The 72,089-nt window shown below is 37.0% G+C and overlaps 5 protein-coding genes across 5 annotated transcripts; 4 read left to right on the top strand and 1 right to left on the bottom strand.

Moving 5' to 3' along the window:
- Positions 1-32,129: 32,129 nt before the first annotated feature.
- Positions 32,130-32,851, top strand: LOC123320982. Its single transcript, XM_044908483.1, has 2 exons — positions 32,130-32,141; positions 32,342-32,851. The coding sequence occupies exons 1-2, from the start codon at positions 32,130-32,132 to the stop codon at positions 32,849-32,851; spliced, it is 522 nt and encodes a 173-aa protein (XP_044764418.1).
- A 3,322-nt stretch (positions 32,852-36,173) lies between these two features.
- LOC123320981 (tigger transposable element-derived protein 6-like) lies at positions 36,174-36,944 on the top strand. The gene has a single exon (XM_044908481.1). The coding sequence runs from the start codon at positions 36,174-36,176 to the stop codon at positions 36,942-36,944; it is 771 nt and encodes a 256-aa protein (XP_044764416.1).
- Positions 36,945-44,821: 7,877 nt separating this feature from the next.
- On the top strand, positions 44,822-45,397 carry LOC123320613. Its single transcript, XM_044907974.1, has 2 exons — positions 44,822-44,957; positions 45,018-45,397. Exons 1-2 carry the CDS (start codon positions 44,882-44,884, stop codon positions 45,257-45,259), a joined length of 318 nt encoding a protein of 105 aa, XP_044763909.1. The 5' UTR covers positions 44,822-44,881; the 3' UTR covers positions 45,260-45,397.
- A 19,593-nt stretch (positions 45,398-64,990) lies between these two features.
- Positions 64,991-65,840, top strand: LOC123320980. Its single transcript, XM_044908480.1, has 3 exons — positions 64,991-65,179; positions 65,238-65,774; positions 65,830-65,840. Exons 1-3 carry the CDS (start codon positions 65,071-65,073, stop codon positions 65,838-65,840), a joined length of 657 nt encoding a protein of 218 aa, XP_044764415.1. The 5' UTR covers positions 64,991-65,070.
- Positions 65,841-67,061: 1,221 nt separating this feature from the next.
- LOC123320978 lies at positions 67,062-69,485 on the bottom strand. Its single transcript, XM_044908479.1, has 6 exons — positions 69,281-69,485; positions 68,379-69,129; positions 68,153-68,309; positions 67,722-68,030; positions 67,436-67,546; positions 67,062-67,096 (listed from the first exon to the last, which is right to left on the bottom strand). Exons 3-6 carry the CDS (start codon positions 68,301-68,303, stop codon positions 67,062-67,064), a joined length of 606 nt encoding a protein of 201 aa, XP_044764414.1. The 5' UTR covers positions 68,304-68,309; positions 68,379-69,129; positions 69,281-69,485.
- Positions 69,486-72,089: the final 2,604 nt, after the last annotated feature.

The raw sequence follows: 72,089 nt of genomic DNA, 5'->3' as shown, positions 1-72,089 counted from the left end.
TGAAAAACTTTATTTTGTCTTCGGATATTTCCATTTCCGATATTGTTTTAATGACGTTTGCTCCGAAATACATATTGTCAATGCCCAAAATATTCCTAAGATTTTTGAAGTCAACATTTTCTATGGGTGTTTTTTGAAGATATTCTTGTTTCAAGAAACAATCAGAAATAGTTTTCAAAATATTTCTCACATTTCTGTGCAGTACATGAAGTTTCGGATTCTCTGACTGCATTTCTCTATTTAGATTATTAAAAAATGGTAAAGCAAATTCTAAAAATTGTAAGAACAATTTTGTTGTTGGGTCGCGCAGTTGTGAAATACAATTGGAGGGCACCAATTTCTCAAGAATCCTAGAAACCACCATGAGCACTGACAACCAACGGCTTTGCGATGGGTGCAAGATTTTGTGTATTTTAACATTGCAAAAAGTTTGATATTCAGAAAATTCTGAAATTCTTTTTGGATTAGAATTAAAATAATTGTATACATCTCTAGTCAAGTCCTCAACAAATCTCGGTAACTTTTGACAAGCATACGAGGCACACAAATGGAACGAATGACATATACATTTCATAATATATAATGAAGGAATATCTTTTTTTAATAGGGTCATTAGTGAATTATGTTCCCCCATCAGATGCAAATCCTATCATGTTATCTTTATAAGGAATTTTTTTGTCTTCAAAAAATTTAACAATAAGTGTGTGGAGAGTTTGAGCATCTGCACCAACTAATGGAATCAATGTCAAAAAATTATCGCTCACTACATGATCTTCATTTAAAATAGTTCTTACCACAAGACACAAATGTTTGGTGGAAGTCCTATCAGTTGATTCGTCAACAATCAGAGAAAATTTATTTGTTCTCATATTTTGACACAAGGACTCCAAACTATTTTGTTCCAAAACGTTCTTGATAATCGCTGTGGATTTTCTTCTGCTGCAAGTTATACCTCGGGCGACTTTCGAATCAGAACAGATTTCGCCGATCAGATTCACCAAATGATCAGTGACGGCCAATGGCAGATTATGCTCGGCAGTAAAAGCAGCTATACGTATTTCAGCTTGAAAAGAATAAAAATTGAAATAATTTGTTTTGCTGGAAAAAAAAAATTAATAAATAAAAAAAATTTCAAGCACCCACCTATTCTTATATCCTCCTCCAATTTTGCCTTCGAAGAACCTGCCTCAATGAAAGCAGCAAGACTTGGCTGCTTTAAAACACTTTTCACCTTCGCTTGGTGAGTTTTTGAATTCGCATGCTTTATCAATGCATCTTTTCCACTATTGATAATGATGTCCCTATTACGGGGTTTACACATTCCGAAATTTTGTCCTCTTCTGGATTTCATTAACCAACCTTTGAATTCGGGTAAAGTTTCCCAAACCTCCTTGTAGAATTGCTCATATTTCCTTTTTTTAGCTATGTGCCCACTCTGAATCTGAATCACTCATTTTTTAATGAAATTAAAATTAAACTTCAACTTTCACGAAATATTTTGGTAATTTTTCAAAAATTGTTCCGCTAACACTTGTGCATCTTAAGGTTATTACCAAAATAATATTTATTAATTTTTTTTTTTTTTTTTGGTGTAGCAGGGGGAAAATCTGCAAAACAGACGAACACACCCTCTGCTGAGGGGGAACAGTGTGGGGATTCTTACTCTCTGAGCTCGAGACCCACTAAAAACCCTTAACTGCTTCTTCATAGGTTCCGGGCATTTTGCCTATTAACCAGTTGACTCTTATGGTTTCTGGACTCTCACACGATCATAGTCGTGTTGATAGTTGTATGCTGCCTATAGTTTTTGTAGGTTAAGCTCTTCTTTGGTTACATTTAAATCCTTAACTGATCTCTCGGTCTTCGGTGGTAGGTTCTTGACCTTCTAGCTTCTTCCGTTGGATCGTAGTCGACTAATCTTCGTAGTTCCTCATTTGGATGTTGTTTGGCTTTGTCGAATATCTTTTCCGCCTTTCTCTTCTTAAATTCTGTAACTGGTTCCCATTCCAAGTCCTTGTAGATTTGTTTGTTCCTAACAAACCAGGGTACGTCCATCGCCATTCTAAGGAGTTTATTCTCAGTGGCCTGTATTCTCTTGATGTGGGTCTTGGCTGCGAAGCCCCATGCCGCCGATCCATATGTGAGTTGTGGTCGCGAAATAGTTTTAATCATCGTCAACTTGATGTTCTTATTCATATGACTTCTTCTGCCTATGAGTGGATAAAGTTTACTCATTGCGGCTTTTGTTTTATCAACAGCACATTTGATGTGGTTTTTCCATGTAAGTCCTCTGTCAAGCGTCACTCCTCTAGCTTCATTTTTTCATTCAATCTCTTCTCCATCAACTTCAAGGTTTTCTTCCATCCTCAATCTTCTCTTTTGCAGTAATATTGCTTGAGTCTTTCTTCCATTGATTTGGATTTTCCATTTGATGCACCATTTGAGTAATTCATCTATGGCTTCCTGCAGTCTCCGGTGTATGATCTCTGGGCGTCGATGTCTGAACGCTATTCCTGTGTCATCTGCGTACAAGGTGAGCATATTTCTAGCATTCTTCGGGATATCATAAACGTATATTACGTTCATTCATTCATTGCTGTATCCCGTTACCGGGAATAAATCTACAAAAAGAAGAAGAAAAAAAAAAAAATCGAACAGACTTGTAACTTCTTAGTGCTAGTTGCGAGTGTGTGCCCTCCTGTGACTAAAGAGACCCAACCGTGACCTGCAGATCCTTCCACACTCAGGGCATGGATAGTCTCCAACCAGATCTGGCCGCCGCTGTATCCTTCTCGATTCTCCACTATAACTGTGGACCAAAGACCTCCACTGTGACCTGTCTAACGCTAGTTGTTCCCAGTTATGATTAGCATTAACTGATTTTAGGGATTGATGTAGTGTATCCTTAAACCGCTTATACTGGCCTCCTGGTTTCCGGGCTCCCTCAGTGAGTTCGCCGTATAGAGCTATTTTGGGGAGTCTTGTGTCTTGCATTCTCAGAATGTGGCCGCTCCATCTGAGTCGGGCCCTCGTTACTTGAGTCTCAATTGTTGTACAACTCGCGCGCTGCAAGACTTCTGCATTCGAAACTTTGTGGAACCATCTGATGTGCATTATCTGTCTTAGATGACGTTGCTGCGTCTGTTCAAGCTGTTTAATATGTCGCCTGTAGGGAGTCCAGCTTTCGCTTCCGTAAAGAAGCGTTGGGAGGACCACTGCTCTGTAAACAGCTGTCTTGGTCTTCAGATTGAGGTCGTGATTTTGGAACACTCTGTCCTTCAGCTTCCAGAATGCCCGTGATGCCGAATTGATACGGTTGTGTATTTCCGTGTCAAGGTTAGCCCTAGTATTTATGAAGCTTCCCAAGTATTTGAACTGCTCAACCTGTTCTAGAGTTTCATTGTCCAGGCTGATATCTGTTTGAAGGCATTCTGGCGGACTTACCAGGATTTTGGTCTTGTCAATATTGAGTCTAAGGCCTAAAGCTTCGTATATATGTTTATAGGTGTCCATCATTATCTGTAGATCCTCTGAGCTGCTAGCGATGAGTGAACAGTCGTCTGCATATTGAAGTTCCGTGATAAACTTGGTACGGGTTTTTGCTCTGAGGCGCTTCAGGTTAAACAGGCCTCCATCAAATCTGAATCTTATCCCAACACCTCTTACGGGCATGCTCATGTCAGCAATTATCGATACAGCTATGGCGAAAATATTGAACAGTAAAGGCGCTAATACGCAGCCTTGTTTTATTCCAGAGTTGGTTGAGAAATGGTCGGTTGTAGAGCCATTATGCTGTATTCTGGCGGTGTTGTTGGTATGAAGGCTTTTACACACTGCTAGGAATTTTTCGGGTACTCCTAGACGTGCCATGATTTTCCAGAGCGCTCTCCGATTCACCGAGTCGAATGCCTTGCTTAAATCGATGAAGGCTGTATATATCCTTGATTGTTGTTCACGGGCCTTTTCTTGTAGCTGTCGAAGTGTAAAAATTAGGTCCACCGTACCTCGATTTGGTCGAAAGCCGCACTGGGATTCAGGTAAAAGCCTCTCTAAGAGTGGAACCAGACGATTAGCCATAATCTTCGAGAGAACTTTACCGGCCACATTAAGCAACGATATGCCCCTGTAATTGTTGCAATTCGACGTATCGCCTTTGTTCTTATAGAGGTTGATAACTAAAGCGTCTCTGAAGTCTTGTGGCACATCTCCCTGTTCCCAGATCTGGCGGAATAGTATTAGGAGACTATTGACAATGTCCTCATCCAAGGCTTTGAATATCTCCGCCGGAATGCCGTCTAGACCAGGGGACTTATCATTTTTCATATTTTTAATCGCGCTTATGATTTCCGACATTGAAATTTCGTCATCAAGCGATGTCATCGGACTATACGCGGGAAGCAGTTCTAAAATGGATAAATCCGAGTCGTTATTTTGATTCAAGACCTGTGAGTAATGCTCCTTCCATCTTTCGAGAATTTTTCTATCATCAGTTAGAATAGCTCCATGAGCATCTCTTATAGGAAAGCTAGCTTTTCTGCTTGGACCGTAAACAGTTTTAATAGCTTCGAAAAAACGCCTGTAGTCATGGTTATCGGCGTAAGCTTGTATTTCTCTAGCTTTTTCTTTCCACCAGCTGTCCTTGATTTTTCTTATTTCTTGACGGACCTCGCGTTTTATGTTTATGAAACCTATTTGGGCTGCAACATCGCCAGGCTTGTTAATTGCGGTTTTCATCGCTTTGTGTTTTGCGTCCAAAAGGGGTGCGATATGAGTTTCGCTGTCTGCAAACCAGTCTGGGGATTTTCGGGAGCGTTCCGTGCCCAGTATTTCCTTCGCTGTATTTGTAAGGGATGACTTGAAACGGAGCCAATGAGTCTCAATGTCGTCGTTATAATCCGGTGGTGTTAGGCTATCTTTGACGGCAGCTGTGAATCTGTCCTTTGTAGAAGGGTTTGGTAGTTTGGATATTTGAAGGCGCTCTCTTAGATACTTCGGCTTGCGTTGATATTTTGGGCGCATTGAGATTTTCATTTTCGAGATTACCAGCCTATGATCAGTCCAGCACTCCAGATCTGCTCTGGGTTTAGTGACCAACACCTCTTTCAGATCTTTCCTTCTCACGATCACATAGTCGAGGGTATGCCAATGCCCTGAGCGCGGGTGGCGTCAGGTCCCCCTTGAATTGGGTCTCGTAATAAAATAGGTGTTCGTTATATACAGATTGTGTTCTGCACAAAGAGCCAGCAGACGTTCTCCATTCGAATTGATGCTGTCTGTGCCGTGTTTCCCTATTATTCCCGGCCATAGTTCTGAGTCTTGACCTCTGCCCACTCTAGCGTTGAAGTCTCCAAGGAGAATTATTCGTTCCCGTTTTGGGATTTTACTTAATGTAGCAACGAGTGTTTCGTAAAAAGTGTCCTTTAAGTTGTCAGAGGAGTTCAAAGTGGGTGCGTATACTGCAATGATGTTCACAAACGTGTTATTCGCTGCAGGAAAACGTAGGGTCATTAAACGTTCTGAGATACCAACTGGATTTTCGGTAAGTTTGGCGGCCAGGTCGTTTCTAATGGCAAAGCCAACGCCATGTTGTCTGATTTCGCCTTCCGGCAAGCCTTTCCAGAAAAATGTATACGCTTGTTCTACCAAGCTACCTTCGTCCGAAAAGCGTGTTTCGCTTAAAGCAACTATTGCAATGGATGTTCGTTGCAGTTCCTTATCGATTAGGGCAGTACGCCTCTCTGGTCGGTCGGCCTTGGGGTTGTCTAGCAAGGTTCTGACGTTCCATGCTGCAAAAGCTATGTGCTTTTCATTGGTGTTTGTTCGATGATTCACTCGCTCAGGCACCCTCCCCCGGAGATCCGAATGGGAGGGTATTTTACCTCCGAATACGAATTTTGTCCTGTTCGACTGATCCATCTTTTTGTAGGAGCTGCGTTAGAAGGTGTTCAAAAGCTGCACTGGTAACGCTGTCACGCTACGACTAGATTATCTTGTGGCACAGGTAACCTGAGACGACAAGGTCTGAGACGTAACTTGAGCAACGCAGAGAGCCATTTCCTGCTCAAGCCAATGTTTAGGCTACGTAATTGTGGGAAACAGAGTTATACCGCCCATGTTCGGTCGCCAGAGCCTCGTTCGTAAGAACAGGGTGCACCGCGAGTAGGTGAGGTTGGCATTTGAGAGGAGAGGCTATAAAACGCATCCTTCCCCCTTACACCCTATATTACGTAAAGCAGAGGTCCAAGTACCGATCCTTGAGGCACTCCCGCTTCCAATTGTCTGGTTTGAGAGGTTGCTCCATCTATCTTCACATAAAAGTTTATATTCCTCAGATAGTTCCTTATAATCTTGCATAGCTTGGTCGAATATCCTGCTTTTTTCATCTTGTAGATTAGGCCTTCGTGCCATACTCTATCAAAAGCTCTCTCGATATCCATCAGAACTAATCCTGTGGCCTGTTTGGTCTGCATTCCTTCGGTGACGTATTCTATGAGGCGTAGTAATTGGAGTTCAGTCGAGTGTTCTCGTCGAAATCCAAATTGTTCGGGTGGAATTCAATCAAATCAAATCATTGATTTGATTGAATTCCACATTTCTATTTCCTCAATATTTCTTAAACATCAACCTTCAAATATATAGGCAAATAAGGTAAAAGAATGAATTGGGGTAGGGCGCTGGAATTTCCAAAATTTGCTAAAAGACATTCAAGAGAGACCTATACATTTACGTCGGCGTTTTTTGTGCAAAGGATTTTCCTAGAATTGAGCCTATTGATCTCAAATGCTTCTGAGAATATGATGCTTTTACTTTCAAATTCATGTCTGATATTATGTCTAGACAAGGGATCCGCATATTCTGAATGCATCTTCTCGTAATTTTGGAAATTCCAGCATCCTACCCCAATTCAGTCTTTTACCTACTTTGTACCATCCCATATCTGCCTATATTTTTGAAATTTGATGTTTAGGAAATATTATTTTTGTAATTTTGATGAAGCTTCAGTGTTAGCAAACAATTGTTGAGAAATCATCAAATTGTTTTGTAGAAATCATAGTTCAATTTTGATCTAATCAATATGAATCAAGTAGAGACCGAGTCAATTAAATAACGTGCGTTCAAAAAATTTCGTCGTCAAGTAGGCTACGGAATTTTGTAGGTTGATTTTCTGTGACTGAACGTAATTCTTTCCTTACATCACACTCATCAGTCATCACAGCCAAATGTAAACATTGATGACATTAACCTATTTATCGTAATTTTGTATCAAAAGGCAATTTCTCAGAAGAAATTACTTGCACATTCAATAATGATTTATTAGCATTTTTTCATTGAATTAGATTACAGGAATCCAAATAATCTGAGGCGATTGGAAAAATTAACCTGAGCTCATAAGTCAAAGACATGAATCTTGAACGAATCGAGTATTATGGTTTTTGTACTTACAATTATGTGAAAAGGTTGTACCTATTACAGTAGGGAATAGAAATAAATCACACTAAGAACCTCAGAATATGTTTATTTCTCAATGAATAAAATATTGAATTGACGCTGACAGTGAAAATCCATAACCAGAGGCAGTCTCTGCCATAACTGAAGAAACTGAATTATAGGATTTTCATTACAATGAGTTTCACGTTGAAGAGTTCTATATAATTAAAGTAGCTGTTGGAAATGTCCTCCTCTTTGCTCCAAACACTTCTCACATCTTCTTTTGAGAGATTCAAAGACATTATTCAATATAAAAGGATCATCGTTAATTAGATGAATTTTTTCAATGATCCTAGTCTTGAGTTCGTCCAGATTAGAAATAGGTGATTGGAAGATAGAATTTTTCAAATGAGGCCATAAGAAGAAATCACATGGTGTAAGATCACACGATCTTGGAGGAAATTCATTTTCAGTATTGAGGCTAATGAGTCGATCCTGAAAAATATTTCTTAGTGTAGCCAATGTTTCTACAGCTGTGTGTGCTCTGGCTCCATCTTGTTGAAAATAACTATATGACCATTCTTCGAAATTTAATTCAGCTCTAAAAGGCATGATAATATCCTCTTTATAGCGTTCTGCTGTTTAAGTTCCGTCAAAGAAAATAGGTCCAACAATTCTTCTCTGACTGATAGCACACCAAACTCCAATTTTTTGAGAATGAAGTGGTGTCTCAATGTAAAAATTTTTCGGTTTTTGACTGCTCCACATTCTCATATTTTGGGAGTTGACATATCCAGAAAGATGAAACCAGGCTTCGTCGGAGAAGAAAACTTTATTCAGGTTATCGATGAATTCGTTTAGAAACCACTGACAGAAGGCCATTCTACGAGGGTAATCAACATCTTCAATCTTCTGATAACATGTCAATCTATAAGGATACAAATTGATGTCTTCTTTCAAAATTGTGTGACATGTACCAACAGAGACTCCAGCTAGTTGAGATAAAACCCGAACAGAGGTTCGTGGAGCTTCTGTCATCACATTCTCAACATTTTCGATTAACTCGGGTGTTCTCTTCTTTGGTCGACCACTTCCTTTTTTTCTTTGAACGCTACCTGTTTCACGAAAAACGCTCACACATCGCGAAACAGTACTCTGGAAAGATTGGTAATCTACAGCGACGTTGGGATACTCGATCCTGAAGTCGCTGAGACATTTCTCAACAGAATATTTCCACTCGCCTTCTATTTTCTCCCCATTTCTGAAGTAGGATTCAATAATGAATGCTTTTTGTACGTCGGTAAAAACCATCTTTATTATTTGCTGATAATTTTAATTCAACAACAATCCAAAACGCTAACTTGACAGCTAACCTGTAATAATAATAGAGCACAAGCTAAGAACTACGTTTAGATACGCAATATCGACGTTTAAAATTCCATAGCCTACTTGACGAATTTTTTTGAACGCACATTACATACTTATTTTCGGAAATACCGAAAAATTATTAGTAAGAGATAAATTTAACGAAAGTGCAGTTTGCGGGAACTATAATAATTTTAGAACTGTTTCACGATTCCAATACCGCAGAATTTAAACATCATAATTTATCATTATTTCAACGTCGGCGGCAGACTTCAAAGGGTGCAAGGCTCGCCTCAGAATCATTTTATGGCGGCCTTCTTTTCCTAATACCAGTTATGCCAATAACATTTTTATGGCAGCACAGCAATGAACCCTGAAAAATATCCTATTTCTATACTTAAAATTCCTTCTATTTCTCCCCTTGAGCAGAAAAAAAACCGGTTATTCCAAATAACACAGAAGCAGAAAATGATGAAAAAATATATTTCTATTATTGATAGGGAAGTTAATTTTTCATTTTTGGAGGAATCGAATTTTTTTTCGGTAGAATTAGAACCTTCATCGGTAGAACGGTAGATTTCATGGAAAATCGGTAGATCTACCGAAATTTCGGTAGGGTTCCCATCACTGACTGATTGAAAGCTACATAGGAATCATAGGATCCCATCGACTACGTCCCACCCAAAACTGCGCAATCGCCATTCTTATTATGCATGGGGTTTGTCAAACCCCAGATCACCAGTTACGGGTTAAGAGAGATTCCGTTACTGGTAGGAAATGACGCATTGAAAACCACTCTTAAACGTGTAGTCTTGCTGTTTTCCCGTAAAACGCGGCATGAAATATTCGCATATATCATCGCTTATCTGCTCTTCACCTAAACTCATATGATTGAGGTCTATGTACTCGGAGAGGAAATTTGTATAGAGAATTTTAAGCGATTCGTTTTTGCTTAGTTTTCGTTCGGTACTATGGAACAACTTCTGTGCTTGACTACGTGATTCGCCTAAACAGCTAGGATGTTGCTTTAGAGGAAGAGTGACTATGAAACGCCCAGAAGAGTCTCTACGAGTAGTTTGTTCAAAGATTTTTTCGCATTCAATTTCTTCTCGTGACCAAGGCTTGACAACGGAGCATTCCTCGGTTTCCCAAAACTTCGACAGTATTCTACATAACTCTTGATTGGTGCTCAAGTGACATGAAGTGTTGCGAACGTTGTTATTATTTCTAACTCGACCGGAGACGATCCAACCAAATACCGTGTCCTGTAATACTGGCTTGTTTCTACCGCACGAAATTTTATTAGGCTTGATGATTTCCCAGAACAACTCTGCTCCGATAAGCATATCGATGGGAGCGGGCTTATTCGGGATCCGCCAATTGCAGATCATTAGGAATTTTTAACGAACTAACATCAAACCCCCACGCTGGAGTCATACTGGTGATATTAGAAATAACGAAACAGGTAACACTTGCTTTAAACTTACCATACCGAGAGTTCAGATCTAACACTCTTTGATTTTAGAAATATTGCCTGAGATACCTAGAACGTTTAAGCTTGCGTTGTTTGTTGATATGCCCAAACGCTGACGCAAACTATCCGTGATGAAACTTGATTGCAATCCAGAATCTCACAGTGTACGTACCGAAACGGGCTGATTGGACTCGTCAAAAACTATAACCTTTGCTGTAGACAATAACACTGTGTAATTACTGAGGACGTCCACGCCACTGGCCAAAGAATTCACGTTATTCGAACTTGAGCCGCTTTCTTTGCTAACCGCCCTGGATTCATTTTCAGGATATAAAAGAGTGTTATGCCAAGCTTTACATTTTTTACAAGGACTGGACCTACATTTTTTGCTCGAATGGTTATTCAGTAGACAAATATTACAAAGATTGGCCTGTTTAACAAACTCTATTCTTTTTTCTAATGACAAACCTAAAAATGATTCACATTTATAAATCGAGTGAGATTCTTTGCAGAAGAAACATGACAAGGCCGTAGAATTATTGGAAACTAGGGATTTGGAACTTTGTCGGAAATCTTTCTTTTTGTTTTCATCTGCCACGTACCTACTGGAACCGCTCTTAGATTCTAGAGTTTCTAATAAATCTGCACGGATGCGCAAAAAGGTTTGTAAGTTCTCTAACGTCGGGTTATCAAATGATAAGGAATGCTTTTCCCATTCACTAAGTGTTTTAGCATCTAACTTGCTTGCTGCTAGAAAAATCAATAATGGGTCCCAATTTTTTGTGTTCTGTTCCAATTGTTCTAGTGAGCGCAAATGCTTGGACAGATCATCGACTAATTTACGCAACTTGTAAGAACTTTCCTTTATTATAGACTCTAAACCGAAGATTAATTTGATATGATTATGAACTAATAACCTAGTATTATTATAACTATCGCATAAAACTTGCCAAGCTACTGTGTAACCTGCACTTGTGAATTCAACTGCTTTGATTACAAGGGCTGCACTTCCCTCTAGGGAGGCTCTAAGGTAATGATACTTCTGAATCAAACTCAGAGACTCATTGCTATGAACCAAGGAGTCAAAAGTTTCTCTGAACTCTAACCAATTTTCATATTTTCCCTGGAACTTGGGAACTCCACTTAAAATACTGGAAGGACTACCTGTCTCTGACACTGCGGAATTTCTAGAAGAGATCTGACGGTTGAAGTCCATAATTACTTCACTTGCTAACAGGGACTTGGCAATAGACCGGTAATCGTAATAAGTGTCTTCGAAGGTGGCTCTAATTTCATATTCCTTCTGGAGAGCTTCTTCGGAGGCTGCCAATTCTATATAATTTTGCACCTCCTCGAACTCATCCAATACTATCTTAACGCGATCTAATCTTTCTTTTAGTTGGATCAGGTCGGTTTCACAGAGTTTATCCAGGTCTTTCTTACTATCTACGTGTTTAACAAAATTTGTTAGGGAGCTCTTTAGCGACCCTCGCTTTCTAGTTAATGAATCGGTCAATTTCCGTGAAACACTACGCCAAGCAGAGTTACAATAATATATTACGAAACAAAACGACTATTTTAAAAACTCGACAGGTGAAAAGGGAATAACAAGATCTGGATAAATGGAAAAACAGGGACGGACTCACCAACTACCTCTTGGTTCCGAATGGAATCTGATTTTCAGCTTTTCTCAACTTTTATTCACTTCTTTTTCACATCCGTTGGCTCGAATGGACCATGTTGGTGTTCGTGGACTGTATTAACTTGACGATTATGAAAAACAAACAACTCTTTTCACTTAAAGGGTAACTTTATTGTTTTTCGTACTGAACGCTTTTTACAATCTGGACTTGCTCTTTAACATCGAGTGAGTGAATGAATGTGTCGTGACTGTGAACAATGACTAGTGACTAGGTTCGTGAATGACTGAGACTAAAATAAAGGGAAGATTCTTTTCGCGTGCATGTTCCATAGCTCTAAGACAGCATCGTTTAATAAATGATGCGGTAGATGGCAGGTCCAGCTGATCACGGTAGTGCTGTGGCGCGAACATGAGACTTTTCGATGTTAGACAAGTCCTTTTTTGATGTAGGCGGTGTAGTTTTGAGTCACAGACCGAATCTCGGTCCAAAATAACATCGAAAGGTATTTTCGCAGCAATTTTTTCAGCACATATTTTTTTTTCTAAAGAATTAAGATTCAAATGTCCTAAAACTTTGCTGTGTCCTATGTGCTTTTCTCTATATTTACATATACATTCTCCACATTCATAAATCGAAAGATTTATCTGTGCAGTACCATTAATTTTATTCGTACCTTGAGTTTTCAAATGACGATTTTGGACGGAAGGAATATAATAGCTTAATCTATTACAAACATACTTGATATGTTTGCCCGATTTTGTTGTTTCGCTCCTTTGTATGACAAAACTGGATCCTGCCTCATTTTCAGTTTCACATTTCCACTTTTGAAATTCTTCGGAGTTGCCGAATGTTTGCTCATGTTCTTCAGTTTCTATATCATGCAATTCTTTGAAATGTTCAATCAGTTAACTTTCAAATTCACAAATGAATTCGCATTGTGGACATTTTTGTGAATTCATCGTTTCCCTCTTATTTTCAATGTCGGATTCATGAGATTTCAAATGGTAGTTGAAGGATTTTTTTGTGAAAAATTTCGACCACAATGGCAGTTATAATTATATTGATGTTCCATTTTATATTTATATTTCATCAAATCAGCATTTCCGTCATGAAATTTTTTAACATGCTTCAAGTTGGAAATGTCACTAAATGTTTTGGAACATTTGCCAAATGATTTTTTTTTATTGTCCATGCCAAGCGGACTAGAAATAGAAGATGAAATATATTTATTTTACGTATCAAATATTCCTACGACCAGACACGTTGAGAGAGCGCTTCATGGTTAAGATTTCCCGCGAGGCCCTTTCAGAAGATGGGAATAAGGAACAAGAACGTGAAAAAATTTAGTTTTGAATATTAATACATATTCATCTGCTATACAGGGTGTCCTTGTAGTACGTGACTTTTTTCCAGGTGTGAATAATTCATTCATTCATTGCTGTATCCCGTTACCGGGAATGAATCTACAAAAAGAAGAAGAAAAAAAAAAAAAATTCGAACAGACTTATTATATTATTATTATTATAAGTAATTTCTTAGTGCTAGTTGCGACTGTGTGCCCTCCTGTGACCAAAGAGACCCAACCGTGACCTGCAGATCCTTCCACACTCAGGGCATGGATAGTCACCAACCAGATCTGGCCGCCGCTGTATCCTTCTCGATTCTCCATTATATCTGTTTACCAAAGACCTCCACTGTGACCTGTCTAACGCTAGTTGTTCCCCGTTATGGTTGGCATTAACTGATTTTAGGGATTGATGTAGTGTATCCTTAAACCGCTTATACTGGCCTCCTGGTTTCCGGGCTCCCTCAGTGAGTTCGCCGTATAGAGCTACCTTGGGGAGTCTTGTGTCTTGCATCCTCAGAATGTGGCCGCTCCATCTGAGTCGGGCCCTCGTTACTTGAATCTCAACTGTTGTACAACTCGCGCGCTGCAAGACTTCTGCATTCGAAACTTTGTGGAACCATCTGATGTGCATTATCTGTCTTAGATGACGTTGCTGCGTCTGTTCAAGCTGTTTAATATGTCGCCTGTAGGGAGTCCAGCTTTCGCTTCCGTAAAGAAGCGTTGGGAGGACCACTGCTCTGTAAACAGCTGTCTTGGTCTTCAGATTGAGGTCGTGATTTTGAAACACTCTGTCCTTCAGCTTCCAGAATGCCCGTGATGCCGAATTGATACGGTTGTGTATTTCCGTGTCAAGGTTAGCCCTAGTATTTATGAAGCTTCCCAAGTATTTGAACTGCTCGACCTGTTCTAGAGTTTCATTGTCCAGGCTGATATCTGTTTGAAGGCTTTCTGGCGGACTCACCAGGATTTTGGTCTTATCAATATTGAGTCTAAGGCCTAAAGCTTCGTATATATGTTTATAGGTGTCCATCATTATCTGTAGATCCTCTGAGCTGCTAGCGATGAGTGAACAGTCGTCTGCATATTGAAGTTCCGTGATAAACTTGGTACGGGTTTTTGCTCTGAGGCGCTTCAGGTTAAACAGGCCTCCATCAAATCTGAATCTTATCCCAACACCTCTTACGGGCATGCTCATGTCAGCAATTATCGATACAGCTATCGCGAAAATATTGAACAGTAAAGGCGCTAATACGCAGCCTTGTTTTATTCCAGAGTTGGTTGAGAAATGGTCGGTTGTAGAGCCATTATGCTGTATTCTAGCGGTGTTGTTGGTATGAAGGCTTTTACACACTGCTAGGAATTTTTCGGGTACTCCTAGACGTGCCATGATTTTCCATAGCGCTCTCCGATTCACCGAGTCGAATGCCTTGCTTAAATCGATGAAGGCTGTATAAATCCTTGTTTGTTGTTCACGGGCCTTTTCTTGTAGCTGTCGCAGTGTAAAAATTAGGTCCACCGTACCTCGATTTGGTCGAAAGCCGCACTGGGATTCAGGTAAAAGCTTCTCTAAGAGTGGAACCAGACGATTAGCCATAATCTTCGAGAGAATTTTACCGGCCACGCTAAGCAACGATATGCCTCTGTAATTGTTGCAATTCGACGTATCGCCTTTGTTCTTATAGAGGTTGATAACTAAAGCGTCTCTGAAGTCTTGTGGCACATCTTCCTGTTTCCAGATCTTGCGGAATAGTGTTAGGAGACTATTGAGAATGTCTTCATCTAAGGCTTTGAATATCTCCGCCGGAATGCCGTCTAGACCAGGTGACTTATCATTTTTCATATTTTTGATCGCACTTATGATTTCCGACATTGAGATTTTGTCATCAAGCGATGTCATCGGACTATACGCGGGGAGCAGTTCTAAAATGGATAAATCCGAGTCGTTATTTTGATTCAAGACCTGTGAGTAGTGCTCCTTCCATCTTTCGAGAATTTTTCTATCATCAGTTAGAATAGCTCCTTGAGCATCTCTTATAGGAAAGCTAGCTTTTCTGCTTGGACCGTAAACAGTTTTAATAGCTTCGAAAAAACGCCTGTAGTCATGGTTATCGGCGTAAGCTTGTATTTCCCTAGCTTTTTCTTTCCACCAGCTGTCCTTGATTTTTCTTATTTCTTGACGGACCTCGCGTTTTATGTTTATGAAACTTATTTGGGCTGCAACATCGCCAGGCTTGTTAATTGCGGTTTTCATCGCTTTGTGTTTTGCGTCCAAAAGGGGTGCGATATGAGTTTCGCTGTCGGCAAACCAGTCTGGGGATTTTCGGGAGCGTTCTGTGCCCAGTATTTCTTTCGCTGTATTTGTAAGGGATGACTTGAAACGGAGCCAATGAGTCTCAATGTCGTCGTTATAATCCGGTGGTGTTAGGCTATCTTTGACGGCAGCTGTGAATCTTTCCTTTGTAGAAGGGTTTTGTAGTTTGGAGATTTGAAGGCGCTCTCTTAGATACTTTGGCTTGCGTTGGTATTTTGGGCGCATTGAGATTTTCATTCTCGAGATTACCAGTCTATGATCAGTCCAGCACTCCAGATCTGCTCTGGGTTTAGTGACCAACACCTCTTTCAGATCTTTCCTTCTCACGATCACATAGTCGAGGGTATGCCAATGCCCTGAGCGCGGGTGTCGCTAGGTCCCCCTTGAATTGGGTCTCGTAATAAAATAGGTGTTCGTTATGCACAGATTGTGTTCTGCACAAAGAGCCAGCAGACGTTCTCCATTCGAATTAATGCTGTCTGTGCCGTGTTTCCCTATTATTCCCGGCCATAGTTCTGAGTCTTGACCTCTGCCCACTCTGGCGTTGAAGTCTCCAAGGAGAATAATTCGTTCCCGTTTTGGGATTTTTCTTAATGTAGCAACGAGTGTTTCGTAAAAAGTGTCCTTCAAGTTGTCAGAGGAGTTCAAAGTGGGTGCGTATACTGCAATGATGTTCACAAACGTGTTATTCGCTGCAGGAAAACGTAGGGTCATTAAACGTTCTGAGATACCAACTGGATTTTCGGTAAGTTTGGCGGCCAGGTCGTTTCTAATGGCAAAGCCTACGCCATGTTGTCTGATTTCGCCTTCCGGCAAGCCTTTCCAGAAAAAAGTATACGCTTGTTCTACCAAGCTACCTTCGTCCGAAAAGCGTGTTTCGCTTAAAGCAACTATTGCAATGGATGTTCGTTGCAGTTCCTTATCGATTAGGGCAGTACGCCTCTCTGGTCGGTCGGCCTTGGGGTTGTCTAGCAAGGTTCTGACGTTCCATGCTGCAAAAGTTATGTGCTTTTCATTGGTGTTTGTTCGATGATTCACTCGCTCAGGCACCCTCCCCCGGAGATCCGAATGGGAGGGTATTTTACCTCCGGATAAGAATTTTGTCCTGTTCGATTGATCCATCTTTTTGTAGGAGCTGCGTTAGAAGGTGTTCAAAAGCTGCACTGGTAACGCTGTCAGTGCAACTTTGGTTGCGGCTACGACTAGATTATCTTGTGGCACAGGTATCCTGAGACGACAAGGTCTGAGACGTAACTTGAGCAACGCAGAGAGCCATTTCCTGCTCAAGCCAATGTTTAGGCTACGTAATTGTGGGAAACAGAGTTATACCGCTCATGTTCGGTCGCCAGAGCCTCGTTCGTAAGAACAGGGTGCACCGCGAGTAGGTGAGGTTGGCATTTGAGGGGAGAGGCTATAAAACGCATCCTTCCCCCTTACACCCCATGAATAAAGAATAGAGACGAGTCAGGAATGCTTTAAGTTTTTTCTTACGACGCGACGCCCCCCTGCGAAGGTATTTTGTGCCTCCAAATGGTACTCGCATTATTTGTTTTTTCTTTGTGATAACATATTTGAAACGACTCAACCGATTCTGCTATTTTTTCAAAATTTGAGTCAATACAAATATCAGTAATGATTTGTTTACAACACCTTCCTCATAGATCGTTTCAGGACCACCGCAGGAACGGACTGACCCTAGGTCTTGATAGCACGAAACTTTTTTTGGTTGAAAATATCCGATTTGACATACTTATGATAAAGTATATAATTTATCCTTTATCGATTTCAACGATTTGATTTTAATGATATAAAGTAGGTAATACCTATTGTCATTTTGTTGTTAAAATAATTAAAAATGTGAAAATTATTGGTATAATATCCCACGCAGTTATGATTCCTACTCTTTTCTGGAGGTTTCACATAAAACTATATAGCTTCATTAAAGATCATAAATCACATAAATGGAAATTCGATATTATTCGGCATTAATTTTCATGCTATAGTATGTGACGGAAACTAAAAATTCAAGACAAAGCTGCCTGGAAATAAGTACGACGAAACTGAAAAGGGGGCTCCCATGACATTGTAACCATGTAGCACAAATATCTCTCAACGGCCATTGAACATAGGTACATTGGGTGTACTCACAAATCACACAATGTCTTCTTTATAAACAATAACCCACAAAAATTAAACTTAAAAGTCTATAAATATCACTTCTTTCCCAATAACAACTTGACACAAAACGAGTAATCATACAGAAACAAACCACTACTGTATCTGAATAGGTACGCGGTACTTTGTTTTGGATCTAACCTGATGAAGATAAAATTCGCTAACACTGGTAGCTGGAAAATTTGAATCTCATTGATTTCAAGTGACTGGGCAAATGGCTATATAATTTGATACCTATATAACTCGGTGAGGACACATATTTAACTGTATGATGCCTGGGGAAGGCTATGGTATCAGTGTGTCGTGTTTCATACCCATGAAAATCAGGGCATTTCCTGTATTTTCCGATGTTCAGGTGGATATAAACAAGTCAATTAAGGATGAATATACAAGGAAAGGGAAGGATACGAAACTGACTGAAGATCGGACGACATGAATCACGTGGCCGAAATTTGAATTGAATATAAGCCATATGACGCGTTTCTGAGAAATGACAACTCAATTCGAGTTTTCATTGGGGCCGAGTAGCCCCAAAGAACTACATTGTAACTCACTTCTCCGAGTTTATGATTAACAATCAAAGGTTCATCGCTCGGATTATCCTGATTCTGAAACTTGACTATAACCGACTTCTTGAGATTGAGAATTAGTGCGTTTCTGCGGCACCAATCAATGAAATAATTTACTATGGTTTCGCACAACGATTTCAACTCCTGCCAACTTTTTGCATTAATAGCGTTAGAAGTATCATCCGCAAACATTATCAGAATATGGACTACAACGTATGCAGGCAGATCATTAATAAATAACAGAAACAGAAGGGGGCCCAGAACGGATCCCCGAGCGACACCCAAGTTGTTGGTGAACTCGTCAGATGAAACGTCATTCGATCTCACATAGATCCAGCGATCAGATATAAAACATCCAGAAACAGGCCCCTGAATCCCATGTGGTACATCTTATCTAAAATGAAGTTATGTTGCAGCGTGTCGAAGGCCTTCGATGAATCAAAAAATATACCGGCCACGTAGTCACCGCCGTCCAGGCTGCTGTATATGAATGCGAAAAATTCACAACTGGCTGATTGGGTTGACGGATAATACAGAATACTCCGTTAAATAATTGTACATACGATTATAAATTACCCTCTCAAAGACCTTAGACAATTGGCTCGAGATAGATATAGATCGATAGTTAGTTATGTCTTGGGTATCCCCCTTTTTATAAACCGGTATAATCCTTGCCAGTTTGAGGACAGTTGGGAAATGACCAGAAGACACTGATTCATTCCATAAAGAAGCAGCAGGCTCCGATATTAAAGGAGCCAAGAATTTCAGGGCCCTGGCAGATATCATATCGGGACTTGAGCTACTACTATTCTTTGAACAGAAAATGATGGATGAAACTTTCTCGGCAGTAACGGAAAAGAAGAAGAAATTACTATCAAGGGAAGTCTGCAAGGTGCATGAACCAGACAAGGAACCGCCAAAATGTTTGAGTACAGAGACAACATTCACGTAAAATATTCGGCAAAAGCCTTTAAAACCATCTGGGGACAGGAAATAAGTTCACCATCAACCCGTAAGGTAATTTTATTGTCAGTTTTATTTTTATTATTCAGTTCGTCATTCACGAACTTCTAAACTGTTTTGCAAAAATTATCGGAATTATGAATAATTTTTTTATTTTAATTCAATTAAGAGTATTTTAATGATTGGTTGTACTCAGTCTTTGCTTTTCTATATATGTATGATGTCTCGGGCGTATTCAAGTTTTTTGTGAGCCAGTGTAGGTTCTTCAAATTGTCTCGTGCTGTGATTATTGTTGAATCGATCCAGCCGGGCTTTTGTCCAAAAGAAAATAAAAACCTATATTTTAGTGGAAAAGCTGCAAATAATGCAGACTTCAACAAGGCAACAAAATTCTCCAACTTCTCTTCAAATATCTAATCAGTACTCTCGATCAATGAATAGAAAATCTTCCAGTTATTATCCTACATAGATCTTATCATTTTTCTTCTGGGGATGCAGGACTTACTAAGACGACAAATATATTCTAGAATAATTGCTCTATGGTCACCTATAAACGCATCGAACACAATTGAATTAACTAGTTGCAAGGCAGCATTAGTAGCTGCATAGTCAACCTTCTTGAATGAGGTAAGACAATTCTTATTAGTAAGAACTCTAGTTGGTTCTCTAGAGGTAACCAATATATTGTGACATGAGAACAAGTCATTTAGGGATAGAGTTTGTGGAGAAACGGCGAGATAATCTATGTTGATGTCTCCACACAAGAAAATTACATTCGACACATTACTGCAGTAGGTGAGTACATATTCTAAGGATTCAAAAAACGGGTCTGTACACACTAATAACACAGGAAGTATTCTCACCAAATTGTACCTTAATCGCACACAGTTCACATCTCCACTGAGAATTTGGCTACATTCACCGGATGCACTTGAAGACCCGAGCTGCCATAGATAACAACACCGCCATGTTGACGGTTAGGTCTGGTATAAGAGGAAGCTATCTGATAACCAGCCGGAGTCATGTAGGGTAACTTCTCGGAAGAACACCAATGTTCGACCACACTCACCAGATCTGGGCTGGAAGAACTGAGTAACACCTCAAAAGAAGATATTTTGTTGCCGATGCTTTGTGCATTTATTTGCATAAATTTTAACTTGATGAGTACACTACTTTCGTTGTTTCCATGATCCGAGATGGACTTTTCCGAAATGGAGGATCCATCTGCTGACGTCTCATAAAAAACCTATTCACCGTCACTCCCTCAGGCCAAAATGCAGACTCCATTACCTGGGATAACTACTGAGTTGGAAATGATAATTTGAAGGAGGAGTAGATGTCAGGCTTTTTCGATAAGTTTTTCACACAAAGAGCTCTGAATTGTTTCCCCAAGAAACTTGAGAACATCTTCGGCGCTAGTAGAAGGACTGAGCCTAGACACATGAAGATGGGCCATGGACTGTTTTGGGGCGCTAATCAAAGCTGTACTTTTCGATGATCCGGTTATAGGTATCCTTGTTTTTTCTGGTTTGGTGGATTTGTAATGGCCATTGTCTTTTTGTTCTTTGACTTTTTTCTCCCTTCAACCAACAACAAGTGTCGACTGAGTGTTTTTCCTCATAGTTAGTGAAACCTTGTTGTTCATTCGGACCGACTGTGGATGATGAAGTTTGTCGTTATTAGTCGCAAGTTTCTTCACCATATCAGTCAGAGATTCCATACACCTGTCGAGGATTCTCCCGATTCAATGTCAGCCGCGAGATTCCGTACACATGATGATGCAGATGTGCGGGCTTTTTCGCCCAGCGATTGTTTGGATTAATTCAACAAGAGAATCTATTTGTTTACTTTGTGAAACAATCACATTCTTCAATTTGATGAATTCATTTTAGTGAAATCATTCGTGGAAATATTCATGCACTTGATATGGAAATTGCAATTACATGATATACAACTAATTGGTCGATCTATCATGCCCGAACACACGGAGCAGCTAATACCACGTATTCTCGACATGACGACTCGATGAAGATTAAAGAATATTAGAGAACGTTCATTTTTCTAAGCTACTCGCTTGGTTTGGTGACTCCCTAGGATGTAGGCGCGAGTCAAGCCTCCTGTCTGTGCGGACGTAGCCTTATTCCGGTTTCGTCGACATTGTATAAATAATTATAGCTTGGTTATTATTAATTTTTTGCTAAGCAGGTTCGACAATATCAGAGAATTTGTTGACGTTTTCTTGGGTAGAACCTTTTACTCTGGCGGAAGAAATACCCTGAGGCCCTCTAAACGTTAAATTGGGATGGCTATAGAGAAATCTCCTAAACCATTTTTTTCTAGCAGTTCGTTTTTCGCGTGAATATGGATGAGGCAAATTATTTCTCAAAGCGAGTTGAAACGCAATATTCCGTAAATCTAAGGAAGTCAAACCATAGAAATGCTTATCTATTTCTAAACAATATGCGATGAGTTCTCTTTCCATTTCCTGCGATAGTGTCTTTCTTCTGCCCAACTTTGCGTCAAATGGTTCTTCCGGGTTTTTTCACATGATCCCTCAATGTACTTTTGGGTACTTCAAATTGGATGCTTTCTGATAGCCATAACCTTTTGCTTAACTGCTTCTACAGCATTCAGCTGTGATAGCTTATCCTATTTTCTTAGTTTTTAACAGGTTCCTAATATCGCAATGTGTGATATTGAAAACCCCTCCGGGTACCTCCTGGGGCACACACACTGTACACGTCAAAGGTTCGAATTGAGGGAACATAATTTATAATAATTTCTAATATTATTAACTGCGCAGAAAAAACAGTTCGGAGCTTATAAATACAATATTTGCCGAAGAAACACTTCACTCACCTGTTTTGCATAAAACTACACTGATAGAAGTTCAATTTTTTTTAATTAATAAAGCACTCGTTCTACGGTTTTTTATTTATTCAATTATAACAGCAAATTTATATTCGACATATTTATTAATTGATGAATTATGTAGGGTTTTTTGCGCTAAGCGAGATTGAAATGAAATAAGACTTAAGATTTACCCGCAAAAAGGCTTAGACATCGACTGACTATGAGGTTTTGAAGAGAATTGGGAATTCCAAACAAGTGATACTCCCTCTGGTATCAATTTTTATAAATAAAAAGTTAATGCACTTTTGTTTGTTTACATCGAGAAACGGAGAATATTTTGGGGTTTCAATGAGATCTTTCATAAAAAATAAATCTCAATCTGTTTAAAATATCTTTATCTTTCTCGTGCTAATGGGAAGAGCTTAGTGAAGTTTTCATAATTTGTATCCTTTGAGCATATATTCGATTACGAATTTCTTGTGAAGATATCAGTTTTTACTATTTTCCACGATGAAATGAACCTTTAGTCAATGTTTAAGGACATATGCAACTCGTCCTTATAGCATAATGAAGGTTTTGTACATTTCAAGTAAGTTACGAAGAATAGGAGGTGAATTAAATAACCTGGATATATAACCTCAAAATGAAAGGATTTACACAAAAAACAAATCTGTTTCCCTTGGACAGGACTTTTTTCACCTAGTAAGTGGATACACATATGAATTTCGATAACATTCACACAAAATTCATTCAGAAAATCATTTCTGATTCTCAGTTCAACTTTGACAAGTTTTCTTAACATCAATGTTGCAATTTTAGCTATTGTATATAATGGAGAAGGCAAGATATCATAGTTGTGGCTACCATAAATCAATTTCCTTCTTTATGATCGTGTAAAGAGCCAAGAAGTTCGGATTCAAAAAATATTGCTCTTGTTTATCAGCTGCTTCAGAACATACTCGGAATTTTTTTTATAAATACCAATACTTCATGACATTGAGTGACCTAAAATTGATAATAATTAACACACTTGAATCCAGTTTCGACAACCAATCTTCAAAATTGAGAGAAAACAACTATCAACTCAGAAAAAAGGATTTATTGGACGAAAATCTCAAAACCCCCTTCAAAAATGACAATTACTGCATTAACTTTTTATTTCGAACTGTCAACACCATGTCGCTGCAATCTACATTTGAATTCCCAATCACACTATGCTTTCGTCGTTTAATGGTATCTATCTCAGATCTTTGGAGTAGAACCACAATTTTGATATATATATTCTTTTGAAAAAGAGTGTTACAAACTTTAACAATCTGAAAATAACAATGAAGCGGGTGTAAAGAAATGGAACAAGAGACAGATCCTAAAAACCTGTTCCACGTTCCAGATCTCAGTGTAAGCAGAGGAAAAATGTCAACGGGGTACCATACATATCTTCGTATGATACATGAAAAAAAAACAGAGATAAAAACCTCAGAAAAAACTCTCTGTTTGCCCGTATAAGTGTAATGATGATGTATTTGTGTAAAGAATAAGCTGAAAATAATTGAAATTGAAGGACATCTTCTTCATATGACAAAATCCAAAAACTTCCTCCCATTCTTTCTACTATGATGGTTGACGAAGAATAATCTGAAAACAAAAAAGAAAGAAAAAAACGAGAGGGGTGTATTGCATTTTATATTACTCATTATATAATTTTGAAATTATTAACTCAACTCAAAAAAGAATCGGTAACCGAATGAATACCTTCGAAACCACCCTGAAAACGATATATTCTACAACATTATAAGTTGTTTTCACCTTCGGTGAGAGACTGGTGAGGATTACCGTAATTAGCTGGTGTTTCGAGAATTGTGTTTCGCGAATTCATAAAACATGCCGGTCTGTGTATCATGCGGTACACCCAGCAGCAGAAACAAACCATCTGTGCAATGTTTCTCATGTGCCAGCGAAATACACGTAAATTGCCTTGGAGTGTCTTCGACCGTGTTGAAGGCTTCCGGAGAGGCTGGAGTGATCAAATGGGTCTGTGAAGAATGCTCATCTGGTTCAAGCAATTCTGGCGGTGGCGATATCGGAAGGAAGCTTGACAAAATCGTTTCGGATCTGGCTTCCATAACGAATCAACAGGAGGAATTTATGAGATCTCTCAACTACTATGGGAATAAAATAGATGATTTTGAGTCCAAATTGTCGACCTTCGAGAACATGAACAAAAGGTTAGATGGAGTAGAATCTCGCCTCAGAATTTTGGAGAGCGAGAAAGAGGAACTCCATCAAAATATTAATATGTTACAGCAGCAGTTGAAGTCGAAGTGTCTAGATGTTGTCGGAGTTCCCGAAAAAAAGGACGAAAATGTTCTAAGCATTGTTGAGAAGGTTGCACTGAGGCTTTCTAATATACGAGATTTCATTGAGGGTTGTCACAGAATTCACTTTATGCCGAAAAAAGATAATAAAAATAGACCCATCGTGATAGATTTTAAGAGCAAGTCACACCGCCATAGTTTTTTGCGAGCCTATAAGGGTAACAGGGATGGTATAAAATCGAGTGATATTGGCTTTGAAGGAGCTGAAAGTACTATTTATGTGAATGAAAATCTCTCGAAAAATAATAGGAGATTATTCAATGCTTCTAGGCAATTTTCAAAAGAAAATGGTTTCAAGTATATTTGGATTCAGGATGGAAGGATCTTGTTGAGGAGGGGTGAAACCTCAAGAATTATTCGTATCACTTCTGAAAAAGACTTGACTAGGCTACCCCATCAGTAACCAATTATTATTTTTTTTATATGTTCGTTTGTGTTTTTTATGGTGTTCTCACTCAACATCTATTATCAAAATTGTCGAGGTCTTAGGACTAAGACAACTGAATTTCTAATGTCTTCCTGGAACTGCACTGCCGAACTTGTTTGTGTGACAGAATCGTGGTTAAACCCAACTATTAACAATTCCGAATTTATTTGTGACAATTACAATGTCTACCGGAGGGACAGACCCGATACAATCAGTGACAAAAAGAAAGGAGGTGGTGTTTTCATAGGCGTTGCAAAGCATCTGGAGTGTGTTCCGGTGTCGGACTGTCTTCATTCCACATTGGTCGAGGACTTATGGGTGAAAATAAAAATGAGTCGAACAACGAACTTGTTTGTTGGAGTATGTTACATTCCGCCGAATACATCCTCTGGCGATTACTTAACGTACCTCGATGCTGTTACAGCTTTAATGGATGAAAACTGTGATGACCCATGCCTTCTCCTTGGTGATTTTAATCTTCCGCGGTTTTCATGGGTTGCGGGAGCAAGTGGAGATGTGGTGTGTGATCCGGTGCTGGGCGACTCTTATACTGTGTTCAAGGATTTCACTTCCTACAATTCATTGGGACAGTTCAAATCCCAACTCAATGACAATGGTAAAACACTGGATTTAATTCTGTCATCCAGCCCAAACGTCGTCGTAAAGCGTTAATTTCTCCCATTCGTCACTGAAGATGGTCATCATCCTGCCCTGGATGTTCTGGTGGAGTTTGCGGGTGGTTCGGTCAATTCCATAAAGTCAAGATCTATGTTCAAGTTTTTCAATGCGGATTACCGTGCAATCAACGAGGAGCTGTCACGGATCGACTGGGATGTATTTTTGGGTAGTGAAGATGTTGATGTAAATGTTAAAGTCTTTTATGATATTTTAAATAGTTTAATTGAAAAATTCATTCCAACTAGAATTGTGAAGAATACGAAATTTCCACCCTGGTTTTCAAGCGTAACCATCAAATCACTTAAAGAAAAATTAAAAGCTCATCGCAAATTTAAAAAATTTAAAACTGCTCTGGATTATGATAGGTTCTCTTATTTTCGTAAACAAAGTAAAGTATTTATACAAAGGGACTATTCAGAACATATCTCACGTGTTGAAAACAATATTATTGACAGTCCAAAACACTTCTGGTCGTATGTTTCAGAGAATCGCAAAGGAGTTAATGTACCCGGATCGGTGACTCATGACAATGTTGAATACAGTGGCAGTCAGAATGTTGCGAATGAATTCGGTAAATTCTTCGCGGATGTTTTCGAGGATCCCCTCAGACCCGTTATCAGAGAAACTAACGTTGAAAATATTAGGAATCCCACACATGTTCGACTTGATGATATCAGTTCAGATGAAATATTGAATAAGTTGAACGAGTTGAAAACAAATAAAGGTTCAGGTCCGGACCTGATACCTCCAATATTTATCAAGTCCTGTGCCGCCTCACTTGTCCTCCCACTCCATATTATTTTCAATCAATCACTGCGTACTGGTGTTTTCCCCAAAGAGTGGAAACTTGCTAAAATCACCCCGATACACAAAAGCGGAAGGACAAATTTAATTTCAAACTATCGACCTATCTCTAGTCTCAACCACTTCGGAAAACTGTTTGAGACCATTGTGACGGACTTCCTGTTTTGTTCACTCAAATCGACAATTACAATCAGACAGCATGGTTTCTTCAAAGGCAGATCAGTACTTACTAATATATCGCCATACATTAGTTACATAAACCAAAATATGGATCAAGGTGTCCAGGTAGATGCAGTTTATACAGATTTATCAAAAGCTTTTGACAAAGTTCATCATATGACACTTTTGCAAATTCTCTCGTATTATGGCGTTGGTGCGGATCTGTTGAGGTGGATTCGGTCATATCTTTGCGATAGATTTCAGTTTGTCATCATTAATGATGCCTGTTCATCTGTTTACAGGGTTGAGTCGGGAGTGCCCCAGGGTTCTCATTTGGGACCGCTCCTCTTCATTTTATACATCAATGATGTTTTCAGATGCTTTCTCTACGTAAACTTCGAGCTTTATGCCGACGATATCAAAATGTACCTTGCGCTGAGGAGTTCAGACGATGCCCGGAAGTTTCAGGAAGATCTATACAGATTTTATGAATTTTGTTCTCTGCACTACTTGTCCTTGAACATTAGCAAGTGCAAACATATAACATTCACCAAAAATCTCAATATTGTGTGCACTTCCCTATTTCTGAATGGTTCGATTGTAGAGAAGATGAAAGTAGTTAAAGACCTGGGAATATATCTGGATTCGAAATTATCATTTGAACATCACATAGATGATATTGTGTCCAGAAGTTTCAAAATGCTCGGTTTCATTCTGAGAATTTCGAGGGCTTTCAGGAATGTAGAAACTCTGAAAGTATTGTATTTTTCTCTGGTTCGCAGTATAGTCGAATATGCAACCCCAATCTGGAATCCTTATTACTACAAATATATTAGTCGAATTGAAAAAATCCAAAAGAAATTTACTAGAACTCTGTATTATAGATTCGGAAATAGGCAGATTGAGTGTCCATATAGTGCAAGGTTGAGATTGTATGGAATGATAACTCTGGAGCAGAGAAGAGTAATTTTCGATCAAATGTTTTTATACCGGATAATGAATGGCCACTTTGATTTTCCCCTCGTTAATGAAATTCAGCTCAGTGCACGTGCTTTTACCGGTCGTCGAAGAGAACTTTTTTATATCCCCAGAGCTCGCACATCATTGTTCTATAACTCCATCTTTTTGAGAATCATGCGGTTTTACAATTGGCGTATTTACTTTATTGATATTTTCAACATCTCACCTGCTTCGTTTAGGAGAAGACTTTATGTTTATCTTTATAGCAATTACTAAATTTATTTTTATTCTGAAATCAATTTGTGTTCATGATCATGTGTGTACATGTTTTTTCTTTCCTTATATCTAAGTGAATCCTTGTAATTGGGTTTTCCTGTTAGGATTCCTGTTTATGGCAAATAAATAAATAAATAAATAAACTCTTCACCAAGTGGTCTATAGTTTAATCTTCTGCACCACACTCACATCTTGGACTATCAACAGCATTCCACCTAAAGAGCATGCTATTACACCGACCATGGCCAGTCCTCAGTCGATTTAGTGTACACCAAATTTTTCTTGGAAGATCAAAGCCAGGAACTTTTTTTGAAGGATCAGTAATTAAATCTTTATTAAAGATATTACATGAATTCCATTCTGATTGCCAAAATTCTTTATGGTTATTAGTTGAATACAGAAAATCATTAGTCCATAAAGGCTTACTAGATTTTAATCTGGCACTTCTAGAATCTGGTAAATATGATAAAATTGGAAATGAATTTGGGTAGGAATGGAATTTATTCCAAGACTTCGAGACTGCCACCTGTCGGCGAATATGAGGTGGTACGATGTTTGACAGAACGGGTAACCAATGCAAAGGTGTAGATTTGATAGTCCCCGTAACGATCCTCATAGAATCATTGAGTATGGTGTCGATTTTATTGACGTGAGCACTGTTGAACCAAACAGAGCAACAGTACTCAGCAGCAGAAAAAACTAGGGCCAAAGCTGGCGTACGAAGTGTGATGGCATCAACACCCCATGAAGAACCAGCTAATTTTTGAATTATATTGTTCCTCGATTTTAATTTCAAACGTAAACTCTCCAAATGAACCTTAAAATTCAATGAAGAATCTAATTTTATTCCGAGATATTTAGGATTGAAATTATGTTGTAAAACATCATCATTAAAGGTTACTTTCAATTTTCTATATTTTTGCTGATCATTTAAATGGAAACAGGAAACTTCTGTTTTATTTGGATTAGGACATAACCGCCATTCAAGGAAATAATTTTTCAGGATTTCTAAGTCTTGCGTTAAAGTATTTTATGTTCGACTGCATCATAAACACTTCATTTATGAATTCGTTTAGTGTCCATAATTGACTACTTTATTGGACACCACTTTATTGGACTCAACTGTCACTATCATTCTGTCAAGTAAATATACTAGATGCGAATAACACTTTATTCAAGGAAGAAGAATTGAACTTCGACCTTAAAACAAAATTATGAATAACTATTCTAAGCATTAGTGTGGTAGTGAATATTAAAAACACATTCTTTGTTATCATAAAAATGCATGCCTGAGGAAGTCGAGCTTGAAGTGGAAGCACAGTTTTCGATCTGCAATACTCTTGATCAACTACTTCCTGGCCCAATATTCTGGTGGCAACACTTATTTTAGTACTTTCTGATTCATCTATGTAGTCCATAGCGAAGAAACTTTGTGAGCTTTCAATTCACTATTGAATAAGCCAGAATACTGTCTTCTGTTGATTTTACAATTTCCTTCGTTTTACAACACTTGTTATAGGCCGCATACATATTTTCATAACCACTTTTAGATTTAGTGGGTAAGAAAGATTCTTTGTCGTTTACGGCTAAATTTTCTACGTTTTCTCCTCCAGCACTATCCATTTTTTGGATTATTATGACGTTTGTCACAGAATTAAGGAAGTAAACAACTGTGTTTACTGAGGTTGCTAAGGTCGCTGGTTACTAAGGTAGGAAAATCAAAAGCACACTTTATGTTTTTCAGTAATTAAGCCATTTTGGAAAATACAATTTCTGCATTGCAGTCGAACATAAAGCTTTGTATGCAACTCGTACATAATTAGGCTTTATGGACTTGCCCAAGTTATTGGCCTCGCTCGCTTTGCTCGCTCTGCCATAAACTTTTGGACTCGTCCATAAAGACCTAATTTATGTACTTGTTACATAAATAGCTATTCTATTACTTCGAAATCAGAATGGCGAAAAGCAAGAGCAATATCATCGGCGTAAACAAATTTTCGGAAGACGTATCGGGGATATCACATAAATATAAATTGAAAAGAAGAGGAGATGATACCGATCCTTGTGGAAGTCCATTATTTAAAGTTTTGAAACTACTGCTTTTATCATTAACAAAAACACGAAGTCTTCGATCAGATAATATATTTTCTATCAAACGAACCATTTTACCACATTTTAAGTGACTGTGAAGTTTAAAAATTAAACCATCTTTCCACACCGTATCGTACGCCGATGATAGATCTACAAATGCTGTTCCTGTTTTCTTCTTATTATTGAAACCCGATTCAATAAAAGTAGTCAGGCTCAGTACCTGATCAGAACAATTTCTATTCTTTCTAAAACCTCCCTGGCAATTTTGTAAAACATCCTCAACATATGTTTCAATCCTAAATTGGATCAATCTCTCAAGAATTTTAAAAGGGACACTTAATAAACTTATAGGACGATAATTATTTGGATCCGAAGAATTTTTACCATGCTTCAAAATTGCAATAACTTTTGCTTTTCTAAATTAAGTTGGAAAATTACCAAAATTCAAAATATCATTATAAAACGATAATAGCCAAGATGAAGCTTTTACTCCCAAGTGTTTTATGAATTCTGGGTAAATGCCATCAAACCCAGCAGCTTTTTGAGATTTCGTGCATCTAATTGCAGATTTTAAGTCATCCATATTAAAAGGATTAGAAATAACATCTACAATAGATGCCGATTTCCTTAATTTATGTAATTTTTTCCTCATGTCTTCAACTTTCGATTGGGAGATTTTAAGTGTGTTCGCTACATTTACAAGTCGGCGAGCAATCAGTTCTGGATTCACATTTGAAGGGGCTTTAGTTAAAGGAGCAGCTTCTCCTAAATTCCGTAAAACATCCCAAGAACTCCTACTCGAATGAGTAAAATTCATATTAGACACAATATCATTCCATTTTTCTTTACGACCGACAATTTTGATACACATCCTTGATACATATAAGATCTTCCTTACTTTTTGAAAACATAATTATATCATCTACATGTATTAAAAGATATGTAGTTCCTGTTAAATATAAACATGGGTCTTTCTTAGAACGTTTAAAACCAAAATTAATTTTAATTTTAATTAATTTTAATTGAATTCCAACATTTTGGTGATTGGCGCAAGCCATAGAGAGCTTTCTTTAACTGAGACACTAGATTCCGATTTTCAACATTAAGACCTTCAGGAGGGTACATAAAGACAACATCTTTCAAGGTTCCATTGAAAGCGGATTTTACATCCAATTGACATACCTCCAAGTCCAATTCGACATATAATGATAAAAGTATTCTGATGCTTGCCATCCTATCTACAGAAGCAAAAACGTCTTCATTCATGACACTTTGCTTGAATCCTCTAGCCACCAATCTCGCCTTCTTCTTCACCTGTCCACCTACTATCCTCTCACTAAACACCCACTTGGAGTCGATTATTTCAGCGTTTCTTGGTGGTACTACCAACTTCGAGGTCTCATTCTCTTCTAGAGCTCTTAACTCTTCTTCAATTGCACTCTTCCATCTATAACCTTGCTGTAATGCTTCTGTATATGACTTTGGCACTTCAGCGAACAGATCTCCAGCTGTAAGCGCTACAAACAAATTCTTATCATCATTAAGTTCATAATCATGTAAATACTTAGGTGTATTTCTCTTTCTACCGCTTCTTCTTTTTCTATCGTTCTCAAAATCTTCCTGTCTCTCCATTTCTTCATCTACATCTTTATCACCTTCATTGTATTCAGGTTCATTATTCTTATACTCAATAGTTACAGGCATTTCCTGTTCCTTCTCCTCGAAAATAATATTCCTTCCACGCACAATCCTTCTTTCTCTTTCGTTCCATAATCTATACCCATTATCGGCATATCCAACCATTATCATCTTCTCTGACCTAGGATCCAACTTTGACATTCTAATTTCTTTCGGTATCAAGTTATATGCAGTAGATCCAAATATCTCCAAATTATTTTCTCCAAATTGGGTTTTTCATTACACCAAACTTCTGCTGGAGTCTTGTGGTCTTCTAATTCTCTAGTCTCTGTTCTATTTATTAGATATGCACTAGTTCGTATAGCTTCTCCCCACATTTCCTTTTCCAATCCGGCATCAGAAATCAAACATCTTGCCTTTTCCATTATGGTTCTATTGAAACTCTCGGCTACTCCATTCTGTTCGGGGTTGTGTGCCACTGTATGTTGCAATTTAATTCCCTTGTTGACACAAAACTCATATTCTCATATTCTCCCCCGTTATCGCATCTTAATTTTTCTAGAGCATGGATGACTGGAATTATTTTTAGAGAATGGTTTCAAAAGTGGGATAACGAGTTGACAAAAAAAAAAGAGGGCTCTTCTCTTCATAGACAATTGTCCAGCTCATAATCCTTTGCCTGTTCTTATATCGTTAAAAGTAGAGTTTCTACCACCGAACACGACATCGAAACTACAGCCCTTGGATTTGGGGATCATTAAACATTTTAAGGTTAAATACCGTACTGTGCTTCGACAAATACAGGAGAATCGTGTTGTAGTCCCAATAAATGTATTAGAAGCTCTACATTTCATCAAGAAGGCATGGGATGAAGTGAGCCCTCGAACAATTCAAAATTGTTTTTCTGCATGTGGATTCGACGTGATTACCACCGATGAATCAGACACAGCGCTGGAAAATCCAGAAGAAGTAGAAATTGATCTGTACACATCTGTATTTGATGTGGATGTAAACTTTAACGAATTTGTGGAGGTGGATTGTGATCTACCGGTATGCTTTCCACCTACAGATGAAAGTATCGTACGTGAAGTGTTACAAAGGGAAGAAGAAGACGATGCAGGTTTCGACAATTTGGAGGACCCTGAAATTGAGCCACCTACACCACCAACTGTTCAAGAAGCTAGACAAGCTATCGACACGATCAGATGTTTTCTGGAAAGTTCTGAAGATATCGAATACTACATTTTCAAGAAACTAAATGAAATATCTTCGGTGGTTTCAGGAAACTTCTGTTTTATTTGGATTAGGACATAACCGCCATTCAAGGAAATAATTTTTCAGGATTTCTAAGTCTTGCGTTAAAGTATTTTATGTTCGACTGCATCATAAACACTTCATTTATGAATTCGTTTAGTGTCCATAATTGACTACTTTATTGGACACCACTTTATTGGACTCAACTGTCACTATCATTCTGTCAAGTAAATATACTAGATGCGAATAACACTTTATTCAAGGAAGAAGAATTGAACTTCGACCTTAAAACAAAATTATGAATAACTATTCTAAGCATTAGTGTGGTAGTGAATATTAAAAACACATTCTTTGTTATCATAAAAATGCATGCCTGAGGAAGTCGAGCTTGAAGTGGAAGCACAGTTTTCGATCTGCAATACTCTTGATCAACTACTTCCTGGCCCAATATTCTGGTGGCAACACTTATTTTAGTACTTTCTGATTCATCTATGTAGTCCATAGCGAAGAAACTTTGTGAGCTTTCAATTCACTATTGAATAAGCCAGAATACTGTCTTCTGTTGATTTTACAATTTCCTTCGTTTTACAACACTTGTTATAGGCCGCATACATATTTTCATAACCACTTTTAGATTTAGTGGGTAAGAAAGATTCTTTGTCGTTTACGGCTAAATTTTCTACGTTTTCTCCTCCAGCACTATCCATTTTTTGGATTATTATGACGTTTGTCACAGAATTAAGGAAGTAAACAACTGTGTTTACTGAGGTTGCTAAGGTCGCTGGTTACTAAGGTAGGAAAATCAAAAGCACACTTTATGTTTTTCAGTAATTAAGCCATTTTGGAAAATACAATTTCTGCATTGCAGTCGAACATAAAGCTTTGTATGCAACTCGTACATAATTAGGCTTTATGGACTTGCCCAAGTTATTGGCCTCGCTCGCTTTGCTCGCTCTGCCATAAACTTTTGGACTCGTCCATAAAGACCTAATTTATGTACTTGTTACATAAATAGCTATTCTATTACTTCGAAATCAGAATGGCGAAAAGCAAGAGCAATATCATCGGCGTAAACAAATTTTCGGAAGACGTATCGGGGATATCACATAAATATAAATTGAAAAGAAGAGGAGATGATACCGATCCTTGTGGAAGTCCATTATTTAAAGTTTTGAAACTACTGCTTTTATCATTAACAAAAACACGAAGTCTTCGATCAGATAATATATTTTCTATCAAACGAACCATTTTACCACATTTTAAGTGACTGTGAAGTTTAAAAATTAAACCATCTTTCCACACCGTATCGTACGCCGATGATAGATCTACAAATGCTGTTCCTGTTTTCTTCTTATTATTGAAACCCGATTCAATAAAAGTAGTCAGGCTCAGTACCTGATCAGAACAATTTCTATTCTTTCTAAAACCTCCCTGGCAATTTTGTAAAACATCCTCAACATATGTTTCAATCCTAAATTGGATCAATCTCTCAAGAATTTTAAAAGGGACACTTAATAAACTTATAGGACGATAATTATTTGGATCCGAAGAATTTTTACCATGCTTCAAAATTGCAATAACTTTTGCTTTTCTAAATTAAGTTGGAAAATTACCAAAATTCAAAATATCATTATAAAACGATAATAGCCAAGATGAAGCTTTTACTCCCAAGTGTTTTATGAATTCTGGGTAAATGCCATCAAACCCAGCAGCTTTTTGAGATTTCGTGCATCTAATTGCAGATTTTAAGTCATCCATATTAAAAGGATTAGAAATAACATCTACAATAGATGCCGATTTCCTTAATTTATGTAATTTTTTCCTCATGTCTTCAACTTTCGATTGGGAGATTTTAAGTGTGTTCGCTACATTTACAAGTCGGCGAGCAATCAGTTCTGGATTCACATTTGAAGGGGCTTTAGTTAAAGGAGCAGCTTCTCCTAAATTCCGTAAAACATCCCAAGAACTCCTACTCGAATGAGTAAAATTCATATTAGACACAATATCATTCCATTTTTCTTTACGACCGACAATTTTGATACACATCCTTGATACATATAAGATCTTCCTTACTTTTTGAAAACATAATTATATCATCTACATGTATTAAAAGATATGTAGTTCCTGTTAAATATAAACATGGGTCTTTCTTAGAACGTTTAAAACCAAAATTAATTTTAATTTTAATTAATTTTAATTGAATTCCAACATTTTGGTGATTGGCGCAAGCCATAGAGAGCTTTCTTTAACTGAGACACTAGATTCCGATTTTCAACATTAAGACCTTCAGGAGGGTACATAAAGACAACATCTTTCAAGGTTCCATTGAAAGCGGATTTTACATCCAATTGACATACCTCCAAGTCCAATTCGACATATAATGATAAAAGTATTCTGATGCTTGCCATCCTATCTACAGAAGCAAAAACGTCTTCATTCATGACACTTTGCTTGAATCCTCTAGCCACCAATCTCGCCTTCTTCTTCACCTGTCCACCTACTATCCTCTCACTAAACACCCACTTAGAGTCGATTATTTCAGCGTTTCTTGGTGGTACTACCAACTTCGAGGTCTCATTCTCTTCTAGAGCTCTTAACTCTTCTTCAATTGCACTCTTCCATCTATAACCTTGCTGTAATGCTTCTGTATATGACTTTGGCACTTCAGCGAACAGATCTCCAGCTGTAAGCGCTACAAACAAATTCTTATCATCATTAAGTTCATAATCATGTAAATACTTAGGTGTATTTCTCTTTCTACCGCTTCTTCTTTTTCTATCGTTCTCAAAATCTTCCTGTCTCTCCATTTCTTCATCTACATCTTTATCACCTTCATTGTATTCAGGTTCATTATTCTTATACTCAATAGTTACAGGCATTTCCTGTTCCTTCTCCTCGAAAATAATATTCCTTCCACGCACAATCCTTCTTTCTCTTTCGTTCCATAATCTATACCCATTATCGGCATATCCAACCATTATCATCTTCTCTGACCTAGGATCCAACTTTGACATTCTAATTTCTTTCGGTATCAAGTTATATGCAGTAGATCCAAATATCTCCAAATTATTTTCTCCAAATTGGGTTTTTCATTACACCAAACTTCTGCTGGAGTCTTGTGGTCTTCTAATTCTCTAGTCTCTGTTCTATTTATTAGATATGCACTAGTTCGTACAGCTTCTCCCCACATTTCCTTTTCCAATCCGGCATCAGAAATCAAACATCTTGCCTTTTCCATTATGGTTCTATTGAAACTCTCGGCTACTCCATTCTGTTCGGGGTTGTGTGCCACTGTATGTTGCAATTTAATTCCCTTGTTGACACAAAACTCATATTCTCATATTCTCCCCCGTTATCGCATCTTAATTTTTCTAGAGCATGGATGACTGGAATTATTTTTAGAGAATGGTTTCAAAAGTGGGATAACGAGTTGACAAAAAAAAAGAGGGCTCTTCTCTTCATAGACAATTGTCCAGCTCATAATCCTTTGCCTGTTCTTATATCGTTAAAAGTAGAGTTTCTACCACCGAACACGACATCGAAACTACAGCCCTTGGATTTGGGGATCATTAAACATTTTAAGGTTAAATACCGTACTGTGCTTCGACAAATACAGGAGAATCGTGTTGTAGTCCCAATAAATGTATTAGAAGCTCTACATTTCATCAAGAAGGCATGGGATGAAGTGAGCCCTCGAACAATTCAAAATTGTTTTTCTGCATGTGGATTCGACGTGATTACCACCGATGAATCAGACACAGCGCTGGAAAATCCAGAAGAAGTAGAAATTGATCTGTACACATCTGTATTTGATGTGGATGTAAACTTTAACGAATTTGTGGAGGTGGATTGTGATCTACCGGTATGCTTTCCACCTACAGATGAAAGTATCGTACGTGAAGTGTTACAAAGGGAAGAAGAAGACGATGCAGGTTTCGACAATTTGGAGGACCCTGAAATTGAGCCACCTACACCACCAACTGTTCAAGAAGCTAGACAAGCTATCGACACGATCAGATGTTTTCTGGAAAGTTCTGAAGATATCGAATACTACATTTTCAAGAAACTAAATGAAATATCTTCGGTGGTTTCCAAATTGGAAAAAAAACGTTTTAAGCAAATGAAAATAAACGATTTTTTTAAACCCGTATGAATTTTATGAATAAGATATGTAATTAGAATATGTACAATGTATGTATACATATTTTTCATTAAATGTAAAATACATATACGCTTGCTTCTCATTGACTAACGATCAATATTACCTCGAGTTTTTCCCTCAATGAGTCGAACTCCCACCTCAATAACTCGAACGTTTGGTGAGCCGATATAGATAAGTCGAACAGTTTTATGTGGTCCCTGGGAGTTCGACTTATCGAGAGTCCACTTTATAGTGAAATTTTACAATGAGGTCAAGACCACATCGAAATCGACTTACATTTTGCATATTCAGTACATTTTTCTTTCCTTGCAAAATTGCTGCAGTTGGATTAAGGAATGTTAGATATTAAAACAAACTATTGCAATCCTTTGTCTCACCTGGCCTACTTACACAGGAAATAACAATTATGAACGAGAGAATGATCTAAATAATTTCGAATGGAAATATTTGGTTGAATTGAATTTATGAATTTTTGATATATCTAATTTTGGATATTTATTGTACGTTTCGTACATATTCCCGGCGGCCATGCTGATGTGGTTGGGGTCTTGATGTCTTTGTTGGTGGTTGTCATCCCTGGAGATGGCTGCCTGGTCTGGGATCATTGTATATTAGCTGCAGCTCGATCTCCTCAGGATGAACTAGTCTACTGCTCGAGTGTGCATCAGCCGGTGCTTGTTTTTGTTTCCTATGTTTTAAAAAGTAAACAATAAGTAAAACAATGACCATGGTTATTACGATGTTCGTGCTGGAGTTTATCGCTGAATGCAAGTGATATTGTTTCCAACGGTAGTAGTACCAGTGACCTTGACCTAGCAGGTTAGGGATTTCTCGAACTCTGTTTGCGACGAACATTTTCCACTTTCCAGCGTCAGCGTTTATCCATGATATTACTACTTGAGAGTCGGACCAGGTGAATATTTTTGAATTGTTGTGATTCAGGGCCGTAACGCAGGTTTGATGAGTTTGGCTAGAAGAAGGGTTGCGCAGAGTTCTAACTGCGGGATTGTCTTGATATTTATTAATGGTGATTCTTTTGATTTGAAAGTGAGGAGTCCGACGTGGGTGTTCCCATTTGTGTCTGTTGTTTTTATGTATACTACAGCGCCATATGCTTTCAGGGATGCATCTGAGAATCCATGAATTTCCAAGGGTTGACCATGCCGAAGGTGAATCCAGCGATGAACTTGAATTTCTTCTAATTTTGGAAGCACGCTTTTGAAGTTTTTCCAGGTGTTCCTGATGTGCTCTGGTGGTGCTTCATCCCATGATGTGGTGGTTTTCCATATTTCTTTCATTAACAGTTTCGCCTGTATAATGACTGGCGTCTGTAGGGCATAAACTGGCTTCTTCCATTCTGGGCCCATCCTCTGAGTCTGGGTTTAAGCATATGTCATGGCCTGGCTCCATATATATGGAACCGACAAACATCGAGGAGCTCACAGGACTGATATATTCCTTGAAAAAGGTTGAATCATCTGGCTGTGACTTGATTACTGGGAGTTTAGCTAAGGACATGGCACCTCTGATAGCACAACCCTTTGTCGAGTTAGTCAATGCATGTTTTCAGGTAGGGTCTGTGCCTTCATGTTTTAAGACAGCATTGATCACACCTGTCCACAAGGGTGGAGATAGGAGCGACCCCGGCAATTACAGACCTCTGTCAGTCATTACTGTCTTTGCAAAAATATTTGAAAAGGTCATCTTCATCAGATTGACCAAATACCTAGATAAATTCGAGATCATTTCTGAGAGTCAATTCGGTTTTAGACAAGGTAGGTCAACCTTAGATGCCTTGGATGCTTTGATGGAAAATATTTTCAAGGCAATTAACAGAAATAGGAAAGTTCTCTGTGTGTTTGTCGACTTATCGAAGGCGTTCGACACCGTCAATCATGAGATCCTGCTTAAAAAGTTGTTTCATATTGGAGTGAGAGGTAGTGCTTTTGACTTGCTTGAGAGTTATCTGGATAATAGAACCCAAAGAACTAAGATCTATGATGTTGTGAGTGAACCGGAGGTTATTCGTTGTGGCGTTCCCCAAGGAACTGTTTTGGGTCCGCTATTGTTCCTTATATATATGAATGATCTGCTGAAGTTAAGTATGAAGGGCAAAATAATTTCTTATGCTGATGACACATGTATTCTCTTTGAGCAAAACTCTTGGATGGAGGTTGGAGAATTGGCCCAAGCTGAACTGAAGATTGTGAAGAAGTGGTTTGATCTAAATCTACTGTCAGCCAACGAGTCCAAATCACACTTCCTGCCGATTTCATTAACTAGTTCACAACAGCCGAACTTTGAAGCGCTCCTCTTCGACAATATATTAATAAAAGCAGCGAGATCTGTCAAATACTTGGGAGTTTATATTGATCGTCATCTGAGATGGGATGTGCACAGCATGGAATTACATAAGAGATTGAGAAAAATTACTTACAGAATTCGTTCGGCCGGGAATTTTTTACCTAGGGATTTATGTTTCACTGTTTACTTCGCATTGGTGCAGTCGGTTTTACAGTATGGAATTCGTGCTTGGGGCGGTGTGAGGAAAAAATATTATAACACTGTGGAGAGAGCACAGAAGCGACTTATAAAAATCTTATTCAAGAAACCTCGGCTGTACTCTAGTGACAAATTGTTTAAGGAATTGAGAATAATGGACCCGAGGCAGCTATACATAAAAAGTTTGGTATTATCGATCCCCAAAAAACGTCACGAGTTGGATCTCTTGTGTTCTACTTATAACACAAGGCAGACACAAAATGTGATGGTTAGAGGATTCAGGGTTACCAGGGAGAAGATCAGATCTTCTGCTCTTTATAGATTGCCACAGATCCACAATATTTTCCCACCTATCTGAAAAGCCCACAAAGTTACCGTTCTCTGAAGCGTAGAACAAATAGCTGGTTACTTGACTGTTTCTCAAGACAAAACGTTCACGAACTTTTCTGATGGTTAATTATATTATTTGCATTGTGTTTGTAATTTCATAGTCATGCTGCTAATCCACTACTTTGATTTGAGAGAGTTCATACACAAGCCTTAGATGACATTTCTGAGCTCTCTCAAATTTTGAATAGTATTGTATGCTAGGGTGAATAAATTATTATTATAATTATTATTATTATAATAATCCAAGAGGATCGAAGATTGTGACGATTCCTGATAAGATCTTGCTTTTTGTTAACCGATGTTCGAAGTTTCGTTTTATTAGGTACTGAATATTATCTTCTCTGGGAGTCCATGTTATACCGAGCGTCTTGGTTGGTCCATTTTTATCATCCAGCGTGACGGTGGATTTGCTTTCGGTCAGTACGTTATATTTCCACTTTCTTATATTGAATCCTACCTTTTTGAGTAGGTCAGTTACTTCCTTTTGTATATGTCGTGCTTCTTCAATAGTGTCAGCGCCACTCAGAAGATCGTCCACGTAGAAATCCCGTAGCACTATTTTAGCTGCAAGGGGGTGGGTTTTCTTTTCATCTGTAGCTAGTTGTCTCATTGTTCTTATGGCCAGGTAAGCTGCTGGTGCTGTACCGTAGGTTACAGTGGTTAATTTGTAGGTTTGAATTGGCTCATTTTTGGTGTTTCTCTTCTCCAGAGTATAGATTGTAATGGCTGGTTTTCTCTGTCTAATTTCACCTGCCTATACATTTTCTCGATGTCAGCTGTTATGGCTATTTTGTGTTTTCGCCATCTTATCAGAATGTCTGTGAGATCCTGCTGTAGTTTAGGTCCTGTGTGAAGAATGTCGTTTAGGCTGAGTCCGGTACTTGTCTTTGCGCTTGCATCGAATACGACTCTGAGCTTTGTCGTATCACATTCTTCTTTCAAGACAGGTTGATGTGGAATATAATACCTCTTCGCGGAATTATTTGAGCTAGCAATTTTCATATGACCTAGCGCAATGTATTCCTGCATGAATTCTTTATACATAGTTCTGAGCTTTTCATCTTTATCCAGCTTGTTTTCCTATTGAAATAGTCGTGCCAGTGCCCTCTGCTTCGATTCTCCTAGCTGTGTTGTACTTTTCTCGAATGGAAGTTTCACAGTATAACCGTGCTCGTCCCGTCGAAGGGTGTTGGAGTAAAATTCTTCGACGAAAGTATCGCCGTTTGTTGTTTCCTCGGAATTTTCTGCTTCTTCGATGTTCCAGAATTTTGCGAGTTGTGAATTCTCATTCAAATTCGTGATCAAGCTTGCTACACGAAGTTGTGGACTCGATGATGTGGTTCCGCTAATAATCCATCCGAAGTGAGTGTTTCTTATTATGAGATTAGTAATGTGGTTTCTTGTGGGTAGTATAATTGGATGTCTTTGGTTACATTCTATTGGCTGTATTCTCCCATCTACTCTGAGTAAGCCTTCGTGATCTATATAATATGGGTTAAGACTTTTCAGGTGGCTGGACTTCTTCACCTTTTCTGTTTTGATGATCAGCTCAATGTCATTTTGAAAATATGGCTGCTGTGTAAGCTTGAGAACGGCTTTTTCACTCTCCTGCAGTTTCTCTGCTTCCAGAGATGCGCTGGATCTGCGATTTTCTGGTTTCAGGAGTCCCCTGCAGTACTCCATAATATTTAGCAATTTTTAATGAATTTCGTCAAACTCTCGTTCAAAGTTGTCCCATTCTTCATCCAATTGTGCCATCTTCCTGCCGCAGTTTTCTTCGTTTTTTCTCGATGGTGAATCTTTTTTGATATTGGTGTGAGCCCTTTTTATGGTTTCGGCCGTTTTGAGTTGCTCGGCGATGAGGTTTTCCATTTTTTTAAATCTTTTTGCTGCTGGCTGATGGATTCAGTGGCTGGATATTATGTGGGTGGTTTACTTCTTGTGGATCGTGGATACAGTGGGTGTTTTCCAAAGTCCCTGGTGGTTGAGTCCGTTGACTGCTTCTTGATGTGGGTTCAGTGGATGTATTCCAAAGTCCCTGGTGGTTGAGGCCGTTGACTGCTTCTTGATGTGGGTTCAGTGGATGTATTCCAAAGTCCCTGGTGGTTGATTGTAGGCTCGAAGGACCAATGTTGGGTTTGTATCTCAATTGTACCTCAAGTTCTAAGAGTTCTGGGTTGGTGAAAACTTAGGGACTCGAGGATTGAGATTGATAATGCGGATCACTCGTTAATGAACGTTTATTTACTAATCTAACAAACTATATATAGTAAAATTGTACAATGACGTCAAGACCACATAATGGAAATCGACTTACATTTTGCATATTCAGTACATTTTTCTTTATTTGCAAAATTGCCGCAGTTGGATTAAGGAATGTTAGATATTAAAACAAACTATTGCAATCCTTTGTCTCACCTGGCCTACTTACACAGGAAATAAAAATTATGAAAGAGAGAATGATCTAATCTCGAATGGAAATATTTGGTTGAATTGAATTTATGAATTTTTGATATATCTAATTTTGGATATTTATTGTACGTTTCGTATAGAAACATAACTCTTAAATTTTTGAAAAGCTTCACTCTTGTTACTCAATAGATAAACGGTACAAAAATGGGAATAATGATCAATCACTATCATGAAATATAGCCTACCATCATGTGCAAGTGGTTTTATTGGTCCGCAAATGTCTGTCGAGAGAGTTTCCAATAATCTTTTAGGTTTTCGTTCTTGCTGTAGTTCTTCATAAGGTAACTTGGTTTGTTTGGCCTTCACACATACATCACATAAGCCTGGTGCTGCCCTAAGCATCTTTTCTTCGTCACATGTCAAACCTACATATGCATTTTTATTCAGTTTGAAATTAACAATATATAACTTTCCCTTCATCATTCCTTCCAAAATACATATTATTTTTCATTATAGCAACTTTCCCTTTGAAAAACTTAACTTCCAGACCGTTCTCTTCCAATTTTCTAATAGATGATAAATTGTAAAGTAAATTTTCACACACCCATACATCCTTGATCGTTACCGTTCTTCCAGTCTTCGTTTGTAATTATAGATTTCCCCGTTTTGATGCTTTAATTGTTTGTCCTTCTTTTGCAACGTTTATCCTTTGTTGAATATTACTGGTACTCAGTAAATATCTACCTATATCTTCTTCAATCAAGTGATTTGTTGTTCCACTGTCTACAACAAAAGTTATATTTGTTTCATTCATGGTACCCACTGAGAATTCACTTGTGAAAAATGAGACATGTCCTTCCTCATCTTCCTGTGTACTCTGACAATTATTTTTCTTTGAAATTTTCCATTATATCCACCTCCTTTTCCTTGGTTTTTGGGACATTCCGCTCGCTTATGGCCAACTTTTTGACATAAATAACATTTGAAAGGAAAGTTTTCTGTATTTCTATTCCCCGATTTCTTTTCCATCTTCGAACTGTCTCTGCTTCCACCTCTACACGTTCCAGGTTTCCTCCAATTTTCTTTACCTCTGAAATTTCTTGAATTGAATGCCATTCCTGGGTTTTCTTCTTGTCTAATTTTTTGTCTGTCTTGCTTCTTCCATCAGTAGTTTGTTTTTCACAAAATCCAAGTCAATAGCATTCTGGTTTTGACAAAACATTACGTCAATTGCTGTGGTAACACTTGATAAGATTCAGGCATTGTTGAAAGTAACTGCAATATGAGTTCAGCCTCATCAATTTTTCCAGCTGCTGCCTTTAACTCACAGATCGTATTCTCAAATTCTGACAGAAATGTTCTTAATGGGGTTCCCTCTGTGTACCTAAGGCCTCTTGGCTTTTTCTGATGCATTACTTGAGTTGAAATACCTTTCTTGGAATATGTATTTTCCAAACTTCTCATGATATCTCCTGCAGTGCATTTTGTCTTTACTGCTTCCAAAAAGCATACGTTAATTCTCTCAAAGAATCCCAAAATCCTGGCCAATCAGGGAAAAGCTAACAGATTGAAAGAGCAGAAGACAGTTGTCTCTTTCTATGTCAACAAATATTTTCCCGCTCTCTCGGCGCTCTTGTGATTATTCTTCTGAATTCAGAGTGGTTATTGAATAACGTTGAGTTAATTATTGAAATTGGCAAAAACACAAATTGTGACATTTACTTACCAATCGACTGGACAAAGCAATTTTGATTGCTGAATTTCAAGAGAACAACATTACACATGGACCAGCAAAAGTGAGTTCGAACTTTTATATATTTTTCTGCTTATGTTTTATTTGTTTTTAGTTTGTCACCTATGTGGAAAACAATTGGTATACCAAACAATTTTCCAGTGCACCTAAAAAAAAATGCATAGCCAAGCTCTTGGGGGAAAAAAAACATAGCATGGTTAATGCCCACTTTGCTCTGATGAGGATAAAATATCATTTGGATCCCACGAAAATTTGATAGATCATTTGGAGCAGACGCATTCTTTGGTAATCCAACAGTCTAGCCATCATTTTGCAAACAAGGAAGATTTTGAGGCTTGGAGATCTCTTTCCAACAGGAATGTAGATTACATTTTAGAACGAGCAGTTAAAACTGATTCTGCTGAAGAATATATTTATTGTAACTGCAATCGTAGTAATACTATAGGTTAGTTTTTGAAGAGCCGAATCACAATCATGAAATTTTAATACATATATCATTTTTAGGATATGTGAGTCCATCTAGCCATCGAAATATGAAGAAGGGAGGCAGCATTAAGATATCTGGATTATGTCCATCAAAGTCAAAAATTAACAGTTCTGGTAACATTTTTATAGCATCACATTACATTTGTTCATTCATTTTATTTCAGAAGTGGCGGTCCTGAACTTTGATCTAAACGTCTCTCCAATACTTAGCAGGAACTTCTTGCAAACAAACTTGTTTACGGAGTAACTAAGGAAAGAGTTCTTGAAGATGCAAGTTTCATGAATGAAGAAAAATTAGAGAGAATGAATGAATATTTTAACAAAAGGAGATCTCTCATATATCATTCGAAAATATAACATAAACAAACAGCGAAATGCAGATGATATGACAGCAACAGCCTTAAAAGTGGAAGAATTGAACAGTCAAGATGAAAACACTGTTTTCTTATTCAAGCAGATAGGTATTTTTTTATACACTAATTTGATTCTGATTTAATACCTGCTTGTCATATTTTTATCAGGAGAAAGTGACCCTCAGCCACAAATTGAAGATTTTGCTATAGCTTTCATGAACAAGACTATGGAAAGAAAGCCGAGGGAATTCCCAAAAATTATTTGTATTGGTGGCATTCATGGAACCAACATGAGGAATTATCAATTGACTATTGTTTTAGTGAAATATGAGAACAATGTTGGGTTCCCTGTATCCTTTTTGATTTCTAATCGTTTGGATCACACGATCCAAATTTTTTTAGGTCATTGAGGGAAAGACTTGGAGAATATATTATCGTCGCCTTGGACGTGAATGAGTCTAATCCACTAAATATAAATTTCGAGTTAAACGCATGAATTTGTTTTTTTTTGGGTGATTGGGAAATATAATTTCATTCATGTAGGTCAATGTGGTTTTATTTTGATTTTGGTTTATCTAACTATGCTAAAGAAATGTATAAGATTGCTTAATTTATATCCATTCTGAATACATTTTGTTTGTTTGTAGTGTTCACTTGTGTTACGCACACAAACTTTCTCCGAGTAAGCTCTGATTACTCAAAGCGTTCACAAATGTATGTATGTCTTCCTCGGAGTATGCTCTATGAGCATGGTCATACTCTAGTCTTGTAGTAAGTTTGTGAATGCAACTTGGAGAATGATGCTATTGTACATGCACTGTTGCTTCCCATGGGTTATACAGATTTTTGTTTTGTGAAACAAGTAAATGTTTTTAGTCAATTGACTCGTACTTCTCGGATATTCTATTGTTCAGTGTAGAAAATAAAGAATGATAACTTTTTAACCTGGATGTTTCTGTTATTCCCTATGTCCTCCCATTTTCATTCTCAAGAGCATCTATGAAAAGATTTGAGTGAGAAAATTTTTGTATCTCTTTGTGTAAGCCAATTCTTCAAAGTTTTTGATACAGAAAAAAATTGAAGAAGCAATTATGAAGTTACATTGCCTACGAGTTCTGTAGAAAAATATCCCTAGAAAGTTAATTCTTATTTTGAATAGACATTAAATTGTCTGATAACATTAGTTATTTTTTTCTACTCAATTTTGAATATGACCATTGAGTATTAGTGTGTAGTGGGTTTAATACTCAATGATATGACTTAGATTTATAGTTATATTTTACCGTCTGTTCCGATATTCCTGAACAGTACTGTCAGTATTTCAGAGACGATGCCTATTGGCCAAGTCGTTCGAGTTCTATTGTTATTCGATTGCCTGCCAGTAAAACCAGCAATATCGGAACAGGCCCTTAGTATTCAAAGCATACATCTTCCTTGAAGTGGATACAATTTTCAACATCTTTTTAATATTAACTAAAATGGCATAATAAGTTCAGGTAATTATGAAGTTTACCCAATTCCGTATTTTTTATTACATTTTAATATTAACCAAATTTTATATCATATTTAATCAACGTGTAAAGTTTCGCACCACCTTAACTATCAAAGAATATTCATATTCATCCACATGAGGAACGAACGGAGAAATTTGTACAATACTATACTTCCAATATTATTATTATTATCCATGTTTGAATAATATTTGAATAATATACTTCATATTAATCAGTGGATTACAACACAGAACACTAATATCAGAGACAGAATAATAATTATTACAAGTTGAGCTTTGTAGCAAAGATCTTTCTTTGTAGGTTAAGCTATCAGCAGTATCAGCTGAAAGCTGTCAATTCATAACACAACATTCGTTTTTCGATTCACACACGTCAATATCGGGTGCATTGCGTAGGGAAAACGACAAACGAGATAGCTTTGCCCTGATTGGCTAGGATTTTGGGATTCTTTGAGAGAATTAACGTATGCTCTTCCAAAATATTATCTGATAAACACTGTACAATCAGCGATCTTGCCTTTACATCATCTTTTTTCCATTTTGATAATTCAGTCGCTTTTGATTCATCAGTGTTGAAGTAAGAACTGCTGGCCAAAGTTGATTTGGGACCAGTCCACTTCTATAAAGCAACCTGCTGACAACTAATATTATGTTCGGCCTAATGCGCAAGCGCAACTAAGTTAGGTACACGTGCTATTAATGGTGCAGAAGCCAGTTCTGTCGGGAATGCGAATAGATAAAGGCTACTCTCACTATTAATAGTTTCAAGCGACCATCAGCCATTTTGTATTATTCACCAGTGTGTTAATATATCTTTAAATAAACTTTGTTAAAAACCGTCTCATCAGTTTTAAGAGTATCCACCCTCACATGGTAGCAGCGCTTGTGTGTATGTGCGTGCGTATTAATTAACAAACAGAAGACTAGAAGACCACGTGTTAAACAGAAGACTAGAAGACCACGTGTTAAACAGAAGACTAGACGACCACGTGTTCAACAACAAGCATGTTCAATCAAGAAGAGATGATCGAGATGGACCAATCCGATGCGAGCGAAAGGTCAACGATGGGAGTACCAGAAAATATTTTTGCAATGCTCACCAACACCAATTTCGTGAAGATGTTGGCAGAGCAAATAAACAACTTGAATCCTCCGGCAACCTCATCAGGAAGCACAATAACGGAACCATCTGTGGAGAAGGTCAATATACCCACCTTCATAATACCTCAATTTGAGAACAGCGACAAGCTGAGGGGTCATTCCAATTTCCGCTCATGGAAACAAAGAGTCGAGCGTGACATTAGGGCCCTAGGAAGATCCCAATTTTTACTGCACAACATGGGTGGACCAGAGTGTAACATGAGCGTAGAAGAAAAAAACATGTACAACGCTCAAGTGCTACAATACTTGGAAGCATCTTTGCAACACGCTCCCAGAGCTGTAATAGAAAGCGAAGAATCGGCAGCTGAAGCCTTCAAGAAACTTATCCAAATGTTCGGCAAAAATGATGTTCAAAAAATGGTGGAAGTTTTGGACAATTTTGGAAAAATCACATTTTACCCGAAGATGAACCCGGTGAACTTCGTATCACAATTCGAAAAAGGAGTTCAAGAATTCAAGGAACTGGGCTTTCCGTTGGACCCGAAGATCATAGTGGGATATTTTCTACATAAAATCAAGGATGCTAATGGTTTCTTGGCGTTTTTCACCACAATGGCTACACTACCAGAGGAAACGAGGACGTACGAGTTCGTAAAGAATGCCTTTCTGGAGGTGGCGAATAGCCAATATTTCAAGGAAGCAGAAAACAGTATGTATAAGAATGAATCAAATGATAGTTTGGATATTTGTTCCGAGTGTTTTGGTATTACGGGTGAGAATCTCAATACTGAGATCAATGAAGTGTATACTGTATGCTCTTTTTGTATTGACGATCCCATTGGAGAATGTACTTTTGCTAATCCTAATTCAGTTTCAGTGCTCTGCATCAAATGTGGTAAGAGAGATGATAATAATTGTTGTGATTTTTGTTTAGAGAATAGGTCTGATCGAACAAACAGGGATAGTTCCAAGAAAGAGAAATATCCAGCAAAGAGGTCTCCTTATTTTAAAGAAAAAAGGGCAGAAAAGAGTCCTTACACACTGGATCAGTTGGAGAAAATAAAGAAAATGACACCAGCTGAAAAGCGTGACGCAAGTTGCAGAAAATGTGGTTTGATGTTCCACAAGTCAAACACATGTGTGAACACAGAGAGATTCTGCTTTTACTGCCATAAGAAGGGACACGAAAAGAAGGACTGTAGGAAACTGAAAGATCAAAAATCTAGTAAGTCATTGTTCGATTTGAATAATTTCAGTATGTTTGCAACATTTCTAGTTGATTCTGGTGCATCTCACCATGTAGTGAATGTACAGAATATTTTGTTGAACTATCAGGCTTATAAAGAGCCGATATCTGTTGTTTTGGCATCGGAAACTGAAAGCACTATGTCAATGGGTCAGGGAACACTTCCATTACTAGTACAGTTTGGAAAAAGTTCGCACATTGTACATCTAGCTAATGTTCAGTATGTCCCCGAAGTAAGGGATAATATTCTCAGTGTCCGTGCATTTAATATTCAGTTTGGGACAAGTCTTGTGCTAAATGCTAATAATGGATTTATTTTATCTAGAAAATTGAGAAGAAAGATCTCCTTGCTCTTTGTATCGGATGGCGTTTATCGAATCTCAGCAAGAGTCAATCCTGGTGATACAAGTAGTATCAACAAAATTAATGTAAATAAAGTAGAAAGTATGAATAAACAGTTAAGTTCGAAAGATAATTCTAGTTTTAAAATGAAACTCTCAGTTATCAAACCCAATAAGAAAGTCAATAATAGTAGAAGAGAAACACGAAAATTACGTAAAAGATTTACTCGTAATCAGTTAAAAATGTTGGCTCAGGAAGGTAGTATGTGGCATCGTAGAATGGGTCATATATCATCTTCTTACTTAGGAAAATTACCTAATGTTGTTCAAGGAGTTAAAGAACTCACGTATAATCTCAGTACTGGTAATTGTACAATTTGTTCTAAAGCAAAAATGACCAGAAAAACATGTGCAAAAGAAAGAGATCGAGCCACTAGAGCTTGTGAAATTCTTCATTCAGATCTATTAACTGTCAATCCGCCAACACATTACACTAAGAAAAAGTATATTTTAATTGTTCTAGATGATTATTCAAGATATGCACAAATTTTCCTGATGAAACAAAAGTCTGAAACTTTCAAGTTTTTGAAGTCTGCTTTGAACTATCTTCAGTCATTATTTCCTAGTCCTGGTCAATTCAGAAAATTACGTTGTGATAATGGAACAGAGTTCATCAGCGAATCTTGTCAACAAGTACTCGATCAGTTTGGTATTCAAATTCAGTTAGCAGAACCTTATCAACATGAGCATAATGGAACTGCTGAAAGGTTCAATAGAACACTCCAAGAAAGGGCTAGAGCCTTGTTATTTGAATCAGGCTTTCCAAATACTTTCTGGGGTTTTGCATTTTCGACTGCTTGCTATCTATACAATCGTACGCCTCATTCATCATTAGATTTTTTGACTCCATATGAAAAACTCTATGGAAAACAAGCCGATCTGCAAAATATAAGAATTTTCGGTTCACAGGCAGAAGTTAGAAATGAAAATGTTCCAAAAGGTAAAAAGTTGAATGCAAGATCTAGCACAATGTTTTTAATAGGATATACCGATACTGGCTATTTGTTGTATGATCCTAAAACCTGTAAGACTATTACATCTTGTAATGTTCTAATAAATGAAGACTTGACCTACAAGTCATATGAATCAAAGTTATCAGTCCCAAGTGATGAATTAACAGTTTCGTCTGAATCTGTTGAGTCCAGTGAGAACGTTTCTGTTACGCCCTCTGTAGGCAATTCTGTTGCGTCCATTACGGACATATCTGTTGTGCCACCTACTGGCAATTCTGTTGCATCAGTTGCAAACAATCCTGTTGAAATGAAATCAGTTGAACGAAACTCTGATTCTGTAAGAACTACAAGTCCAGTACAGAGTAGCTCCAACAATTCTGTTGATAAAATAAGTGCTACAAATATGTTAGAAAATGTTTCAGTTAGCTCTCAGATAAATAATGAGATAGAATATGGAGAAATATCCCAGCTAGATGATTTTGATGGCAATGAAACCAGTGGACTTGATATGCCGCAAATTTCAGTTAATGCCACAATTTTGAATCCATTTGGTTTTGTATATGATACAAAAATCTATCAGACAAGTAAAACACCTCAAACATATCTGGAAGCAATGACATGTTCAGAAAGTAGTAAATGGATTACTGCCATTCAGTCTGAACTTGAAGCTATAAACCAACATGAAGTTTGGGAAATTGTGGAAAGAAAACAAGGTATGAAAAGTATTCCGTTGAAATGGGTATTTACAGTTAAGGACAATGGTGTGTGTAAGGCTCGTTTAGTTGTTGTAGGATGCAAAGATACTGAAAAGTATACTCCTGAGGAAACTGCATCCCCTACACCAGCTCTATCAGTTGTTAAATTATTATTTGCATTATCAGTTTCTAGGAATTGGCATATTGAACAGTTGGACGTCAAAACAGCATTTCTTCATGGTGAAATTGATCGACCAAAATATGTAAGTGTTCCTGAAGGAATCAATCTTGATAAATCAAAGGTAATATTGAAGTTACGAAAAGCTCTTTATGGATTATCTATAGCACCGAAATGTTGGTTTATGACACTTGATAATTTTCTGAAGGATTCTGGTTTTGAATCAAATTTACGAGAACCATGTTTATATAAGAAAAAGGAAGATAGTAATATCATTTTGATTTTAGTATATGTTGATGATCTATTAATTACAGGTAGTTGTAGAAACCTTATTCAGGAAAATGTGAATATGTTGAAGTCACGTTTTAACGTAAAACAATTTGGCTTTCCTACAAAATTTCTTGGTTTGGAAATCACTAGATCAGAAAATCAGTTGTTTCTTCATCAAACACAGTTTGTTAATGAAATGTTGAAAGAATTTCGAATGGAAAACTCAAATTCAGTTGACACTCCTTTAGTTCCTCAAGGAAATCATAAAGTTCCGGAAGTAACGAATGAAGCAGAGTTTCCGTATAAGAAAGCTATAGGTTCCCTACTGTATTTATGTACGTTCACAAGACCTGATATATCCTTTGCCGTAGGTTATTTGGCTAGATTCCAAGCTAATCCACAGCAGTATCTTTGGACATTAGTTAAAAGAGTTTTCAGGTATTTGAAAGGTACAAGTCAGTTAGGTCTAAAATTCACAGTAGGATCTCCAATTTTGTCATGTTATTGTGATGCAGATTTTTCAGTTGATAAGTGTGGTCAAAAGTCGACAACAGGCTTTGTGATTTTTGCATTTGGTAATCCTGTTGTATGGTGCTCAAAACTTCAATCAACAATAGCACAAAGTTCAGCAGAAGCGGAATTTATTGCACTTACTCATGCTACTAATGAAATTCTATTTTTAGCACAATTATTAGAAGAGACTGTGGGTCTCAGAGCATTTCCAGTTAATGTATATGAAGGCAATGAAGCAGCAAGACGTAACTGTCTGGCTAGCACAAGTAAAAGCCGCTTGAAGTATGTGGAACGTAAATATTTATTGATTCGTCAACACGTAAGAGATAAGAAAATTAATATTGTGAAGATCAATACCAATGATCAGATTGCTGACATTCTAACAAAACCATTGAATGCAGCAAAGCTCACTAAGTTTCGTGATCACCTTGTATTCTATGAGGTTTGATTTGCATGAAAATATCCAATCCAAGCATAAGATGATAACCAAGTAATAAGTCATAATGATTCAATATTATAGGAAGAAAATGAGAAAAGTCAACGACAAACTCAAAACATGCTCTGTTTGATCAAACATTTCATAAGTAATATTAATTTTTTCTTTTCAGTCATTATGTATACCTTATCTGAGTAGTGTTATAAATGATCTTCGATCTAAAACATACTCTGATAATGAATTCTGTTGTTTATCTTAGTATCTTGAAAGGATCTTCGATCCCTTAGGTACTTTGGTAATATGTCTGTTGAGTGTTTTATCTGTATATTGTGGAAAGGTTCTTCGTTCCTGGAAACATAATCTGATAATACTCAAAATTTGTTGTATATTTGTTCGAGTTATATTGGAAGGGTCTTCGGTCCCTGGAGATATACTTTGATGAATATACATGTTGAAGTGTTCATTTGAGTCATGTAGGAAGGGTCTCCGGTCCCTGGATACATACTCTTACGAATACTAGTGTCTTGATTTGGAAGGGTCTCCGGTCCCTGGAAATGATAGATGCGAAATCCAAAATTCTGACCACATGTGTGTAATGAATTAATCATGTTAGTCTGATATGATGGAACATACTATGTATGTGATCAGTCATGTCATTTATATGTTGATCTACTATGTGATATGCATGCATTATGGCATATGTATCTGTTGATCAGTTTCAGTTGATATGATGGTATAATATCACTTGTGGGAAGGGTCTCCGGTCCCTGGACACAATGTATTGATACCATACCAAATATTGGACAGTTGGTTCGCTATAAGGAACCCTATTCCATTGCCTCACAGCAACAGCTCTGTATGGTTCCACTGACAATCCTGTTGTAGGTTTAAGGCTTGATTTATATAAATTCAAATAAAATACTATTATCTATTGTATACTTTATATATATTCTATATTTCTTAGTTTATCGAAGTCAGTTAAATGGAACTTTCAGTTTTCTGTTGATGAGTTGTCAGGTCCTCAGTTTGGGAGGGGGTGTTGAAGTAAGAATGCTGGCCAAAGTTGATTTGGGACCAGTCCACTTCTATAAAGCAACCTGCTGACAACTAATATTATGTTCGGCCTAATGCGCAAGCGCAACTAAGTTAGGTACACGTGCTATTAATGGTGCAGAAGCCAGTTCTGTCGGGAATGCGAATAGATAAAGGCTACTCTCACTATTAATAGTTTCAAGCGACCATCAGCCATTTTGTATTATTCACCAGTGTGTTAATATATCTTTAAATAAACTTTGTTAAAAACCGTCTCATCAGTTTTAAGAGTATCCACCCTCACAATCAGGTCGTGGAGTATCTAAAACATCCAAAACTTCATGCTGTTCCAGCAGTAATTTCATTCTGAATTGCCACTTTGAGAAGGCATTTCCGTCAAAAGGTTTTACATTGTGATTTAGCCCTTTTTCCACCATTTTGGTGTCCAGAATTTTCAACCTCGTGCTGTTCCTAACCAAACTTTTTCCTTCCTGCTAATTCCGCAGTTATTCCGTGACTTCTCTTATTCCTCAATTAACTCGGTACGCCTCCTGGGCCCATAACCTCTTGATGAGATCGTGAATCGCTAGTTAATTGATTGAGTAAAACACTTTTAATAACAGATTTATTAATTCCCCCTGTGAGTGTTGTGACCTAACTTAACAACTGTTCTTCTTCTACTTCCGACATAGACAAAACTGAATGTCATGCAACCTACTGCATGAACGCCATCTATACTTAAGGCACTTACTTAATCATGCAGAATTGACAGAAACCTCCAACAATTTCCGTGTATGAATTATTTCAGTTATTGCTCTGGCAACTGCTATAGAAATCAGTAAGCCTTTTAATATCAAGTATGTCTTGAATAAGTTGATGTGAATAGGAATAAATTACACATTAATATTATTCAAACTATGGATAATAATAAAATTAATAATTTCTGGGTGTTTCAAAATTCTTCACTATATCATCTAATAGGGGACAGTGCCTTCGGACTGAGAAGTTGGCTCATGAGATCTTATAAAGGAAACAAAAAAAAAACATAATCATATGTTGAATGCAGACAGAGTGAAGATCGAACATGCCTTTGGATTATTGAAGGGAAGATGGAGACGACTCCAATATATTAATGTGTATAATATATGTAAAACGGTTGAAATCATCACAGCAAGCTGTGTTCTCCATAATTTTTGTTTGATTAATAAGGACTTATGGGATGAAGAGGCTCCCATAGAAAGTGCTGATAGAATATTGAATTATCAAGAGGAAGATCAGTAAGAGGGTAGGGTGAAAAGAGATGTAATCGCAAACAGTTTTTGATGTAATGTAATGTAATAACTTAAAAATATACATAAATTTTTATTCAGAAAGAGGAAAAGGCCAATTCATTCTCCATCAGAATCTTCTTCCTGCCTCTTCCTCTTTCTAGTAAAAAATTGTTCCATAATATTCAGGAGCTTCTCCCTCTACTCCTCTGTTTTCTTCAAGTGAGCAGCAAGGACATCAAACTGCCTCTTCTGCTTCGCCTGGTGGCTCCTTAACTCCTGTAAAACCAGATCCCCTTTATTGGTTCTCGAAGTAGGAGTATCCCTCAGGTTTTTAAAGCGGTCAGTGATGGACGGTTCAGCTATACTGCTGTAGCTGCAAGAAGCGCCCTCGTCCATTATTGGCGCTTCTTGCATGGGCATAGGCGCCTCTGGCATGGGCTCATTCTCGAAGCTGTCCACTAAATATTCTGGTTGCCTTTTATGCTTCTCGCCTAAACACTATTCAATGCAAAATTAAAAATCAGAAAATTTCAAAATCTCTTAGTGATGAATACTAACCTAAAATTGAGTGGATTTCCTCAAAAAATGGAGGATTCTCCATGTATGCTGCCCCTGTGGTTTTTGGTTTCGTATATATTTTAAATACGACTTCGTTAAATTGGCCAATTTTTGGCGACATCTTTCACCGCCATTTGCCCCCAACATAAATTTATTTTTCATGAGCTCTTCAGCTATTGCAGACCATAACTGCCTCTTATTATTTTTCTTATTATTGAATTGCTCCTTTTTATCGTCTCGCAATCTCAACAGGAGATGTGTGGCGGCGATGTCATTGTCCGTAGGTTTTTTCTTATTCCAAATAACACCTTCCTCATCAGAAAAAAGATTCTTCTCATCTCCTTCTGTTTGAAAAGCTATAAATAAAGAAAAATTTCATTTTGATATAAATTCGATAATTATTCATAATTTTATTATTTCAACATACCCTCACTCTCCAAATTCTCTGCAAGCTCTTCTTGAAAATTCGATGCCTGCTGGGATTGCTGAGAATAAAAAAATTCTCTAGCTGCATCAGAATCTTGAAAAACAAAATACCAACAGTGTTAGAATATTACATATTTACGTCCAATAAAATATTTACCATTCAATAAAAGTTGGGCAGTCCCCATATCAGGAACAATAATCGTCTTATCTTCACCTTCTATATTAAGTACTATTTGGTAACTATAATTTTCCATTTTTTGAATTTTCAACTCACGTTACTCACGGTATTTTTGTGGTACTCACCCTTGTGTATGTTACAACCAAATGAGAAATAAACGTGGCACAAGGCACATGGTAGTGGTACCCTCTATAATTCTAACCAAAGAGGGTTCTTGTTTATTTACTTTTTCTTCTTATAACCTCACTTCTCCAATAACCAAAACTTTAACCCAGCTCTCGAGTATGGTTATCTCCGGTTATCAGCGGTCCAAAATGATGACGTTGAAGGGCTAGTTCATGACGTTACGATATTATAACCAACAATGACCAAAAGCGCTTGAATGCAGTTAGTTATTGTTGGCAATTACCAATGATGACCAGGTTATTCGCTTGAAATCGGTTTATATCTCCTTTCTGACCAACTCCAGTATTCAGTACTGCTCCATACACTTTTGCAAAGCACTCAATCTTCTTTAGTTTATTCACGTTAAGCGAAGTCTACGTGATTTGTAATTACCAATATTCCTTATTTTACATTCAGACACTTAATATTCGATGTGAATGGTTTCAGATGTTGCTTTGAATCTCAAACTTTATCAAAGCTGTACAATTTTCATCAGTTTTAATATCATATTACAAATTTTTCTTCCATCATATCTGACATCTTTGAATCACTTTTTTTTTGTCACCATGTCATTCTCTCTTTTAAATCCTAAGCCACTATCACAACACAAATTTCTCATCAAACAAACTAAACTATATTTCTTTCAGCTGAGAAACCTTTTCAAGCCTTAGAAATCCCTATAACCGAAAGAACTTGTTGATACTACTAGAACTTGTTAAAAAAAATATGCAGAAAGACACTTTTTTTTTTGTTTTGGATTATTACGGCGGATTACTGATGGAAATTTCAATTTTACGGAATTTGAATTAAATTTTTCAGGATCTTAAAAGTATTTCCAAAATCAACGGAATAACTATATTAAAACCGAAATCTCCATCAGACGGTGTTGCATTGCTTCAACTGGAAAATTTAGGGAAACGGACGTTTAAAACGAGGCTTGATTTTTATTTAAAACATCAAGTATCGTTACATGAGGTTGAGTTACAAAGATATCAATTATTCCATTATTCCAGGGTCGGATTCATTACTCTTCATTTAGAGTGTTCAGGGTTAAAAAAAACACTTTGTATTTCGAATTACAAATAATTGATTCGATTTTTAAGAAGAAGCTAAATTATGCTTCAATTTTGGTATCACTCAAAGTTGTCACATCAACGATTAATTTCCTTATGAATTTTTGAAATTGGATAAAGTTCGAAAAATTGAATTTTTCACCATGAAGAGAACTGAAAATCTCATGTTTGAATATAAAATGCGAAAGTATTAGTAGAAAATTTACAAAAAAGTTGAGAGCTTTAATTAGCACTTCAATAGCGAAACAATAACAAATGAAAAAAACTAAAATACAGTAAAAAGTACCTAATAAAAATAAGAATAGGAACGAATGAATTGCTGAGTCAACGTTATTTCAAAAGTGGTTCGAAATGAAAATCATTAGCTAGTAGACATTTCTCTGGCCGAATTTTCAAATTGGATACAGCCTTCCGAATCATATCGCCATTATTTCTCAAAATATCGCAACAGTTGATTATTCTGTTCATCAGCTGTTCTCTTGACTGGATTTCTTCAGAATATACCATATCCTTCAATTTTCCCCATAAGAAATAATCTAGCGGGTTGAAATCTGGAGATCGAGGAGGCCATGGAATAGGTCCTCCTCGACCATCTCGACCTCACACCTGACACCATGTTAATTATGGATTCTTGGTTTAATAATAAGATCAACTTTTGAATTTCTTTTATTCTCGATCTCTCGACTACAACCTGCTTGACGCTTGACATCCCATCCAATGGCTGTCTCCCATGGGATCTTGTCAAAGCCGACTTACAGAGCCTGCGCGTACAATTGTCACAGTGTTCCCAACATGAAATGTTTATTATCGTAACATCCCTTTTTTCCAAAATTTAAAAGTACATAAAGTCTACAAGGTAAGTATGAATATATACAATATCACATAATACATATAACCTTTCCTAAAGCTACATGATTAAATTGCCTTATGCTACTATATACAATTTTTCCTTAATCCTATATTATGTAAGTATAACAGTAGTTAAAATGATTTAATGTTCACTTGGATCACCAAATCTTATGGGTTGCTTTAAAATCCTACCAAATTTTGATTTCTTCAAATCATTATGTGTACCAGATAATTCGGAAGAATTTTCCTGATTTATATTAGAATTTTCAGTTTCATTCTGATTAGAAACACTGGGTTCAAAGAAATGGAAAGGTTGGATTTGGACAGGCTCATATTTCTCTGTATCATTCTCAGACAATGAATGGGCAAGTTTCCTAAAACTCCAAAATCGAATTTAAAATTATTTATGGAAACACTTTTCCATTAGTTATAAAACACGTAAAAGATTCGCTTCAAAATTAAGAAATTTCAGAAATATACCCGAATATGTAAAAGCTTGTGACGTAGAATGCCTTTACGAAAGTCTAGTAATTTTTGGTAATTAGACAACAGTGGAACTGATGAAGAAGATATAGAATTCTATATCCACACCATAGACTTATAAAACATGGACTCACTGTCACGTGACTTTTCAGTAGATCGAGAGGTTGGGTGCATTAAAGAAAGAAAAGCTTATGCGTTCTAATCGAATAAGAAAGAGATGAACTGATTCCGTGTGGGCAGTGTCAAAATCATATATATGATGGATATAAACAAATATGTGACGCAGACGTTGCCCACAAGGTGTTGAGTATTATTCACATTATATTTATTCTTGAATGAAACTCACATAATTTTTATATTTTCCATTAAGAAGGAATGTTAAGGAATTCCTGTATTTCCTTCTCAGAAGCTTGTTGAACATTTATTATGGAAAATTTTCACAATTTTCGCAGACTTTGCCCACAAGGTGTTGATACGTTGATTATTATTCCTATACATCTATTCTTGAATAAAACTCACATATTTTTTGACATAATTCATTTCAAAGAAATGCTATGGAATTCCTGTGTGTCTTCTCGGAAGCTTATTGAAAATTTATTAAAGAAAATTTTCGCATAAACTTGTGTTCTATAACCTTTTGACAGCTTGCCCACAAACTCTCCATCTTATTCAACCTACCGACTTATCTCTCACAGGCGGAGTCCATGTTATTATAAGTCTATGATCCACACATTACAAAAAAAATTTTCTGTAATCTGTGTCTTTACATACGATGACATTTTGTGTCATTGTTTGATATTTCTATGTACTGTTTGTTTTCCTTGTCAAATGTGATCACCAAACTTGATATTTGTTAAGTCTATGATCATAAAACTTTCATGTCCTTTATTGATTCGACGGGCGTTGCAGGATTGTGAAAATGACGTAGAATGTTCATAAGAGAGCTCTTCTGAAATCAGAATTCATTCAGAATGACATATATTTTGAAATTTAGGAAAATACCCCATTATTGAATTCCCGAATATTTTTTCTATTTCTGCGGTAATATTGACCATTATTATTTTTAACTATGTATGACCTATTTTTCAAACATTTGTCAACAATTGCTTGCATCCAAGGATCCGACTTAGACTTTTTGAAAAGAACTTTCTCACCAACTTTTAATTTAGAAAAAGGCGTTTTACCACAATGATAAAATTTTCTCATTTTTGACTGACTCTTTCTCATACCTTTGTGATATTTTTGAAATTTGATTATTCTAGGTTTTAATTTATCTTCAGTGACTGGAAGTGTACAACGTAGTTGTCTAGACATCAATAACTGAGCAGGTGATGACAAATTTTCCTTGGGAGTATTCCTATAATGCAACAATGCGATGTAAGGATCAGAATTCGTGTCATGACATTTTCTTAATATATTTTTACAGAACTTTCTGCTTGCCCATTCGACTGGGGATAATTAGGACTTGAAGTAATATGTCCTATCTTCCAACTTTGGGTGAACTTTTTAAATTCTAAGGAATCAAAGGGAAGACCATTGTCGGTGATGATTTGCTGTGGAATTCCATGCCTCGCAAATATAGACTCCAAATGCAATATGACGTTCTTAGCATTACAATTTGAATTAAGTAATGAAATTTCAATATATTTTGAATAATAGTCTGTAACCACAAAATGTAATTTATTGAAATATAAAAAATCCTCACCGACACGCTGCCATGGATATTTGCATATTGAATATGGTTGCAACGGTTCGTTGACATTCATAGGCTTGAATTTGTTAGAAATTTCACATGCATCGACCACATTTTTAATGTCTGAATTTATGTTGGGCCAATAGACAACATTTTTCAATAAACTTTTTGATTTCCCCACTCCCATATGACTTCTATGAGCTTTTTTCAAAATTTCTGATCGTAATGACTTCGATATGATCAATTCATCATTAAAAAATAACAAATCACCTTCAGAAAATATTGATCCTTGAAGAGGCCAATAGGGTTTCAATAAGTTCTCAATAATATTTTTATTTGATGGCCAACCTTGCTGGTAATACTGCCTCAATAAAATCATTTCTTGATCATATTCGTTGGCTAATTTCACTTTATCCAAAGTTTCTCTAGCCATGGATAAATTTGATGTGACTAAATTGACATGCATATTGATTTAATTTTCAAATTCCAAAGTTTCAGTATCGGGAAGTGGTGCTCTAGACAATGTATCAGGAATGTACAGGGTGGGCAAAATTCGTTGTCTACTGAGGGGATCTCGAGAACTATAGCAGCTAGAAGAAAACGGACGACACATTCTCGAGCTCTTTTTTCTTGACTAATCTAAAACTGAAAACAGATCCAGCCTAACGTTCATAGATTTTGAGTTATGAACGAAAATTGAGAAATTGTCATTTTCAATGAAGCTGAATAACTCTTTTATTTGAACTCGTATTCGAAATCCGTTGTTACATTCTTCAGGCACTTTTTTATGAAGAATTCGAATATGATATCATTAAATTTTTTCATCCAGTCATTTTCGAGATACGACAGGGATTTCCGATTTTTCAAATGTAAACTATAGTTGAAAATTCTCTCATTCTGCTGCAATTTTTTTGCTGATTTCAAAAATGTATCATATGTTGCTATTCACATTAATATAACATAAGAAAAAAAATTCAATACTTTTTCCTGCTTTTCGATTCATTGTTGAATTTTTAGTAGGCTGGCGTAACCATAGCAACCGTTGAATATGCATTATATTTTGTGAACCTGAGCCTTTATGATTGATATCACGGATTGCTGAATAAATATTTCGATGATTAATTTGCCATCGTTTGTTCTCGCGATGTTTGGCATGCTTATCTTACGATAGTTCTCAATTCGAATACTACCGTGGACAGACGTATCTATTTTTCATCATCTTACTTTTGTAAAAATCATAATTATAGATGCTTCAGTATTTTATTTATTTGACTGACTCTTTAAGTTTCTTTCATGAATTGATAAACGATAATTGAATAAATTTTCTTCTTTAATAATCAGACGAATATCTTTCACTCTCTTTTAAAGGATATCGATCTCGATATATAAAAGAAATGATTATTCGACAGTCTGTGATTCCTATCACACAAGGTTGAGTTCACATAGGATTATGTGGAGTTCACAAACCATAATGCATTTTCAACGGTCGCTATGGTTACGCTAGCCTACTAAAAATTCAACAGTGAATCGAAAAGCAGAAAAAAGTATTGAATTTTTTTTCTTATGTTATATTCATGTGACTAGCGACATATGATACATTTTTGAAATCAGCAAAAAAATTGCTGCAGAATGAAAGGACTTTCAACTATAGTTTACATTTGAAAAATCAGAAATCCCTGTCGTATCTCGAAAATGACTGGATAAAAAAATTTTACAATATCATATTTGAATTCCTCATAAAAAAGTGCCTGTAGAATGTAACAACGGATTTTGAATACGAGTTCAAATAAAAGAGTTATTCAGCTTCATTGAAAATGACAATTTCTCAATTTTCGTTCATAACTCAAAATCTATGAACGTTAGGCTGGATCTGTTTTCAGTTTTGGATTAGTCAAGAAAAAAGAGCTCGAGAATGTGTCGTCCGTTTTCTTTTAGCTGCTATAGTTCTCGAGATCCCTTCAGTAGACAACGAATTTTGCCCACCCTGTACATATTTTTTCCTGGAATGTATTCAACATTTAAATCATACATCTGCAAAGACATCCAAACAATAATGCATATAGTTCTTTTTCAATTTGAGCGTATCTCTGATGTGACTCGGTTAAAGTTTTTGAAGCAAAGGCTATGGGTCTTTTGTTTTGTGCAATGAAGGCACCGACAGCAAATTGTGAGGCATCAACTGCCAAGGTGACAGGTTTTTCTGAATCATAATGTGCAAGAACTGGCACTGACGTTATACATTTTTTCAAAGATACAAATTCTTTTTCATAATTTTCATCCCAAATCCATTCTGAATTTTTCTTCAATAGAGTTCTTAAAAGTTGAGTTTTTTCTGACAAGATATTAATGAAAGCCGATGAATAGTTATTCATTCCTAGGAATCTTTGAAGATCCTTGACATTTTGTGGTCTTGGCATTTCTTCAATTGCTTTTATTTTATTATAATCTGGCTGAATACCGGAAGCAGAAAATTCATGACCTAAAAATTTTACTTCTCTGAGACCAAATTTGCATTTATTCTTATTTAATTTTAAATTGACATCTGTCATTCGCTTTAAAACCGCTATTAGACGTTAATTATGTTCTTCTTCATCTTTGCCGAAAACTAAGATATCATCGATAAAAATGAGTACACCCTGCATATCGCCAAAAATATCTAACATTACCTTGAAGAATATTTCCCAGGCAGGGGATATTCCATATGGAAGACGCAAAAATTTATACCTGCCCAAACAGGTCTGAAAACAGGTCAAATCTGAACTTCTTTCGTCTAATCTAAGCATCCAGAAACCTGAAACCTGAGTATGCATCAAGATGCGAAAAAACAGTGGCATCTTTCAATTTGTGCCTGATTTCATCAAAGTTAGGTAAAGGAAAATGAGATCTTAATATCGCGGAATTCAGGTTCCTTTGATCCAAGCAAAATCTTTACGAATTATCTGACTTTTTGATTAATACAATGGAATTTACCCATTCTGTCGGTTTAGTGACCTTCTCTATCACACCTTGAGCCTCCATCCTTTCCAATTCTTTCCTCAGTACATCACGCAATTGAAATGGCACCTTTCGAGGGGCATCCTTTTTCGGAAGGATTGTCTTGTTGAAATTGAACAAATGTGCGGCAAAAAACCTAGACCATTAAATAAGTCATTAAAAGATTGTAAAAAATTGACATTAGAAATAGATTGACTATGCAAGATTTTTTTAATTAAATCAAGTTTTTGACAAGTAGGTTATCCAATTATAGTTTTACAAACAATATCAGCTATGACAAAAAATACATTGAATCTGCCTAAAACTGGAATGTTATTACCACCAAGACCATTGACCTTGAAGTTAACCTTACTTATTCTATTATTTTTCAAATTCAAATTTTCAAATGTGTATTTAGACATAACGTTAACATAAGCTGCTGTGTCTATAACACAATTTACTGAATTTCCATGAATATTCAAATCTATCGACCAATCTTCATCTAAATTGTTATTTTCAAAATCTTGACAAGACAAAGTTCCTACAAAATACTCATTTTTTGAATTTTCTAGACTCTGAACTCTTTGTACGTTTTTACGTTCATAAGTTTTACCACCAGCATTATAAGAATTTTGAAAATGACAAAACTTTGCAAAGTGATTGTAAAGATTACATAACCTGCATTTGGCTCCTTTAGCTGGACATTTTGTTCGATGGAATTGACCACATCTACCACAGGGCTTCTGTTGGGACTGGTTCTGGGGCTTGTACCATTTTTTGTTCGACGAGCTCTTCTGCTGGCTCCTGTTCTGTGTCGACATCTTCAGCACATTTGAAGCGTGCTTTTCTTCCGAGATGAAATTATTCATCCCGGATCATCAGATCATGGCCTTCGCAATAGAAATGGATTTGTCCAAATCGATATCTTCTTGTAGTAAACGTTCCCTGATGTTTGAATGTCTATTGTCCATATTGGAGATGAAAATATCCTTGATGAGTGAATCTCGAAAAATTCCAAAATCACATTCACTGGACAAATTCGTTAAACTAATAAGAAACATGTCGATTGTCCCCATATTAGTTTGCTTCCTTGAGAAGAAATTATGTCTATTTATGGTTAGATTCGGTTTTGGGACGAAATAATTTGTGAATAATTTCATCACGTCGTCATGGGTCACTTTTTTCATATCCAAATTGAAAGAATTGAATATTTCTAACCCATCTGGACCAATGTTATGTAGAAGAATGGCGACCTTCCTGGTTTCCGGTTCTGAACCCAAATTTGTGGCAAGAATATAAATTTCGTACCTTTGGAGACAATTTTCCCAGGCTTAATTTCGATTTCTTTCTATTGTCAGAAAGGGAATTGTCGATGACATTGCCTTGTTAGGTTCATCTAATATGGATATCGGCACGTGCTTTTCTTCATCCTCGCCCATCTTGGCGAATGAAAAAGTTTTTTCACTCGACTCGTCCACTATTCACTGGTAGATTACAATGACAAGTTTATCACTGATATTTTTAGGTTTTTACACCTGACACCTGACAACAAATAGAAACGAGATACTGAAGACTGTAGAGGAATTTTATCAGATACTATATGAAAGCCGTCAAGAGGTAGACGAGGAATACGAGGCAGATTTCTTAACTTCTAAAAAAGGTGTTGTCAATCAAGGATCAGAAGAAATACCAGATATCACCATGGGAGAGATAGAACTGGCCTTGAAGAAGGCAAAAAACAACAGATCACCAGGTGAAGACAATATAGTGGCAGATGCAATCAAAATAGGTGGCCAGAGGTTACTTGAAAAATTAAAAGACCTGTTTAACCTCTGCCTGTTCAGTTGCTCGATTCCCAAGAAATGGCATGATTCTATCGTCATACTACTCCATAAAAAGGGTGACACAGCCGATTTAGAGAACTACCGGCCAATAGGCGTCTGAATTTAAGAATGCAGCGCCCTCAGTGAGCAGTCATGAAACTATAAATATTGACATTGTTCTTCCATTTTGCCTCGTGTTTGTGTGAGTTTTAGTGATTTAATACAAGGATAAATCTTTTTGAAAGCTATGAGTCGTTCTAATCGGTATTGTTCAGTTCCTCAGTGTTCTTCCTGGGAAAAAAAAAGTCTAAATATCAATTTTCATGCTTTCCCTCAAGCTGGTGATAAATATCGTGTTTGGGTTGAAGGAAAATTGGGGACTAAAGTGTTGATGGACCGACAAAAAGCATGGCAACTGAAACTCAAAATTGGTAAACCAATTACTAAAAATATGAAAGTGTGTTCCCTTCATTTTACCGATGATGATTATTTTTATCGAGGTAAGAACGAAGTTCATTTAAAATTTCAAGTTATACTTATGGAGATAATGCCTTACAGATCCCACTTCCAAACAAAGGAGGTTTTTAAAAAGGACTGCTGTGCCTTCCAGAAATCTTCCTGTTGGATCTACAGCAAAGGATCAACCTGAAAGTTCTGGCAGTAGCAGTAGTAGAACTGAAAGGTTGAGACAAAGAAATCGGTTCAAAGACGCAGTTGATGATGAAGAATGCTCTTGTGAAGAAATTGAGCCTGCTGCACATACAGCTTCTCAGGATGAAATTGAAGCTGCGGAAGGTCTGTTACAGCTTCTTCAAGGTCAGCCAGATTATGATGGACCTAAAACTTTTAAAGATTTCGAAGTGCAGGTGAATACAACAAATACTTCTTCTTTGTGTGATCTGATTAAAACAGATAGTGCTCTGAACAGTTTTACTGGCCTGTGTAGTATAAATCTACTGGATACCATAGTAGAAGCAGTACAGTCTGTTTATACTGATCAAAGAGCACATAATTTAACAATCAAACAGCGTATTGTGTTGGTGTTCACAAAAATGAAATGCGATCTCAGTTATGTGACCTTATCCATTTTATTTGGTATCTCACAAAAATTGTGCCAGAAGTACTTTTATGAAATGCTTCCCATTTTAAGCAGAGTTCTGAGTTCTGTTATAAGATTTCCAGATTTTTCTGAAATTCAAAGAAATATGCCAAAATGTTTTGAGAGTTTTCAGAATGTTAGAGTCGTTCTAGATTGTACAGAAATTTTTGTACAGAAACCAAAATGCCTCTGCTGCCGTATCAGATTTTACTCACAGTATAAATCTAATACGACAGTAAAATTTATGACAGGTGTTTCCCCCGGGGGTATTATTACTTATATGAGTAAACCATATGGTGGGAGAGCATCTGATAAGACAATATTTGAGCAAAGCAACTTAATCCTAGAATTAGAAAGCTCACGGGATGCTATTATGGTGGACAAAGGTTTTTTGGTAGATGATATTTGTCACCAGTTCAAAATAGAGTTGATCCGTCCACCATTCTTAAGAGACAAAAAACAATTATCTACGGAAGAATCATTGTTAAACGCTAAAATAGCAGCTGCTAGAGTTCACATCGAAAGAGTAAATCAGCGGATTAAAATATTTAAAATTTTAGGAGGTAAATTGCAGTGGTCACTAGTGAAGAAAGTTAGCGATATTTTTACAATTGCTTGTGCTATCACTAATTTATCCAATTCTGTATTTGCTGATAATAGATTTTTAAGGGATTAGCTTTTTGAAATTGAAATGAAGCATTTCCTGCAGCAAATAGAAAATTCATTTGTTTATCTAATTACCTAATTGTGTTTAAAGAAAAGCTTTTTTGGTGCGGTTTTTCCCTAAGCTCTTGTATCATACACCAATTTGTATGTACCCCGTTTACGCTAACCTCTGCTTAAACTGTATCTCATACACATGCTATAATTATTGTTTGCTGTTGAAGATTGTAATTTTTTTAGTGCGGTTTTTCCCTAAGCTCTTGTATCATACACCAATTTGTATGTACCCCGTTTACGCTAACCTCTGCTTAAACTGTATCTCATACACATGCTATAATTATTGTTTGCTGTTGAAGATTGTAATTTTTTTAGTGCGGTTTTTCCCTAAGCTCTTGTATCATACACCAATTTGTATGTACCCCGTTTACGCTAACCTCTGCTTAAACTGTATCTCATACACATGCTATAATTATTGTTTGCTGTTAAAGATTGTAATTTTTTTAGTGCAGTTTTTCCCTGAGCTCTTGTATCATACACCAATTTGTATGTACCACGTTTACGCTAACCTCTGCTTAAACTATCCGTCTGTTTCGATATTCCTGAACAGTACTGTCAGTATTTCAGAAACGATGCCTTATTGTGAAACCTATTATCCCTAGAAATTTCTTTTGTACATTTAGTTAATAAATAAAGAATTATTTATATGTGACACATGTGACTTTCAGTAGTATTCCTGTGAATAACTGTTAATATTCTTTCAATTTAAGGATAATGTGGAAATAGGTATCTGGGTAAAGAAAAAAAAGAATTAACGACTACAGTTTATTGCTCGTACATATTACATGTAACATTTTTTCAAAAAAATTTTTTTTTGTTACGTTTAACAATTGTTTTGTATATTCATCGTTGAAATCTATTTTCAAAATGACAAAACTCTTATCAAAAGATGCATATAAAAGAAAATAGCAAATATTCACATTGAGTATTGCCATACCCAACTGGACTTGAGCATAGTATTTATGTTTCTCACGAAGAGAATATGCATTTCCTCTTTTTCCTATAAACCTACATTTTTCCAGCACTTCAGTTATGGTCTTGGTAGCTCCTGAAATATTAAGTTCTTAAACTGGAGAAACACATTGCATTCAACAGGAATTTCTAAAATACCTTCCCTTCATTATTTTCAAAATACTAAATTATGCTCTAGTATATTTGCAAAGGGAAATATAAAAAAAATATTGAACATCACTCCATTTCATAAAAATATTTAAGGACATCACCTTCGTACAAACATTTCACCTCCAGTAGGGCAACAGGTCTTCCACTTTCAAAAATGACCCCATCTGGGGAATAACCCAACCACGGATTTGAATTTGACACAACCATCCCGCAATCCACAACATGAAAGGAGGTTTGAGCAATGAAAGCCTCCTTAGCATCACTCTCAAACTTCACCCCATGCTTTGTGTATTTGTTGTGGAAGCTTCCTCCATAAAAATATTTCTTCGATTTATTCTCCCATTCGTTTTTGGAGTAGGTAAAAAGCTCATATATTCGTGAACCTATAAATACACGCCAGTCCAGTAGTGCTATAGTAATTTGTATAGTATTTTTTAGCAGGAATACAAATTCAAATGCTTAGCAGAACTGAATACACTTCTTCACTAAATTATTAAAAGAAGTTAGTTAGGATATATAGCTAATGCCTCACCTGTAACTCTATATTTCCTCTGTTCATGCCACTCTTTAGATTGTTGTGGTATATTAATTATTATTTCAGCATCTTTGCTAAATAATTCGCCATACAATGGCTCACAACAATCATTTTCATAATATATTCTGATTATTGCAGTTTCGAGCATAATTATGGACTGACAAGCATTGTCCAAAATTGCTCGAAAATAATCATTGCCATGCTCTTCACTTCCATTCGAAGTAGTTCCATCAAAACTTCTTCTACCAATACTAAAACCGTAAACATTTCAATTTTATAAAACTCAACCTAATATAATATAGCATCCTACTCATGTTTAGCAATTGCACATTCAGGTAGCCGGCTTTTAAAAAAATTGAACATATCATTTTTTTTCATTGGTAGCTGACACTTCTCAATTTTATTTTTGAAGCACGGCATTTCTTCTATAGGGACTGCCTTATATTTTTCGGTTGTCATCAGCTTTTGCGCTGACCAAACACATTTTAGATCTGTCTGGGAAATCATCTCCAAATCTTCAAGATTTTCCCTAAAACAAAAAAAAAACAGCAGAAAAAAAACTAGGACAATAAGCACGTAATTCATTCTATTCAAAATCAACTTGGCACGATTACGCCCTTATGAATTAGTAAAATGATACACCTTGTGCATCTGATTAAAACTGCAGAAATGTGTTTGCATTTGCCACTATTTCCGGCTTTGCAAGTACACAACATTTTCCTTATTTTAATACCCCCTGTCGCTGAATCCAAATATAGTTCGCCTCTAATGTTGTGTGGATCGGAGGTTAGTGCACTACTCTGAAGGCACAAAGCACAAATCAATATGTCATTGGAGGTTGAAGAATTCATCTTCCCACATAGTACAACGTGCCCGGCATTGAGTACTTCTTCTCCTTCGCGAACACTTCTAGAAGTATTTGTGCCTTCAATATAGCTCAAATACTCTACCAAACTTAGTCTTGCCATTTAAACCTGAAAAAAATTAGAAAGGCCCTTAAGAATCCCGTAGTATAACACTGATTAAACCGTTCACATATAATAATTATACTGTCACAATTATTTCAACAATTTTCGAACCCCCAGATCACTTCCCATCGTGTTTTAAACAAATGACGATACCTACCGGTTTTATAAAACTGAAAATAAATACACAGTAGTACACTCGGTAACACTCGTTCACTATAAAAGTCAAAAGTCTTTATAAATATTTTGAAAAAACTAATTTTCAAACACAAATACACGAATACACGTTCAACGCAAAACAACAATGTCAATATTTACAGTTCCACGACTGCTCACTGAGGGCGCTGCATTCTTAAATTCAGACGCCTATAAGCCTTCTAAGTCATCTTTATAAGCTCTTCACCCGAATTATAACTACGCGGCTAGAAAATAAAATTGAGTTCTATCAACCTGTAGAACAAGCTGGTTTTCGCCGCGTATTCGGAACAAATGATCACCTCCAAAGTATAAAAACACTCATTGAAAAAACAACTGAATATAATAGACCCTTGGTATTGGCGTTCATCGACTTCCACAAGGCTTTCGATACAGTTGAGTTGAAGGCAGTAATGCAAGCACTTCAAGATTGCAGGGTCGATTTTAGATATTCCAAACTCATTTACAACATATATAAAAATGCTACAATGACTGTAAAATTGTTCGAAAACACTGACCGCATACCCATCGGACGTGGGGTGAGACAAGGTGACACGATGTCCCCAAAATTGTTCATAACAGTCCTCGAGAGAGCATTCAAACAGATGAATTGGGATAAAAAAGGCATTAATATTGATGGCAAATATCTTAATAACTTGCGCTTCGCAGATGACATAGTACTCATTTCGGATAACCTCGGAGAAATAAAGGAAATGATAAAGGACTTGAAAAACGCATGCGGGGAAAGTGGTCTAAAAATCAATATGAAAAAGTCCAAATTTATGACAAATCTTATTCCCAGTTCTAACATCGATATTGATGGTTGTGAGGTTGAAAGGGTTGAAGCCTATATATATCTTGGCAACGAAGTTCGTATCTCGAGAGATAATCAGACCACTGAACTGAACAGAAGACTCACTCTCGCATGGGCAGCCTATGGTAAACTAAGGGATATTTTCAAAGGTGATATTCCTATCCACCTAAAAAGAAAAGCTTTCAATAAGTGCGTGCTTCCAGTTTCAACATACGGAGCCGAAACCCTGACATTAACAAATGCAACTGCAAGAAAGCTGAAAGTGACGCAAAGAAAGATGGAGAGGTCAATGTTGGGTGTAACTCTGAGGGATCACATAAGAAAGGAAGATCTAAGAAAAAGAACTGGCGTAGAAGATGTTATCACCGTTGTGGCAAGACTCAAATGGAACTGGGCAGGTCATGTCGCACGGATGAGAGGAGATCGGTGGACGAAGCGACTGTTGGAGTGGAGACCGCGAGCGGACAAGAGAAGTAGAGGAAGACCGCCTACACGCTGGACAGACGACATAAAATGAATATCCAATAACTGGGTTCGGACAGCACAGAACAGAAGAGAGTGGTATAGAATGGGAGAGACCTATGTCCAACAATGGACGCAAAGGGTTGCGTGATGATGACACCTGACACCTATTTGGATAGGTATTGTCGAGGTACCCTCTCACTTTCAAGCCAAAATGAGGTCCAGCTCCATCAGGCTGGAAATAAATTCCTCTAATATTTATTCCTTGTAGCATGCCGGGCAAAATATTTTGAAATCTAGATAAATCGCACTTGTGAGGCGACCGTTAAGAAAATGAGGCCCTATCAAATGTTTGTTTATCACAGCACACCAAACATTCACTGAAAATTTTTGTTGTGAATTTTTCAGTATTATACTGTGTGGATTAGTTTCGGCCCACATGTGAGAGTTATTAATATTGAACACACCATCTCTGGTGAATTAAGCCTCACAACTGAATATTGTTCTGTACAAAGTGACTCTGTGATTTGCTATCCAATGTGGAAAATTCAGTCTTAAGACATTATCGCCAGGTTCCAATCGTTGTACCTGGTTTTCACCTGCTAGAGAATGCCTCAGAAAATCATGCCTTCCAAGGGCTATTAGATCCATTTCAATCCTCTGCTTCCATGACTTGAAGCTGGCATGGCATTTCAATTTGTCCTCTACATCGATCGTTAGGATCGAAAACGTGGGCAATTGTTTCGTTCGCCACACATCACTTTGCTCACAACTTTCACCAGCATTATTACTACTAAAATAAAGTTTATTTCGTCTTGTAGGAAATGTAATAATTTCCTCGAAAATAAATTCACATGCCGAATTCCTACAACAAATTCGACGAGAAAATCAAGACGGAGAAACATAGGAAACCACTCCTCCTTCGTCGTACAATTTCATTGGTGCAGAGAAAATGTTCCGAAAATGGTATAAAAAGAACCCATATGGAAAGCAAAATAGAGTCACATTCACACTCAGCGATCGAGACAGACGACCACCAGCTAAGAAAATTACGCATATCGCTTCCGCATTCCAAGCCTGCACACAAAAAGGTTTTTCTCAAAACCACTCCAGCTACTCGAAGACGTGCGGTACCAACACATCTGTTAACAATTATCAGGGCGACACTTGACCTGCATCCCGAGCCTGCATTCCGGACGTCAACAGTGACCGCACATTAGGGCGAAACAAATTCGTTTTTGTTAAAACGACATTGCACATATTTTACTCTTCAGGGCAACCCTCATAAAAGTTGGGTTGAATAAAAACTGTGATATTCTGTGGGAATATTTTATTTCACTTCCTTTTTCCTGAAAATACTAACGATAGTTCCAGCTCAACAGGCTATTCAACCCACAAATTGGTGACCCCGACGTGATCGAAAAAGAAGCCCCGAAGAAAAATGGAACAACAAGCAGCCCAGGTCTCAAGAGTCGCCGTTCGGATGCCAGAATTTGTA

The sequence above is a fragment of the Coccinella septempunctata genome, chromosome 9 (assembly GCF_907165205.1).
Source record: "Coccinella septempunctata chromosome 9, icCocSept1.1, whole genome shotgun sequence".
In the NCBI taxonomy this organism is placed as follows: Eukaryota; Metazoa; Arthropoda; class Insecta; order Coleoptera; family Coccinellidae; genus Coccinella; species Coccinella septempunctata.
The sequence above is the reverse complement of the archived record's forward strand: the minus strand, read 5'-3'. Positions and strand labels throughout refer to the sequence as shown.

Excerpts from the sequence above, each read along its gene's own strand:
- LOC123320978 (XM_044908479.1), bottom strand. The coding sequence starts at position 68,303 with ATGCTCGAAACTGCAATAATCAGAATATATTATGAAAATGATTGTTGT. Across the intron at positions 68,031-68,152 it reads GAGGAAATATAGAGTTACAG|CACTACTGGACTGGCGTGTA; the intron begins GTGAGGCATTAG and ends AAATTACTATAG. Across the intron at positions 67,547-67,721 it reads GGTGAAATGTTTGTACGAAG|GAGCTACCAAGACCATAACT; the intron begins GTGATGTCCTTA and ends TTAATATTTCAG.
- LOC123320613 (XM_044907974.1), top strand. The coding sequence starts at position 44,882 with ATGACAGCAACAGCCTTAAAAGTGGAAGAATTGAACAGTCAAGATGAA. Across the intron at positions 44,958-45,017 it reads TTTCTTATTCAAGCAGATAG|GAGAAAGTGACCCTCAGCCA; the intron begins GTATTTTTTTAT and ends TATTTTTATCAG.
- LOC123320980 (XM_044908480.1), top strand. The coding sequence starts at position 65,071 with ATGGACCGACAAAAAGCATGGCAACTGAAACTCAAAATTGGTAAACCA. Across the intron at positions 65,180-65,237 it reads TGATGATTATTTTTATCGAG|ATCCCACTTCCAAACAAAGG; the intron begins GTAAGAACGAAG and ends AATGCCTTACAG.
- LOC123320981 (XM_044908481.1), top strand. The coding sequence starts at position 36,174 with ATGACTGGAATTATTTTTAGAGAATGGTTTCAAAAGTGGGATAACGAG.